Consider the following 72,089-nt stretch of genomic DNA (forward strand, 5'->3'; position numbering starts at 1 on the left):
TCTCAGTCCTTTGGCAGGTTCACTTGTTGCTGTTCCCTCATCTTCATCTGTGGTTCGCTTACAGTTATGGGTTTTTCCTCCAATAAACCTCTCACCGCAGGTCTAACTTTAACATGAAAGATAATGAAGCACGTTAACAATACAAAGGAGAACAAAACAATTCTGTTCAATGTTCCTAAAAATAAAACTCACCGAAATTTAAGCATTGAAGACAAATGTAATGCTGTCAGTGAACAAATCTGTAAATATCGCTGACACGTCATAAAACCTGATAAGGGATAGGAAGGAGTCATCGTTCAGTCATGGTAAGACATGAGATGTAGGAGCAGAATTAGGTGATTCGATCCATCGAGTCTGCTCCACCATTCAACCATGGCTGATTTTTATTCCAACACCATATTCTTGCCTTCCTCCTGTAACCCTGAAGCTGCCTAGCAATCACAGATATGTTAACCTCTGCCACAAATATACACAAATGACAGCCTCAACCACACTCTGTGGCAACAAATTCCACAGATCAGCCACCCTTCACTTCAGATATTCTCCTCACATCAACTTTATGGGCAAGCTTCTTTATTCTGAGACTGTGCTGTCAGATCCCAGGCTCTCCGTCTAATGGAAACATCAACTCCATGTCCACTGTATCCAGGCTTTTCAACATTTGGTAGGTTTACTTAAACAAGCACCACCCCCACCCCCACCCCCACCCCCACCGTCTCTCTGAACTCCATTCAGCACAGGCCCAGAACCACTGACTAACAGACAGGTGACAGTGAGGGGGAATTTCCAAACATGGTTTGAACTCTGAACCCCTGGATCCAATTCTACCTTTCCAAACATTTAATCACACCCTCTCCCTGTGAGGGATGGAATGTGACCTTACTCTCTCCTCAGATTAGCAATCATTGCTTCCAAAGGATCTCCAGAAACAAATATCTGATCCCAAACCAGAAATACTCACTCATAAATCCAAGCAGCTTGATCCCCAAATCCATTTTACCTTGGTGAAAATCTGTGATAGGGTCACACAGCTGAACATGCCACTTACCAACCCCAGAATCCTCGCACATCGTCCCCACATTAGGAATTTCCCCACAACCAATGTCCAGCAACCTGAGACTTCCGAATCATTGTGGAAGGAGGAACATTCAGCCCCATCTACAGAAGTACTGACTTGGGTCAAATCCCAAATACTAACAGTTCCATATGCCTGGAGTCTGCATCCCAGGATTACAGCCCAAGCACCAATTTTCCCAGGACTCCCTTGATGCCGGTAACATGCTGCAGTGTGTTGGCCATTCAGAGTTGAAAAACTAACACTCCTGCATCAACCTGTGGTAGAACGGGAACCTGATAATCGTCTGACTGGGCCAGATATTGGGCTGGAAAACCTGGGTGTGGGTCTCCAGCAGCTAAAATGAACACATTTTATCATTATCTTATTATTAAATGAGATTTTGCCCAGCACAATTGGCCATTACATTTTCTGTAGGCTAACAGGATTAACAGGCTTTTCATTTCAAATTGAAATTAAGTGCTGGAAACTCGGTACATCAGATTGGGGGTGTGGAAAGAGTAAATGTGGAAAACTGAGTATCAGAACTGATGTTGCACGATCTGCAGAACACTTCCAGCATTTTCTCTTTTCACTTTAAATGACGCACAACTATTGACTGATCACAAGATGTTTGTGATGGCCTGAATAATGTTGAACAAATATAATGACCACATTCATTAATTTTCTCTTCATTCCAACACAGGGTTAACACAGTCAATGCTCACAACATCCTCCCCACCCCTCTATCAATCTGTTCCATTTGCTCCCAAGGCCACTAACTCTCAATGAGGGGAAGTGACCAGAGTGCTGTAAAAATGTGCACCACTCCCTGCAGATCCTGTGGCTGCTCCTGGCAACCGGGAAATTGCCTCTCCAAAAAAGACCAAAACAGGAAATAACAGACTCAACTTTAAATGTGGAGAGTCTTCTGTTATCAAAGATTAACATAGCGACCATTTGGTAACTTTGAAACTAAAATTGTGGTGACTGTCTTTATCCTTCCCCATTCTGCATTAAATAAATCCCCTGGTCATTACAGGTAACAAACACAAATCACTCAGTGAGGCAAAACACTTCACAGTGAAGGCAACAGTAGAAGAGAGATTGTTGATTTATAATCATTGGTAGGATACAGGCTGGACAGAGGCTGAACAAGATGATTGATATACAGGTATATCATTGAGGAGGTGGGATACAGGCTGGACAGAGTTTGAACAAGATGATTGAAATATATCATTGAGGTGGTGGGATACAGGCTGGACAGAGTTTGAACAAGATGATTGAAATATATCATTGAGGTGGTGGGATACAGGCTGGACAGAGGTTGAACATGGCCAGGGGATGAGCAGATAGAACCAAATGGGAGAAGAGATCAAGGACGATCACTGATAGTCCTCCAGCAATACACAGATACTGAATTAACACTACATACTACCATGAATGAAAATGACAAAAACAGAACAACAGCAACTTTGGCATTTACCCTTCTCCCCTAACCAACTTTTATCAACACAGCATGGAAAGTATTCCAAGGTTCGGTGTGAAGGTCTCACAACCCGGACCCACCCCGGCAGGTTTTGTCCAGGAAGTGGGGTGAGACCGCGAGTTCGGGAAAGATAACGGGACTCACTGCCGAACATCGCTCGGGACCGACTCAATACTCACCGCATGGATCTTGTCGCTCTCGCTCCGCAGAAAATGATCCGTCCATCCGGCTGCCCGCCCGAGGGGGCGAGGACCCTCACCCGATCCGGATTCCACAGACGATCAGCCGCTCCGGACAAAGACGGGAAAAAACATCGCCACCAGTCCCGGGACTGCGAGCATGCGCAATGTGTTTATTGCGTCATCAGAGAGGGGGCGGGGCCTCAGATACAAACCTGCAGATGCTGCCGATCTGCGATAAAACAGGATCACGTGACGGCACAGGGTCTCCCATGTGACCCGGTGACTGCCTGACCCAACGGCCACATTTCCCTCATTATTTCACATTCACAACTCTCCCCTCTCAACCGCATGTTTCTGCCGGATTTCCATCATGGAATTAATTTCCATCTTCTGCAGCCCCGTGTTGCCCCAACCAGTCATCTCCCACCCCTGTCACTGTTTCCACCTTCCCACCTCCCCCTCACCTGGATCCACCTCTCACTCCCCAGCTCTTGCCCCATCCCCACCCCTCACCTCTTTTCTCTGACTATTTCCCGTCCACTCTCAGTCCAGAGGGAGGGTCTCGGCCCGAAATGTTGACGGTCCATTTCCCTCCACAGATGCTGCCCGACCCACTAAGTTCCTCCGGCAGTTTGTTCTTTGGTCTGTATAACCCGTGTTAGTGTGGGGAGCGGGATTTTACACCATATTCCCGGTACAATCTCAACAAAACACAAATAATTGTCACTTTGCCCGGACCATTGGCCCCGCTTGCAGGGCAACAGTCTGCCGGTGTTTGCCCCCAATGTGGTGAATCGCCACCACCGTGGGCTCAGACATTTCCACAGATGAGCCCCTCCTGTCCCCACCGGGACAAACATCCTGTCCGCCCCCCTTCTCACCGTCTTCATCCTTTCAATAAAATCCCCCTCTCCCTCCCCGGGGAACCGGCATCAAACCGATGGGCCGAGCGGTCTCCTCCTACCTCTCAGCGATACATCAGACTCCGGCCGCAGGAGACACTTCACTAACCTTCTCCAAAAATGTACTTTATTCAGAAATACTACAAAATAAAGTTATTTACAAAAAAAATGTTTTGACTGAGTCCTTAGTCAATAGTTATTTACAATAAATCATGCATTGACTCTCAGTCCTTGTTCAAAATAAAGACGTTTACAATAAATCATTTGTTGACTCTCAAACCTTAGTCAAGAATAAAACTTATTTACAATAAAAAGCCAGGCGTTGACTCTCATTCCTTTATCGAAGTTCCATTACAGTCTATACCTTTCTCCATTTCTAGCCACTCCTGTGACACGATGTTGATTCAACTATCCATACTGCTGATGAGGTGTACACTGCCCACCCGACCCTCCCACTCCCACGGGTGACGAACCTTAAACTGTGGCCCTTCCCCACCGGGCCCTTGCGGTAGCTGCACCGAGTTTCAGTGTGTCCCTCAGCACGTACTCCTGCAGCCGAGAATGTGTCAGTCGGCAGCATTCTCCCACGGACATCTCCATGTGCTGGTAGATCATCAAGTTTCGGGCTGACCAAAGAGCGTCTTTCACCGAGTTGATGATCTTCCAGCAGCACCGGATGTTGGTCTCTCTCTGCGTCCCCAAGAGCAGCCCATAAATCAGGGATCCTTGGTTACTCAGCTGTTGGACATGAGTCTCGATACCGTCCTGTCCATCCTGCTCCACACCCTCTCTGCGAACTCAGTGTACAAGATGTGGTTCACAGACTCCTCCTCATTGCAGTCCTCCCGTGAGCAGCAGGGTGCGGAGACGACGCTCCGGGCGTACAGGAGGGATCTGACTGGGAGGGCCCCTCTCACCGCCAGCCAGGCGAGGTCCTGGTGCCTGTTGGCGATGAGGCATTTTGCCAGATGAACTGGACGGTCTGCTCAGGGAACCACCCCACTGTGTCCATCACGTCCTTCTCCCGCGGGGCCTGCAGGACACTACATGCCAACCACTGCCTGGTGGCCCTGTGGTCAAAGGCGTTCGCCTGGAAGAACTTTTCTACGTAGGACAGGTATGCCGGCAATGACCAGCTGGCAGAAGGCAGATTATTATCGAAATGGAGTCAAGTTAGGAAAAGGGGAAACACAATGAGATCTAGGTGTTCTTGTACATCAGTCACTGAAAGCAAGCATGCACGTACAGCAGGCAGTGAAAAAAAGCTAATAGCATGCTGGCCTTCATAACAAGGAGAATTGAGTATAAGAGCAAAGAGGTTCTTCTGCAGCTCTACAGGGCCCTGGTGAGACCACACCTGGAGTACTGTGTGCAGTTTTGGTCTCCAAGTTTGAGGAAGGACATTCTTGCTATATTGAGGGAGTGCAGCGTAGGCTCACAAGGTTAATTCCTGGGATGGCGGGACTGTCATATGTTGAAAGATTGGAGCAACTGGGCTTGTATACTCTGGAATTTAGAAGGCTGAGAGTGGATCTTATTGAAACATATAAGATTATTAAGGGATTGGACACACTGGAGACAGGAAGCATGTTCCCACTGATGGGTGAGTCCAGAACCAGAGGCCACAGTTTAAGAATTAGGGGTAGGCCATTTAGAACGGAGTTGAGGAAAAACTTTTTCCACCCAGAGAGTGGTGGATATATGGAATGCTCTGCCCCAGAAGGCTGTGGAGGCCAAGTCTCTGGATGCTTTCAAAAAAGAGATGGATAGAGCTCTTAAAGATGGTGGAATCAAAGGTTATGGGGATAAGGCAGGAACTGGGTAATGATAGTGGATGATCAGCCATGATCACAGTGAATGGCGGTGCTGGCTCGAAGGGCCGAATGGCCTACTCCTGCACCTGTTGTCTAAATGTCTGAAATGCTGTGAATAAGGCATAACAATACCCAATTTTTGTTCTATTACACAATAAAAGTGAAGAGATTTGCATCCTTATACCTTGGTCACCAAGTAACAGAGTCTCTGGCTTGATGTCCCTGTGTGTAATTCCATTGTTGTGAAGATATTCCTGAAAGTAGGCAAAGACAAATATAAATCAGGTATTCTGAATTTACATCTTTTTCTAATTCTCCAAGCCCACAAAATATCAATCGTAGAAATGGAACAGATTTCTGGCAGAATTAGTGACACTAATAAGTCAGATACAATTGCCCACAAAATATCAATTGTACAAATGGAACAGGTTTCTGGCAGAATTAGTCAGATACAATTGCTGGACAATCGGTTCAGAGAATATTTTGTGACTTAATCTGGGTGCACACTAGACTTCCAGTGCCGATATGAAAGTTGAGTATGAAGGCTGGCCTGGAAGAATGATGAAACTTCTGAAGATGCTTTGGGAGGTCACCCATCCATGAACAGCATTTTACTGTCAAAGGGAACTATGGTGAGCTCCAAAATTGATCTCATTTGAAAATTGGGACAAAGCACTGTTAACCTCCTTACTGCTGGTTATAGTGCTAGTTCAATTCTGGCAGACAAAGCTCTTCGAGAGCAAACATGGGCAGGTCAATCCATCTATGATCATGCTCAGTAATGTACGTCGAAATAGAGAAAACTGCTGCTGCACGTCATAAACACTCACTTAAAACAAAGGGATAAATGATGAGGAGCACTTACCACTCCTGCTATCAGCTGCTGGAAAAACCCATCAGCATCTGCCTCGGGCATCCCCACGTCAGGCTCTGTGGGAAGGCAGATCACATTAATCAAAGGCTGAACTTGGGATCAGTTCGCAAATCATTAATATTGTCTGAAATTATGTCATTTTACATCACGCTTAAATTTAATCCCAAATCCCAGGCCTCATTTCACTCAGGTGCCCAAGTAGATGGATTCTCCAACATGCCCTATTTAGACCACAGACAAAAAAAACCTAGGACAGCTGAAGCAGCTTACATACTGAACTTTAAAGCCTGTCCTGCTTTGTCCCCGTAACATCTGGAAATGTATTATGTACAACTTCAGATGTTCCATTTCTCCCATAATTTAGTTTTCTGGGTGTTCTGTAGGGAGAATGTCTGGGAGTGGATGCCAGCTTTTTCCAGCTCAGGACACAAAGGTGCAGTTACTAAAGAACCCACACAAGTATATCTGTAAAAGTGACCAAATAATTAAAATTAGCCAATCCGTATACAAAACATCTTTAACCCTTTCCCCCCTCAGCCCAAACTTCTCTATTTTAAACCCTAAGTTTAAGCACAAATCCTACCTACTCTATCAAAGAGTTCTCCTCCATTGCAATACTCCAAAAACAAGTATTGGATATGGGCCTCGACGATGCCCATAAAAGCCGACAGTCTTTTCATGGTTCAACATCTTATTGATACAGATTTCTCTCTTGATGTTATCAGGGTAGTCACGAGCATGTGTGGTGACCACTTTCTTCACTGTCACTGCTTCCTCTGTTCATCGACTAATTGCCAGTTGTACCCTATGATCAAATACAAAACCGTTGTCTACATTGCAAAACTTCTCAATGCTCCATTGAGTTAAATGCATCAGAAACAGAGCATGAGCCAAATGGCTCTTCATCCCCGCTACCCCATGCAATAAGATCATTATTGATCTGGTTTTGGCCTCAACACCACTTTCCAACTCTCCCTCTGCACCTGTAGATTTCCATGTAGTTCATATGCCTGCAATATATTGTATATTCTGTGGCTCTACCACAACTCTTAAATTGGAGAATTCCAAAGGATCACAACCTGCAGAAGAAATTCTTCTTCATCTCCTGATCAATGGGAAACCAGTTACTCAAACTATATCCCATTTTCTCGATATCCTCACTTGGAGAAACATCGTCTCAGCATCTTGTCTGACAACACCCTCAGAATCTTGCTTCAGTAAGATCACCTCTCTTTCTTCCCTACTCGCCCCCATACGTGAATCCCGATTCAAATATATCCTTCCTTAAAGACGAGATCTAAACTGTACACAGATCACCAGGTGTTGTCTCACGAGCTCCCAATAAATTTGCTACAAAACATCCTTACCTTTGTTTTCCATAATCCTTACAATAACCTACACACCACTCTTGTGTGCTAGAGATTGAGTTTGCACTGCAACATTCTCTAATCACCTCTCTATTTAACCATCAAGTTTTTCATTCTTCCTTCCAGGGCAGGCAGGCAACTTCATATTTTGTTCTACATTATATTTCAAAGGCCACTTTTCTGCTCGTTCACTTAACCTGTGCTCATCACGTCGCAGGCTTGTGTACTCTGCATCACCGGATAAGCCACTTATCTCAAATTTGTTGAAAATATAAAGAACACACATCCGGTCTCCTCAGATTACAAGCAATGCATCCACTATCTCTGATGCCACTTATTTGTAAAGACACAAATTTGTCCTGTACTTTTTCACTGATAAAAATAAAAATTTCTCTCTCCCTACAGACCTTTGCAATCTGTTATTATTTTCATTATTTAGAATCTGTACCTTCTCATTCCCAATTTTACAATGAGCCTCAAAAACCAACATTACTTTTGGCTTTTTGCTTGTATTTCTGTAAAAACCCCATCAATATTTTTAATAATTTTCTTATATGTTCCACATTCTTTACAATTTTTGTGGCATACCTTGTAGTTTTAAACTTTCCCAGTCCTCTTGCCTACCGTCAATTAATTAATCCTCATTATAACACATGTTATTATCACCCTTACTTCCTTGGGAATTCTCGACAGATGGTGCACCCTTCTCGTGGGGCGTTTCTTTCTCCAGACTTTTGCTGCAAGTTAAGAAATACCTCCTTAAATGAGTGCTATTGCTAATCTACCAAACCAGTTTTTAAGAATTATTTTTTGAACTGCATGACTTACTCACCATATGCTCCTTCACCCAAAGTCTGCAGCAGATCCCAATCTTGCACAAACGGAACTGCCATCGTCCTGCACAATCACGAATGATGCTGAAAAGGGGAACGCATGATCACAAGCTGAAGTCATCTTCAGGTACACTTGAAGGACAGCCAGAGACCTTTCCTCCCAGTGCAGAAGTGGCTGATACCAGAGGGCATCATTTTAAGGTGACCGGAGAAAAGTACAGGGGGATATCAGGTGTAAGATTTTTTTTATATATAAAGCACAGAGAGTGGTGTGTGGAACACACTGACTACCAGAGTGTTGGTAGAGGCTGATATATTCTGGACATGAAAGGGATTTTAGAAAAGTAGAGGGTGATTTAGGAGGGAGTGGTTAGCCCGAACGATCTGCACTGTGCTGTAGTGTTCTATAAGGCTATTTTTAGTTATTGGCTGTTCAGAATCCACACTTCATTGCCAATGTGAGATTTCACTGCACATCCATCATTGCCCAAAGGAAGTGACAGTGAATGCATCTGGAACAACCGCACTTCTTCTGGTTAAGGATCTCTGTACTCCTGAGGGGGAAAGCATTGGCGTTCCAGGATTTCGATCCAGCCACCACAATGACGGAACGGCAATATCTTTTCAATGAAAATAAGTGCTGGGGATACTTGTCACTTCATTCAGCATTCTGCAGAGAAACAGAGCAAATGTGTCAGGTTAATGGCTCTTCCTTAGAACTGATGAAAGATCTCTGCCATGATTAAGAATCACATCACATCTGAATCATTCTCTACAGAATGCTGCATTACCACCGAATCCTTTTCGGTATTTTATGCCTCTTTTCCTCAGATTTCCACCTTTTTCTCTCCTTGGAGATGTAGTAAGCCATAGGTTGGAGAACGTTGTTAAATGCTGGATGGAGCTGCACTAATTTAGGCAAATGCGGAATATTCATAAATATCTCCAGTATTTGGCTTGTGGCATATGGCAGAAAGACCTTGGGATATCAGGAAAGCAGTGTACCCACATTCTCCCGATTATCACCAATTTCTTAACGGAACCAGCTCTGGTCAAAAAGCTGAAGTCCAGCTGGACGGTTAGATTTTTTTTCCCTGTGGAAATAATCCATTGACTGCTATGCCGTTATTTGCCACATGCCAGCTCACATTTAAATATTGTCAAAGTTGCAACACTACCCCCTCCCTTTCGTCCGACTCTACCCCGTCCCTCTCCCCCCAACTACCCATCGTCCGTCATCAAACGGCCTCACTTCCCCCATTTACAACCCCAGCCATCGCTTCCATCCGATGTTCCTATCCACACTCCTCCCGTTTCCGGAGGTCCCCCCTCCCCAGTCACCTGCCCCACCGGGCCCGCCGAACGACCCGGCCCAAACTTTGCTTCTCTCGCTGCAACGCCTTCCGTAAACGTCATCACGCTTGCACTGACATCAGACGCTAGAGAGGGCGGGTGGAACAGTTCGACAGGACTATCAGCTGAGAGGAAGAGTATTCATACAAACCAGGGCCGCCTCTCTCATTTGGTTGGTGCAATATCAGCTATTTTACACGATCAGCTGTATTCCGAGAGAGATTTCGCGACAAGAGAGAAAAATACAACTTATGTCAAAGATTGAGAGAAATTACACCAAATCTACTTCAAACGTTGGAGAGAAGTAGGATAAATCGGTGCCCTGTAGACAGTCGGTCCAACTTAATAGAGGGAAGACTAGCAGGATCCGAAAAGGTCCGGACAGTTGTGGGTATCGCTTCTCGGCCTCTTGGCTAAGATCAAGTTTAGTATCTGTTCTTATCAGACCAGAAGGCGGAGGAGAGTTCGCGCTGACACAGGGGTGGATCCTAATGCTGATTGGCCTCCAATCTAACACCCCATACCAGCGACGACAGCAGTGAAGAAGAAGATGGCAGCAGCGAGCAGTACATCAGCTCGAGGCCAGGGTATCAAGAACACTGTCAAGCTGACAGTGCGAGACCGGAACGGGGGCACCGGCTTCACCCGAGAGACCTTCATCCGGAAGGTCTTGCTGGATTGCTGCGGATTTATGCCCGATGACATCTACTGCGTCCAGGACTTCGCAGGCTTCTTCGATGTCACTTTCCGGCAGGCTGCAGGGTGGCAGAAGCTGTACCAGCAGCTTCAGCTGAAGGGGACAGAGGCGCCGCTGTCGCTGCTGAAAGCACAGCCCCTCTTTGCAACGGCTACGCAACAGGAAAGGACAATCACGGTGCACATGTTCAACCCGCACGTGCCAGTGGTAGATGTCCTTACGTTCCTCGCTCGGTATGTGGAGAGCATAGGAGCACCAGCCGACGTGAAGGACGGACTGGGAATCTGGACCAGCAAACGGCAGGTGAAGGTGAAGCTGAGGTTGGATTCCAACGGCGGCATCATCCACCCCCCCCTCCGTCTTCGCCATCGGAGGGAACCGAGGGTACATGGTGTACGCGGGACAACCCAGGGTGTGCCGAAACTGCAGCAAGGAAGGGCACATCGCAGCCCAGTGCAGGGTGGTGATGTGCAAGAACTGTAAAATGGAAGGCCACCTGACCAAAGACTGCACGCAGGCCAAGGCCTGCAACCTCTGCGGACAGGCTGGCCACCTGTACAGAGCCTGCCCGAAGCGTGGGGGCACCTACGCACAGGCGACCAGGGGAGGTGCTGGCCCTGAAAGGGCCCAGGCTGATGCGGACGTACCCGCCAGCGCTGCAGATGAGGCACCCGACAGGACGGATGACGAGACCAGGGAGGAAGGTGCAAGCACCCCAAGACCTGCCACCCCACTGCAGACCCTCCAGGACCAGGCAAACGACGAGCAGGAGTCCATGGAGGAGGGGAGAGCTGAGGCGGAAACCGAATGGAAGGTCGTGAAACGAAAAAAGACCCAAAAGGCGGCGGCCAAGCGACAGAAGGCAGAGCAACACCAGAAAAGGGCAGGGAACCACACAGCCCCTGGTACCCTGTCCTCTTCAGAGGAGGAAGGAGTTGGGGGAGGCCAGCAGCCCCGGCGGAAGAAGCGGCTGGCAGAACAGATGGAGAGGAGGAGAGAGAGGGGAGAAAGTCTGCTGGCCACCCCCCAAGTACAGGAGGCGGAGAGCAGCAGACGCACAGAGCTCCGGGAACCCGGGAGCAGAGCCACGGCTGGCACCCAGCAGCCGGAAGGGGAAGCAGCCCAGGAAGTCAGCAACCCCCCGGGCCCAGACCCAGAACCAGAACGGCCACACACGGAGGAGTACTACCAGCAGTACCTGAGCCCACAGGAGGTGGAAAACTTCACAAAGGCGGTGGGGATGAAGGCTCAGGATGGTGTGGTCGGGGGGCAACGATTGTCGCGCTTCCGGCCTGGGGATTCTGCTGCGGGGAGGCAACTTCTCAATCACCCAAGTTAAAGAGGTGGTTGCGGGGCGCCTCCTGGTAGCAGACGTCAAATACCGGGGCACTCTGCTCAGGCTGATCAACATGTACGCCTCCCCCGTGCGGAGCAAGCGGCTGGCCGTCTTCGAGCAGCTCCCACAGCTGCTGGTGACGACCCAGCCAGTCGCTCTGGCCGGAGACTTCAATTGCACCATTGATGCGGCTGGAGGACCCGGCAGTGCCGACGGCAGGCTAGACAGTACCTCTAGACTCCTGAGGGAAATGGTGAAGACAGCCAAGCTGCGCGACGCCTTTGGCACCCCCACAGGTGGAGCACAGCCGCAAGCCACCTGGACACGATCGGACGGCTCAGCCCGCTCCCGGATCGACTTCCTCTTCCTGTCTGAGTCCCTCACGGTCAGGTCCACCGACGTCACGCCGGTGTTCTTCTCTGACCACTGCCTTCTGAGAGCCACCTGTCACTTACGGGAGGACCAGAAGGCAGGCAGGGGGACGTGGAAGCTGAACGTAAAGCTGCTGACCCCAGAGAACATCGAGGAACTAGAGAGGGAGTACACAGGTTGGAGAACCTTGAAAGCCTTCTTTGATTCCCCGGTTCACTGGTGGGAAGCCACCAAGGAGAACATTAAGAGGTTCTTCATCCGCAAGGGTATTCAGAAGGCAAGGCAGGAGCAGAGGGAACTGCGTAAACTCCAGACAGAGTTGCAGCAACTTCTCCTTCTGCAGTCGAAGGGGGTGGATGTCAGGGAGGAACTGCGAGAGGTGAAGGGCCAGCAAGCCCAGCACCTCGCCGCTGAATCCTCCAAGATCATCTTCCGATCAAGGGTCCAAACCGTGGAGCAGGACGAGACGTGCTCACGCTTCTTCTTCCAAAAGGTGCACAGGGGGAGCTCTGTGATCCACAACCTTAAGGAAGAGGACGGCTCAGTCGCGTCCTCGCAGACCGACATACTGAGGATCTGCAAGTCCTTCTATGCCGGTCTGTACGAGGAAAAGGCCACAGAATCCACAGCCTCCCGCAACTTCCTGTCGTCTATCACGCAGGTCTTAGACGACGGCAAGCGGGAGAGTCTGGATCAGCCACTGACCCTGGACGAGCTGACAGGCTCCATCCGTTCCTTTGGGTCGGGTAAGACTCCCGGAAGCGACGGCTTACCAGCTGAGTTGTACTCGGCGCTGTGGAACTAGATGGGCCCAGACCTGCTGGAAGTGTACAATGCTATGCTTCTGGCCGGCAGTATGTCCATGAGGAAGGGCATCATCACCCTCATCTACAAGCAGAAGGGGGAAAGGGAGGACATTAGGAATTGGAGACCCATCTCTCTCCTGAATGTGGACTACAAGATCCTGTCCAAGGCTATCGCCAACAGGGTCAAGTCTGCTCTGGGACAGGTGATCCACCCGGACCAAACCTGTGCTGTACCGGGCAGGAAGATCTCAGACAGCCTCGCGCTGCTGAGGGACACCATCGCCTACGTGCAGGACAGGGGGGTGGACGCCTGCCTGGTCAGCTTGGACCAGGAGAAAGCCTTCGACAGGATATCGCACACGTACATGGCGGACGTGCTCTCCAAAATGGGATTTGGGGAGGGAATCCGGAATTGGATCAGACTGCTCTACACAGACATCCGTAGTGCAGTCCAGGTCAACAGGTGGGAAACGGACAGCTTCCCCATCAGGTCTGGAGTCAGGCAAGGCTGCCCCCTCTCCCCTGTCTTGTTTGTCTGCTGCATAGAACCCTTTGTGGAAGCCATCAGGAGGGATCGGGGCATAAGAGGGGTGACGCTGCCAGGCAGTGGAGGGACCCAAGTGAAAACCTCCCTGTACATGGACGACGTCACCGTCTTCTGCTCTGATCCGAGGTCAGTTCGCAGGTTGATTGGCACCTGCGAACAGTTCGAGCTAGCGTCGGGAGCCAGGGTCAACCGCACAAAGAGCGAAGCCATGCTCTTTGGCAACTGGCCCGACCGATCCAGCGTCCCCTTCACCATCAGGTCTGACCACGTGAAGGTGTTGGGGATCTGGTTCGGAGGGGCTGAGGCGTGCAACAAGAACTGGCAGGAGCGGACTGCCAAGGTGAAACAGAAACTGGGACTGTGGGGAGGGCGCTCCCTGTCGATAACGGGCAAGAACCTGGTCATCAGGTGTGAGGTGCTCTCAGGGCTGCTGTACTTGGCGCAGGTCTGGCCCGTCCCCCGCTCCTACAGCTCGGAAATCACCCGAGCTGTCTTCAGATTCGTCTGGGGATCCAAGATGGAGCGGGTGAGACGGACCGCTATGCACAAGTCCCTGGACAACGGGGGCAAGAACGTCCCCAATGTCGCCCTCACCCTGATGGCCAGCTTCGTATGTGGCTGCATCAGGTTGTGTGTAGAGCCCAGGTATGTGGGCACCAAGTACCACTATGTGCCCAGGTTCCACTTGTCGCCCTGGCTACGAAGGATGGGTCTGGCCCCACTCCCGCGCAACGCCCCAGTCAGCTGGTCGTTGCCGGCATACCTGTCCCACGTAGCAAAGTTCTTCCAGGAGAACGCCTTTGACCACAAGGCCATCAGGCAGTGGTCGGCACGAAGTGTCCTGCAGGCACTGCAGGAGAAGGACGTGATGGTCACAGTGGGGTGGTTCCCTGAGCAGACTGTCCAGTTCATCTGGCAAAATGCCTCATCGCCAGATCTCACCAACAGGCACCAAGACCTCGCCTGGCTGGCGGTGAGAGGGGCCCTCCCAGTCAGAGCCCTCCTGTACGCCCGGAACATCATCTCCGCACCCCACTGCCCACGGGAGGACTGCAGTGAGGAGGAGTCTGTGACCCACCTCTTTGCACACCGCCAGTTCGCAAAGAGGGTGTGGAGGAGGATGGACGGGCTAGTGTCACGTTTCATCCCCAGCAGCTGCGTGACAGAGGACTCTCTGATCTACGGGCTGTTCCCGGGGACGCACACGGAGACCAACATCCGATGCTGCTGGCAGATCATCAACTCGGTGAAAGACGCTCTTTGGTCGGCCCGAAACTTGATGATCTACCAGCACATGGAGATGTCCGTGGGAGAATGCTGCCGACTGGCACACTCTCGGCTGCAGGAGTACGTGCTGAGGGACGCACTGAAACTTGGTGCAGCCACCGCAAGGGCCCGGTGGGGAAGGACCACAGTATAGGTTTCTCCACCCGTGGGAGTGGGAGGGGTCGGTGGGTGGGGAGTATACCCCTCAACAATGAGATGCTAAGCTGAACTACTGTAGTGCCACGCGGGTGGCTATAAACACAGGTATTTTACTGAGTATAATGGAAACGTATGTAAAGGATGAAAAGTTATTGAATGGTTTATTGTACATATTTATTTTTGAATAAAGTATATTGTGAAATAAAAAAAAATCTGTTCTTATCAGTTTAATATCTGATACGTCCCTTATCTGGGGACCATATATTAAATTGATTTTTGGAACAGGGAGATGGAATAGGGGCTTGCTCCGTCCACTCCGAGCATCGACCCGGTATTGCAGTGCCTCTGGGAACGGTGCACCTCCCTTTGGGGAGACTAACAACAAATAAAGAATAGAATTCCGTTACTCGCAGGCAGGCTGTGGGGTATATTTCTTCTTTCTGCCTCGTACTTCTTGCAGGCTATGTTTGTTTTTAAATGAGGACACACGTAGGCTTGAGTGGGTAAAGCAGTTTATTTACAGAATATTTAGGAGCCTCTTGGACCACCACATGGAAGAAAGAAATACAAGCGAGGAAACGGATTCTTCAGGTCTCAAAGGCAACAGGAGCAACACGCACACAATTTACAGCAGTCGTGGATAAAGTCGGATCGGCAGAGACACACGCAGAGAATTAAAAAAACGAACCTGGGAATAAAGTACATACATATGCAAGGGAAAAGTCAATACGATGCCCCTTCACTGTACAGGCACGGCTCAATGCTATCAGGGACAATCACCGACCCTATTCAATGCACAGCCTACCAACAATTTTCTCCAGCGCTGTTCCAAGGTTCTCAGCCTAAAATGAAGCAGAGTGGTCCCTCAGAAATGGCAAAGAGAGCGTCCAGCACACGGGGCGCCCTTTTAATGCAGGAAGGCTGAAGTGCCCGGCCCAGGTAATTCACAGGAACGCTAACGGCTCGGTGCCGGCAGAGTTAGGCTACGTCCACACTACGCCGGATAATTTTGAAAACGCCGGTTTCGAGTAAAAACGACAGGCGTCCACACTAAGCGTTTTTGAAAATATCTCCTTCCACATTAGACGGATATTTGGGCGAATCTCCTCCTACTGGGCATGCACAGGACACACAGAAAACAAGCGAAGAGGAAACGGTGTACTTAGTGCGTGTTTGTCCAGTTACAGACTAGAGAAACTTGAAAGGAATTGCTCTTGGCTCTCGCGCAGGACTTAAAACTTATTAAAAAAAACAAATACTGGAGCGAATGGAGGCAATCAGCAGGGAGTTCACGGACAGTATGACCCAGCTGACGACGAACATTGAAAAACTGACTAACGCTGTTGCATTAATAAAGCACCTTGTTAAATGTATAAAACGTCTGCATCAGCGTTATTTCCATACAATGTTACATTAGACTGTTACACATTTATTGTCAGAGAAGTACTTGCATAAATAGGTAAACTACCTTCATACAAGCAAGGACAGAAAACAGGGCGAAGTGAGAATACGTATTTATTCAGTAAGTTATGGGTCAAAGTATTTGGTGAGTACATTTCTAACCCTTATGGCTTCAGTCTCGTCCGTCTGTTCTGAAGTTGTCAGGTGGTGGCGTTCAAGAAAACAACGAACATCTGTTCCAGCACGTCATGACAGCGTTTTTAAATAGTCAAAAAACCTCACTTTACAATTTAGCTCTCACGCCGTTCACACCGACTGCGCGTTATAACAGCTTGCGCAGTACCAAGCAGAAGCAGAAAAAAGCATTGTTATTGTGGTGTTGTCACGACAACGTTTTTAAATCTCTCCGTTTACCCCGTACACACTACGCCAGATATTAAGCGTTTTCAGATTTATTCACTCTGGAGAGTGTTTTCGAAAATTTCCGTTTTCGGGGGCTGAAAACGCCGGCTCAGTGTGGACGGGAGGGCAAAACGAAGAGAAAAAGCTTCGTTTTCAAAATTATCTGGCGTAGTGTGGACGTACCCTAAAGCTGATTACAAAAGCCAATTACCCGAGGCCATATCCAAGGCTAACTAAAGAGGCCAGTGGTTAGGTGCGCAGTGATGGGCGAGGAGGGGTCAATCCTTGATTGGCAGGGGGCGTGTCTTCTGACCAGGAGTGGGCAGTGCTGTCACGTGACAGTCACGACCCCTCCAGTACAGTCCACCCCTCGGTAGCCACGCCACTCACCAAGCGTTACCACAGTGAAAAGGAAAGGAATATATCTTAATGGAAGTCTTACACTAACTATTTCTAAGGTTAACGCTTTTTGTGACTAAAGATAGGCAGACGTGCTCTTAATAATTGGGCAGACACAACATAATATACACACAGCGATGATAACGAGAATGGGTGCAATCGACCAGTTGCCCACCACCCTACCGCCACAAAGCTCCTTCCACAGGGTGTAGAGGTCAGGGTTGGGGATCCATGTCCATGTACAGCTGCCTGCGCGTAAAACGGGGAGGGGTTGTATCTCCAGCCCTTGCCTCTGCCCTACGGACCAGGGTGGGTGCCCCCCGCTGCATCTATTCAAGCCCTTCCAGGACGGTGATGGCATCCCGCACGGTCCTCCCGTTAGCTGGTGCCATGAGGGGCAGTATCACTGATTTAAATCGGGGTGCGCGGTGGTGACCAGTATCCTGTTAGGGCACCGGTCACCCGGGTGTTTGCTAAAAAATTACAGTCGCAGGCTCCCTGGTAGATGCCGTTGACCAGCGCACACTCTTTAACAGCCCGGGTACCCTCACTGACCGTACCCCATTGCGGGCGCCGGTGTAGATCCCACTCCAGGAGGGTGGGGTACCGGACCCTCACAGCGGTCACCAACCGATCCCACAGGGTACAGCCTTCCCTGATCTCCGGCTTCGGCACCCATAGGGCGTTGTTGATGCGTTCTTGGTCAGAGAGGCTCCCCAGGGCGCTCGCGTCTCGAAGAGAGAGGTTCATGTTGCCTCCCCCCCCACCCCCTCATCCCACAGCCGGAGCAGCCCAGCGGGCAGGTGCTCGCGACGTGGGTCCCACTGCTCGGACCAGTCAACCGGTTTACAGTGGTCCGCCAGCGCTCAAATCCCTCTCTCGTCGGTCCACCCGGGAATCCTATGCTCGGTGCCTGTACTGGCTTTTTTGCCCGTTCCAGAACACTTTCCCCACGCAGCGTCAATTGTTGTAAGTCAGGAAACAGATTCTGCAGGTCTCAAAGTCAAGGGTTCTGGGCTCACAGTCTGGGTAGTGAAGGATTTTATTTACAGAAGGCAAACGGGGGAAAATGGCAACAGAAGCAACACGCGCACAATTTACAGTAGTCGGATCAGCAATAAATCACATTAAATCGCGTGGGGACAAAGTACACACACACACAACCACCCTTGACTCTGTGCAGGCACATCTCTTCTGCTTAGGGACAATATCCACACTCCCAACCCTATTCAAAGCACAACTCACAAACAGCAGGGTGGTCCCTCGGAGGCAGCAAAAAAGAGAGAGGGTCACGCACACGTGGGCTCCTTTATAGGACTGGAAGGTCCAGCCCAGGTGATTCACAGGGAAGCCAATGGCTCGGTGCCAGCAGAGTTAAGCTGATTACAAAGGCCAATTGCCCGAGGCCAAGTACAAGGCTAATTAAAGGGGCCAATGGTGAGGTGCGCATTGATGGGCGGGGTGGGGTCAAACCTTGATTGGCAGGTGACGCGCCTTCCGACCAGGTAAATGGGCAGAACCGTCACGTGATAGTCCTGACCCCAGTACAGACGCCAGCTGCGTTTCATTGGCTTTGTATCTGTAGTCGCCACAATGACAATGAAGTTGCGTCTAGTCTGATCAAATCACTCAATTCAGACCCAAACAGGAAATGTGCAGGTTTCATTCAAATCAGTCTGTGTTTATAAACACTCATTTCTATTTACATTCCTCCGGCCTCACTGGACTGGAACACTGAAACACCAAGTGAGAAACAGCTCATTCAGCCCCTCTAACTATCAACAAGATGGCGACTGCTCTCCCCTCTCAGCCACATGTTTCTGCCCGATCTTCATTTCCTCAATCCCTCCGGTCTCCACACATCTGCCAGCCTCTGTTTTATGTGAGGACGATCACTGAGTCTTCACCGCCCTCTGTGGTGGGGATTTACAGACATTCACCACCCTCGGAGTGGAGACATTTCCCCTCATCTCAGTCCCAGACAGTCCACCCCCTTTCTCAGAGACTGGGATCCCTGGTTCAACCGATAATGGCAGACATCCCACCCTGCAAAACTCATTTCAGGGAGGTAGCATCCCCGCCCCCTGCAACCCCATATCTACTCCGTCCCCCCCCCCCGCCCCCCGTCGATCTCCAAGGGTTTATGTACTACTGTGTTTAATCATCTCGTCTAATCTGTAAACCAAGTTGGGTATATGCAGAAAATGTGACATTAAAATATGTACTTATATTATATTATTATGTTTATTCTATTACAACTTTAAGCAAGTCTACAAGGAGTTCGGCCTCATCACGTAGGACATCAATAGCGTAGCTCCTCAGCAGCCAGCCTGTGTGTGTTGCTTGAAATTCCAGCATCTGCAGATTTCCTCATGTTTGTGTAGTTTAAATAACGTTGGCTATGCTAATGAACAAATGACACCTGTTAAACTCACCTCAACATGTCTTTCACATTTTGGCCCACCATGGGCAATAGAAAAGTCACTGTTGCAAACAGTGCAGTGAGCAACATTGTCATTATTTTTGAGGTCGACTGTAAAGCCCATCCACAGAGAAAACTGATAGGTCTACTTAACAGGGGTCCCCAACCTTTTCTGTACCGCAGACTGGTTTAATATTGACAATATTCTTGTGGACCGGCCGACTGGGGAGGGGATGTGGTGTTAATCACGACCGGAATATTGGTGATAAGTCAACCATAAGTCACTTATAAGTGGCTAATACACTCAATTTCGTTTCTAAAAGGGGTTATCTAACGAATTTAATATTAAATACACAGCGCATATTTTCCTCACATTAATAGAGTGATAAATCAATTATAAGTCAATAGCATCATAACATTTTAAGTAACGTTTGGATATTAAACAGCGCATATTTTCCTCGTGTGAACATATAAAATCATTGCAACACACCAATATCACTGAATCAGTGGGAGCCCTGGGCTTGTTTCCCTGCAACAAGACGGTCCCATCGAGGGGTGATGGAAGAGCGTGATACTCGAAGGGAGTTCCTTATGTCCAGTCTATTCTGCAATTTTGTTTTCATTGCAGAAAACCCTGCTTCACAGAGATATGTTGGAAATGGAAGCAATGTTTTCAGTGCTTTCGTGGCTATCTCAGGATATTCAGCCTTGACTTTGATCCAGAATGCCAGCAAAGATGTTACGTCAAACATACTTTTCAGCCCGCCGTCATTTGCAAGCTCGAGGAGTTGATCTTCCCGCGCTGACATGGATGACGCGCGGGTAATGACCTCGCATGCGTTCGAGTTCAACAGTGGGCGTGACAGGGAATGAGGAAAGGTGCAGCGGGCTCATATCGCCATATCATATTGTTTCCACCACTCTTAGCATGAAGAGAGACCAATCAGGATGCTCGCTCTCCCTCTCAATAAAATTAATTTCCAGGATATTGTATATAATTTCTGGGCATCAGAGAGCCACTATCAATATGCGGGAGACTCCCGGAACTTCCAGCAGAGGTGGGACGTCTGTGATGATGCTGTGCATTTCAATGTGTTCACCTCTCAGTCCTCCATTCTCTAAATCAGCAGTCCCCAACCACCGGGCCGGGGACCAGTACTGGGCTGCAAAGCATGTGCTACCGGGCCGCGAGGAAACAACATGATTTGGCAATATGAGTCAGCTGCATTCCCTGTCACGCCCGCTGTTGAACTTGAACGCACGCGAGGTTATTACCCTCACGTCAACCATGTCAGCGCGGGAAGGAGATCAACTCTTCGAGCTTGCAAAGGACGGCGAGCTGAAAAGTATGTTTGACATAACACCTCTGCCAGCATTCTGGATCAAAGTCAAGGCTGAATATCCTGATAGCCAAGAAAGCACTGAAAACATTGATTCCATTTGCAACATATCTCTGCAATGAATGTAATGAAAACTAAATTGCAGAATAGACTGGACATAAGGAACTCCCTTCGAGTATCACTGTCTCCCATCACCCCTCAATGGCACCGTCTTGTTGCAGGGAAACAAGCCCAGGGCTCCCACTGATTCAGTGATATTGGTGTGTTGCAATGATTTTATATGTTCATAAGAGGAACAACATGAGAGAGGTCTGGAGGGGGATGAGGACCATCACTGGGTTCCGGCAAACTAGCAACAGAGGAGTGGAAGGCAGTGTGGACAGGGCCAATGAACTTAAACTCTTCTTTAACAGATTTGACATTGTGATCCCTGCCCATCCCCAACATGAGCCATCTGTTGTCGGCCCCCAACCAACACATATTCCACTTTCCCCTCCTACCCCTCCTCACAGTCCCCCACCCTGCTCTCATGACTATACCCCTTCCCCACACAAAACCACCATGGTGGGCTTCACAGCTGAACAGGTGAGAAGACAGCTGAAACATCTCAACCCAAGCAAGGCTGCAGAACCGGATGGTGTCAGTACCAGGGTGCTCAAAGCCTGTGCCCCTCAGCTATGTGGAGTACTTCGCCATGTATTCAACATGAGCCTGAGGCTCCGGGGGGTTCCTGTACTGTGGAGGACGTCCTGCCTCGTCCCTGTGCCAAAGACGCCACGCCCCAGCGGCCTCAATGACTACAGACCGGTGGCATTGACCTCCCACATCATGAAGACCCTGGAGAGACTTGTTCTGGAGCTGCTCCGGCCTATGGTCAGGCCACACTTAGACCCCCTCCAGTTCGCCTACCAGCCCCGATCAGGAGTTGAGGATACCATCGTCTTCCTGCTGAACCATGTCTGCGCCCACCTGGACAAGCCAGCGAGCACTGTGAGGGTCATGTTTTTTGACTTCTCCAGTGCATACAACAGCATCTGCCCTGCTCTGCTGGGGGAGAAGCTGACAGCGATGCAGGTGGATGCTTCCCTGGTGTCATGGATTCTTGATTACCTGACTGGCAGAACACAGTACGTGTGCTTGCAACACTGTGTGTCCGACAGAGTGATCAGCAGCACTGGGGCTCCACGGGGGACTGTCTTGTCTCCTTTTCTCTTCAAAACTTACATCTCAGACTTCAACTACTGCACAGAGTCTTGTCATCTTCAGAAGTTTTCGGATGACTCTGCCATAGTTGGATGCATCAGCAAGGGAGAAGAGGCTGAGTACAGGGCTACGGTAGGAAACTTTGTCACATGGTGTGAGCAGAATTATCTGCAGCTTAATGTGAAAAAGATTAAGGAGCTGGTGGTAAACCTGAGGAGAGCTAAGGTACCAGTGACCCCTGTTTCCATCCAGGGGGTCAGTGTGGACATGGTGGAGGATTACAAATACCTGGGGATACGAACTAACAATAAACTGGACTGGTCAAAGAACACGGAGGCTGTCTACAAGAAGGGTCAGAGCCGTCTCTATTTCCTGAGGAGACTGAGGTCCTTTAACATCTGCTGGACGATACTGAGTATGTTCTACAAGTCTGTGGTGGCCAGTGCTATCATGTTTGCTGTTGTGTGCTGGGGCAGCAGGCTGAGGGTAGCAGACACCAACAGAATCAACAAACTCATTCGTAAGGCCAGTGGTGTTGTAGGAATGGAACTGGACTCTCTGATGGTGGTGTCTGAAAAGAGGATGCTGTCTAAGTTGCATGCCATCTTGGTCCATGTCTCCCATCCACTACATAATGTACTGGGTGGGCACAGGAGTACATTCAGCCAGAGACTCATTCCACCGAGATGCAGCACAGAGCGTCATAGGAAGTCATTCCTGCCTGTGGCCATCAAACTTTACAACTCCTCCCTTGGAGGGTCAGACACCCTGAGCCGATAGGCTGGTCCTGGACTTATTTCATAATTTACTGGCATAATTTACATATTACTGTTTAACTATTTATGGTTCTATTACTATTTATTATTTATGGAGCAACTGTAACGAAAACCAATTTCCCCCGGGATTAAAGTATGACTATGACTAATATGCGCTGTGTGCTTAATATCGAAATGTTACTTAAAATGTTATGATGCTATTGAGTTCTAAGTGATTTATATAACCATATAACCATATAACAATTACAGCACAGAAAGAGGCCATCTCTGCCCTTCTAGTCCATGCCGAATGCTACTCTCACCTAGTCCCACTGACCTGCACTCAGCCCATAACCCTCCATTCCTTTCCTGTCCATATACCTATCCAATTTTTCTTTAAATGATAATTATCAAACCTGCCTCTACCACTTCTACTGGAAGTTTGTTCAACACTTACTTCAAGCTCCCCTGTCCTCCCCTGATAATTGACTTATCACTATATTCATGCGAGGAAAATATGCACTGTGTGTTTAATATTAAATTCGTTAGATAAACCCTTTTAGAAATGAAATTGAGTGTATTAGCCACTTATCACCTATATTCCAGTCGTGATTAACACCCCTCCCCCGAGCAGAATTGCCAAAAACGATTTGTAGAAAAAAATGTGCAGGTCACGCATGCACACTGGTGCCCGCTCAAGGCTTCATGGTCATTGTAGTCCTTCACAGGGTAAACACCATGTATTTGACTGCTAATCTTGTCCGTTGGCAACCCTACACCCCCCCACCCCGGGTTGGCCGGTCCACAAGAATATTGCCAATAATAAACCGGTCTGCCGGTCTGCGTTGCTAAAAAGGTTGGGGACCCCTGCTCTAAATGAAAGGGTTATCATATTTGATCGTTCTTCATATGATGACCCCACCATTCCAGGGATCAGTCTGGTGAATCTTCATTGCACTCTCTACAGCAAATACTCTCTAACCTCTTTGTTAATCCTCTATGGAATTAATTTCCATCTTCTGCAGCCCTGTGTTGCCCCAAACACTCACCTCCCACCCCTGTCACTGTTTCCACCTTCCCACCTCCCCCGCACCTGGATCCACCTCTCACTCCCCAGCTCTTGCCCCATCCCCACCCCTCACCTCTTTTCTCTGACTATATCCCATCTCCTCTCATTCCAAAGAGAGGATCTCGGCACTAAATGTTGACGTATAATAAAACCTAAAATTCGGTGAAGCTAAACCTCCATTCTTTTTAGCTTTTTGAAGGTGAACTTTATTTAGTTGAGAATGTTTGTTTTTCCATATATAAGGAGACAGAGTAGAATCAAGAGAGTCAAAAAAGGTCTCAGGAATAAAAATGGGTAAGGCCTGAAAAAGATAAATGAATATAGGCAAGATATTCATTTTAATAGAATTAATTTGGCCAATCAATGATAACAAGAGGGGCGACCAATTTGATAGTGCCCTTTTTACATAATTCAGCAGGGTAAGAAAATTTCCTTTGAATATGTGTTTATAATTCTTAGTAATTGTTACACCCAGATAGGCAAATTGATTTCTTACAATTTTAAAAGGAAGGTTAGTGTTAATAGATACCAAATTATTCAAAGGGAAAAGTTCACTCTTATGTAAATGCAATTTATATCCTGAAAACTGGCTGAAACAGGAGAGTAAAGAAAGCACAGAAGGTAACAAAGTCTCAACATTAGAAATAAAAATCAATAGGTCATCCACATGGGGAAAAACTTTATGGGTAGTACTTCTTAAAATACCAGTGATATCACCAGATTCTCAAAAAGCAATAGCTAAGGGTTCTAAAGCCGGTCTGGTTCCACATTGGAGTTTAAATGGTTTAGAATTCTGAAAATTAGTAAGAACCCGAGCAGAGGGAGATAAGTAAAGTAATTTAATCCATTGAGTGAAATCGGGCCCCAAGTTAAAATTTTCTAAGGTTTCAAATAAATAATTCCATTGAACCCGATCAAAAACCTTCTCAGTGTCTAAAGATATCACGCATTCCAATATCTCCTTATAAGGAGAATAGATAACATTAGGTAAATGACGAATATTAAAATGGGAGTACCGATTTTTAATCAATCCAGTCTGATCATCAGATATAACCATATAACCATTACAGCACGGAATCAGGCCATCTTGGCCCTTTTAGTCCATGCCGAACTCTTACTCTCACCTAGTCCCACCAACCTGCACTCAGCCCATAACCTTCCATTCCTTTCCAGTCCCTATAGCTGTCCAATTTAACTTTAAACGACATCAAACCTGCCTCAACCACTTCTGCTGGCAGCTTGTTCCAGGCAGCTACAACTCTCTGAGTAAAGAAGTTCCCCCTCTTGTTACCCCTAAACTTTTGCACTTTAAATCTCAACTCATGTCCTCTTGTTTGAATCTCCCCCACTCTCAATGGAAAAAGCCTATCAACGTCAACTCTATCTATCCTTCTCATAATTTTAAATACCGTACCTCTATCAAGTCCCCCCTCAACCTTTTACGTTCCAGAGAATAAAGACCCAACTTGTTCAACCTTTCTCTGTAACTCAGGTGATATAATAGCTGGTAAAATATTTTCAATCCTACGAGCCAGAATTTTGGATAGAATTTTAGTATCAACATTAAGTAGAGAGTTTGGTCTATATGAAGAGCATTCAGTTGGGTTCTTATTCTTTTTAAGAATAAGCAAAAGAGAGGCTTCATAAAAAGATTGTGGCAGTCTACCCAGCTTAAAAGAATCCCAAAAGACTGAACATAAATGAGGTATAAGCAGTGAGGAAAAAGCCTTATAAAATTCTCCAGAAAATCCATCAGGACTTGGATCCTCCCCTGAGTGCAATGAACATACAGCCTCAGTAAAATCCTCATAAGAAATAAGTTGATCCAACTGTTTTCGGTTATCAGCAGAAAGTTCAGGGATGTTTAATGGTCTAAAAAAAAAATCATTACAGTATTATCTTTAAGAGGGTCAGAACTGTAAAGTTAGAATAAAATTCTCTAAAGGTATCTTTTATTTCTAAATGATCAGTTGTCTTATCACCATCAGCATTACAAATTCCTTTAATTTGCCGTTTAGATATAAAGGTATTTAATTGGTTAGCCAATAGTTTACCTGTTTTGTCTCCATGAATATAGAATTGACTTTTATCTTTTAGGAGTTGAATTTCAATTGGCTATGTTAAAAGAATATCATAATTAGTTGTAATTTCAACACGCCTTTTGTATAAAACAGGACCTGGAGCCGAGGCATATTCTTGGTCTGATTATTTCAACTGATTAGCTAATTCAATTCTCTCTTTATTAGCTTTTTTCTTAACACTTGCTGTATAAGAAATAATTTGTCCTCTAATGTAGGCCTTAAAAGCATTTGTAAATGAACAGAGAGTCAACACAAAATTTTTATTGTTAATAACTGTATTGAATAAGGACTCACAGTCAACGAATGGTTTTCTTTTCCTGTATGTAATTATTTTTATTTTGTAATATTTCTGAATAAAGTATTTTTGGAAAAAAAATAAAGCATCCCGTGTAATAAGGCTGGAAGTCTCGTTCAGCGTATTTTCTTCAAAAAAGAATAGTTTGTTTCTCCAAAAACTTTTAAAAATCCTTATCAGAAAGCAAAGTTAGATTGAAATGCCAAACGCAAACACGAGGAATTCTGCAGATGCTGGAAATTCAAGCAACACACATCAAAGTTGCTGGTGAATGCAGCAGGCCAAAATCTGTTTATCTGCGGGAGACCAAGGAGGTTTAAAGGTAAAAACACAGCAATCTCTGAAACAGCAATCTCTTTAGATTCACAGGATCGAACTAATGGAATCATTTGGCTATCAATAAAAAAAATCAATCCTGAAATATGTATGATGGTTATTTAACCTCATTCCCCTTCCTGACTCTCACCCAGTTTCCTGTGTCCTGCACTTTTGGTGTAACTCACCTCTCTTCATGCCATATCTATCATCCGCTCTGACTCCCGAGTGATCCAGAATTCATCCATTTCTAGCTCCAACTCCCTAACATGCAGGATTGCAGGGACTCAGATATGTCAGGGTATCAGGGACACTTGGAGGTCTCCCCACCTTCTCACCAATGTCCCCTCTAATTTGTAATGATCAGTGTGTGCAAAAATCTTGCGTTGTGCAATTTTCACCCAGTGACAACAACATGCGTAAACTGGATTTTATATAGCGAGGTATTCATTTCAAAAGCGAGCAAATCATTGTTACTAAGAGCTTTGATCTCCTCTGGGTTTGATCAAGTTCATCTGCACTCTCACACAACCTATGTAGCCGGTAATGAAGGATTTTTTTTCCACCAGAGCTTTTGCACACTGCCTATATTTGATTTTCTTGCTAAATGATGCTTTAAAATCTCAGATTTCCAAATATCACTCCACTTCTTCCCACTTGCAAATTCTCCAGCAACTTTTGCATCACCACAATACACACAGCTAACACCAGTTTCTGCATTGTACATAAATATTTCCCCAGAACCCTCCCCCAGGTGACTGACTGTGGTGAACTCACTGATGGCAATGCCAATCAATATGAAGGGCAGGGCAGTAGTCTGTCTCATTGGAGTCTGGCACATTTGTGATGTGAAAGCTTTGCTCAGCGCAAAGGTGTTTGATATCATTCTGTACCCAGAGAGAATGGGTCAAAACATGTTCTCTCGGATAGAAAGGTTCAGAACAGGAGGAGGTAGAACAAGCAACACAGACAAAATGCTGGAGGAACTCAGCAGACCACGCAGCATAGATGGAAAAGTGTATTAATGCTGAATTCCTCCATCATTTTGTGTGTGTTGCTTGGATTTCCAGCATCTGTAGATTTGCTCTTGTTTGTGACTGAAGGTAGAACAAAGGTGATTTTCTCAACAGCTGATGTAAAAGATTTTGATCCCTTTCTCCGAGTTCCGAATCCTTGCATTTGGATAGCTGGAGCTCAGCTCTGTCTGAGGGATACATTAGCTCACATTCCCTTTTCAGCCGGAAGCTTCCCGGGGCCCGTGTACGGATCGTGGGGCTGAGAGAAAGGGAAGAGAACAGGACTGTCCCGGTATTGCGGGCCACGGTGTCCGCAGATCACAGCAATTAACCCTCAGTCGGTGTTTAAAACTTACGTCCGGAGATATTCTTACCCACAGCCGATTCAGCAAGGGCCTTTCTGTACTGCGCGCATGCGCAATATTCGGGAACGGCTCAACCCTGACGCCTGCGCATTTGATCGATGCTTCAGCGACAGCGAAAATTGTTCACGCAGAGATTTCTGAGTAATCACGGTGCCATTGAAAGTTTCTGCAAGTACCGGATCTATGTCCATACCTCAGTTTTTTTTTGTGTGTAGAAAACTCAGCAGCTCTTTTAACGCAGGAAGCAGCTCCCATGAAACAATACAATTAATATCAGCAAACTTTCCGTGTGTCTAATGCCAAAGTAGAACTTTCTTACAAATGCAGATATGAAACACAAGAGATTCTGCTGTTGTTGGAGATATAGGCACATATACACAAAGTGCTGGAGGAACTCTGCAGTTCAGGCAGCAACTAAGCAGAGGAGTACACAGTCTAGGCATGCTGAAAGGGCTCGTCCTAAACGTTGTCTACTTATTCCTCTCCACACATTCTGCCTGATCTGTTGATTTCCACCAGTATTTTGCAGAAATTAGCCACTTTTTTTTTCAATCAAACAGTTTCAAAATGTTTATGATCTTTCATTTGTATCCACATCCTGCTAGTCTGACTCCTCTTCTTTCTTCTCCTTGTAAACTCTAGGTCCCATCTCTTTCTGGAGCCCCAAGGCCCTGACTCAGGCTGACCACTCTTTGGTTTCTGACTCTGCACCATCGAAGATTCACTCACTAGTCTGCTGTTAGACTTTAGAGGCGAATTACAACAACCCAGCTGTCTGAGACACAGTCATTTGAAATGAGTGAAAATGGCCCAAAACGTTGAAAAAAAGCAGGGAAGAAGGAGTTTAACCACCTTAGTCCGGAGCCCTGGGGAACGGCAAAACCACAGTGAGCTCATTGTCTTATTCAGCCTGGAGAAAATCATGAAAGGAATTCATGCAGTTGTACAAGATGATGAGAGTCATTGATCATGTGGATAGCCAGAGGCTTTTTCCCCAGGACGGAAATGGCTAACACGAGGGGGGCGTGGTTTTAAAGTGCTTGGAAGTAGGTACAGAGGAGATGTCAGAGCTAAGTTTTTTAAACAAAGCGTGGTGTGTGGAATGCACTGCCGGTGACGGTGGCGGAGGCGAACACAACAGGGTATTTTAAGAGTTTCTTAGATTGCTAAATGCAGCCGGTAAAAATAGAGGTCTCTGAGGTAGGGTAATTCTAGACAGAGTCCAGAGTAGGTTACATAGTTGGCACAACATTGTGGGCCGAAGGGCCTGTAATGTGTTGTAGATTATATGATTCTATGAAGTTCAAAGGAAATCTCTTCTCCGACGGAATGGTGACTAGTTGCAACCTGTCATCACAGGGAGATTGAGAGCGGAGGGGCAGGGATTGGTTTTAAAATACTGATATGGAACAGAAACATGGGCAGGGACCAGATGGGCCGAGTGACCTCTGTAGTGTACATTGTGAATGTGGTAGAGACAGGAAGTACCTGAGACACAGGATTTGATACAGAACTGATTTATCTTTCACAGATCCAGAATATTAAACACCAGTCTAGTTTAAGGCTAACATCAGCAGAACGGACTCCTCCAATGCTCAGTGACCAGGGTTCAGTCCTGGGTGCGATGAGCAGCCACAAGAACTGCAGATTCTGACAGTAACAGTCCCTCATGAACCTGCAGCTGCCTTCAGTCACCGTGATGATTAAACATTTAACACAGAGCTGATCTGAACTTCCTCCCTGATGTGAAGTTGTTGGTGTTGCAGCAGCTGGGATAGTTTAGTAAAACTCTTTGCTCACTCCGGACAGAAATGTAGCCTCTATTTATTGTGAACTCACCGGAGCATCACAAGGTGGGTTAACTGAATGAGTCTCTTCGCACACACGGAGCAGGTGAACGGCCGCTTCCCAGTGTGAAGCTGTTGGTGTATCTGCGATGGCCGACTGAATCCCTCCCAAAATGAGAGCCAGTGAATGACATCACACTGCTATCAACGTCATGGCAACGTATCCAATCAGATCACGGACATGGACACGTGATCGGGCTCTCCTTGTAGCGAGTGGGGCGCTGTCTTCTCCAGCATCTCCGCTCCACATTCAAGGATCGGCGGCATTCAAGCGCTGGTGAACTGACAGACACAGCGGAACTAACGTGATGTTGTGTTTGAGATTCCTATACACAAATCCTTTGAATTTTCTGCACTGTTAAAAGTTTACAAACCACGTCAGTGGGTGAAGGACAACATTTTAACTCAGATAATTTTAGTCCCCATGGTGCCTTCCGATAAAAACACTGTCACAACTCAAAACAATTGGAGGAGCAAGAGTTCATCTTCTGACTGGCTACAGTGTCGGCATCAGGCACAATATCAAACTCTCTGTTTCTCTCACTGTATGAAAATGGATCATTCCTCCCCTTCATCAGTCTGTGACTTGGCTCAGTTTGTCTGTCTCCTTCGCATTCTGAACATGCGCCACACACCCACTACGATCACAGTTTATTTACACGGCTGCGACTAGAGACCTATGGCTGTGGCTCAAAAGAGGGGAGCCATGGAGTCATAAGTAGCTAGCCATCTGGACACAAGCTGGGGTCTGATCAGCCCCGGCTGGATCACCTGGAGGAGGATGTATGATGTTGAAAGACCCGAAACACCCGATGATTCCAGGAACATCACTGAAGATGTGTCCTGAAGCATCAGCAGATGTATGTACACAGCAGATTATTATGTCCCTCCTGGCATTGATGGTATATTCAGAGTCAGTAATGTTATTGAATCTCAGGAGCAGGTGATTAGGCTTTCCCGTTGGAGATCGATAAACTGCCGGTAGTGCGTGGCTGGATGAGTGGGTCGTTTTCAGACTGGAAGGGGGTAGCGTTTGGAGTACCCCAGAGATCAGTCCCTGACCACAGTTGTTCACAGTTTAAAGGCCTGGTGGAGGCAGCGAGATGTGAGATGTCCCAGCCTGCTGGTGACACAGAAAGAGTGGAGGTGGGGGAGGGGATGCTATTCACATGCAATTTCGTAGCTTTGCAATCAGTACATAGTGCACTGTGGGGCTGCAGTGGCGGGATCCATTGCTGGGATCAGTTTACAGTCACTGTGGTCTGTGAGGATTTTGTGAATAAAGCGCCATTCTCCAATTTAGAATCTCAAGCCGGGGAGCAAGGGCTGTCGTTTGTATATGACGCCCCCACTGTTGATGTAGACAGGAACATTACATCATAGACAACCCCGCGTTGATGTAGACAGGAGCATTATATCACAGACCCCGCGCCCCCACCCTCGACTGGTGTTGTAGACAGGAGCATTGTATATGTAAGTTGTATTTATGGCATTGTGATATCCAGACACTATAGCCCTCCACGACCTCTCTATCCAGGCCTTTCAATATTCGACTTCATTCGTAAATTTGGCCACAGGGCCATCAATACCGTCACCCGATGCATTGAAATAGAACGTAAACAGAAACGTTGCCAACACAGACCCCTGTGGATTTCTGCGGTAGTAATCTCAGGATTACTACCTGCGCCACGTGCTAGCGATGTAAGAATAGCGTGATCAGGCGTATTAATGTGTGGCTGAGAGACTTGTGTAGGGGGCAGGGCTTCATATTCCTGGATCATTGGGGCCTCTTCCGGGGCAGGTACGACCGCTACAAAAAGGACGGGTTACACCTGAACCCAAAGGGATCCAATATCCTAGCGGGCACATTTAATAAACCTGTTAGTGAGGGTTTAAACGAATTTGGCACGGTGAGTGGGTTTGCAGCAAGAATGTCCAGGTTCTGAGGTTCTTTGAGTACATGGCCTGCTTTTCCGACGCAGGAAAAGTGTAGGAAATGTCCATGGAGGGGAGGCTTGTTTCTCTGATGTTCTCCGCTCTCCAAAGTTCTCTGCAGTTCCTTGCAGTCATGGGCAGAGCGGTAGCCATACGAAGGCGTGAAGTATCGACAAGAAGCTCAGAGACCTCGGCCTTCACCCTGCCTTGTGTAGCTGGATCCTGGACTTCCTGTCAGATCGCCGGCAGGTGGTAAGAGTGGGCTCCCTCACCTCTGTCTCTCTGACCCTCAGCAGTCATACGTGCAGGGTTGTCTCCTTGGCCCCTTCCTTTACTCACTGTGCACCCATGACTGTGTCGCCACCCACAGCTCCAAACTGCTAATCAAATTCGATGACGACACTACATTGATTGGCCCAATCTCAAATAGTAACGAGGCAGCCTACAGAGAAGAAGTCATCACCCCGACACAGTGGTGTGAAGAAAACAACCTCTCCCTCATGGTGACAAATACAAAGGAGCTGGTTGTGGACTGCAGGAGGAATGGAGACACTGACCAAATTCAACATTTCCAAGTCTGTTATTGACACAAAATTCACATTTTAATATTGATCCTGACACAATGTATTTTATATATTGTTAATGACATAAAACGTATTTATAGATTGTGACTGACAAAGAATCGTATAATCTGTGTTCCGTGTGTTATCTGAATGTACTTGCCTGTGATGCTGCCACAAATCAGTGTTTCTCTGTACCTGTACCTTCCCGTACTTGTGCACTTGGCAATAAATTCAACAGGACCTGAGAAAACTCAGTGAGATTTGATTAGTGATGATCATCTTGGCAGCTCGGTAGGTCGAATGTATGAGACAGTACACTGTTAAATGCAAAACCCTGAACAGTGTTGATGATCAGAGGAATTTAGACTCCAAGTTCATCGGTCCCTGAAAGAGACTGCACAGATTGATCGGGTGGTTAAGAAGGCAAATGGCGTGGTTGTCTTTATTAGTTGAAGCACTGAGTTGAAAAGTCGGGAGGTTGTGTTGCGGCTGTTGCGAGCCTGCGGTCGGACTGTGACTGTGTCTTTAAGAGCGCCGCAGTGAGGAGGCGGGACTATGACGTCAGTCACAGGCTGACGGCGCTAACTGTGGATTTAACCATAAGAGAGAGAGAGCGGTCTGCAGACAAGCAGTCGGCCGGTCTAAACAGAGAGAGAGACTGGAAAAGCTGATAGCTTCAGTTTGTCGCAGCTGAGACTTGGAACTCTCCTATGCCCACAAGAGTGAGTTGATCATCGGTACACGGAACCACAACGAATGTGTGTGGCTATCACTTCCTATAATCCACAGGAGATCAATCCAGTGTTAACTCTGTTACTGCTGGTTCGTTTCTAAAACGTTACAGTTCGTAACACAGCTTTATAAAACTAGTTAGACCACATCTGGAATGTTTCATACATTTCTGGTCGTCCCCATTCTCGGAAGGATGTCGGAGTTTGGGGAAGGTGCAGAAGAGGTTTACCAGCATACTGCCTGGATTGGAGGGCATGAGCTATAACGAGAGGTTAGACAAACTTGGATTGTTTACTCCAGAGCGGAGCAGTCTGGGGTGGGACTAGATAGACGTTTATAAGATGATGAGAGGAATAGTCATATTCATAGTCATACGTTATTGATTCCGAGGGAAGTTGGGTTTCGTTACAGTTGCACCAACCAAGAATAGAATATAAATATAGCAATATAAAACCATTAATAATTAAATAATAATATGTAGTTTATGCCAGATGGAAATTAGTCCAGGACCAGCCTATTGGCTCAGGGTGTCTGACCCTCCAAGGGAGAAGTTGTAAAGTTTGATGGCCACAGGCAGGAATGACTTCCGATGACGCTCTGTGTTGCACATCGGTGGAATGAGTCTCTGGCTGAATGTACTCCTGTGTCCACCCAGTACATTATGTAGTGGATGGGAGACATTGTCCAAGATGGCATGCAACTTGGACAGCGTCCTCTTTTCAGGCACCACCGTCAGAGAGTCCAGATCCATCCCCACAACATCAGTGGCCTTACGAATTAGTTTGTTGATTCTGCTGGTGTCTGCTACCCTCAGCCTGCTGCCCCAGCACACAACAGCAAACATGATAGCACTGGCCACCACAGACTCGTAGAATATTCACAGCATCTTCCGACAGATGTTAAAGGACCTCAGTCTCCTCAGGAAATAGAGTGGACAAACGATATATTTTTCCTGGGGGTTGAAATGTGCAATACGTTTAATGTGAGAGGAGATGTGAGCGGCAAGTTTGTTTCTTTCTATAGAGTAGTGGGAAGCTGGAGTCTCTGCCTCGGGTGGGAGACCCCACCGGTCACATAATCCCTTTTGCCCCTCCCGCTTAACCGCAGATGGGCAGCATCTGCGCGTCTGTTTCCGAGGCCCCGCCCTCCCGATGATGCAACAATCACTTCGCGCATGCCCTCTGTCTCCGAGTGATTGGTGTTTTCCTTTCCGCTCAGTGCTGAAGGGCATCTTCTACGTGATCGGCAAGGGGTCCTCGCCTCCTGGGTCGTGAAGCCGGGGGTCGGGATCACTGTCTGCGGGCCGAAGATATCACTTTCCCAACGGTGAGTATTGAGACCGATCCCGAGTGGGAAGATCTGATGTTGGCCATGAGCCCCGAACTGAGGGCCGATTACTCGTTTAATTTCCAGTTATCTGGGCTCGTCGGAAATGCGTAGACTTCACTTAATCTGCATTGAACGATCCAAACCAGGGGCCCAAGCTGTCTACTTCCGCAGAATTGAAATGGAAGACCTGCCAACAGGTCACGTGAGGCTGTGTCCCGCAGGTCTGCCCCGCCCTCCTCTTTATGATGCAAGATGATGTGGTGTCTGCTATAATACCCGAATGGGTGGTGATGCTTCCTCCACATTGTGTTGGGAAATCTGATGTTGGGCACTGAGTCCCGTTAACTTTCCCCAACTCGCCTCACTTCCTGAGGCTCCTCGCATTTGTCCTGAAGCTTTATGGCTCTTGTGCCTTCACCACGACTGGGGTGAGTGAGAAAGGAGAATGTCTCAGGTTTTGGGGATCTTTGATTTCACGGCCTGGTTTACCAAGGGACTGGGAAGTCCAGGGGGGAGAATGGTTTCTGTGATGTCCACGTGGCCAAGTAGTTAAGCAGTTGAATTAGCAATCTGAAGGTTATGAGTTCATCCCTCAGTCCAGGCAGCGTGTTGTGTCCGTGAGCAAGGCACTTAACCACACATTGCTTCTGCATGTTAAGAGCCCAGCGACGGCAGTTGGTGCATTATGCAGGTAAAATGGACCCGGGATTCGAGCTGCTTGGGCTTATGAGGTGCTGAGTGAGTATTTCTGGTCTGGGATCTGATGTTTGTTTCTGGAGTTCCTTTGGATGCAATGACTACTAATCTGAGGAGAGGATGAGTTCCCATTCCATCCTCACAAGGAGAGGCTATGAGTAAATGGGCTGTTCCATGTTTACAACGGTAGAAATAGACCCGTGAGTTTGGTGTTCAAACTGTGTTTGCAAACACCCCCCCCCCAACTCACTGTCACCTGTCTGTCACATGGTGGAAATCAAGCAGAATCTCAAGTTGCTGGAGATCTGCAGGTAGAACAGAAAATGTTTGAAGTCATTCTGACAAAACGTTATTAACCTGAATTGTAAAGTTTGTTCCTCTCCCCACACCTATTCCTCACCAGCTGTGTGTTTCTGGAAATTCCAGTGTCTTTTTATTACATTCACCCTGGAATGGTTTATATTTCCTGAAATGGACCTGTTTTAACCTGGGAATGGAAATGGCTCGTTCTGTGATTGTAGAACAGTAAAGAAAGCTCAAATGTTCCCTGTAAATTATCCTGGTACCAATCTATCTGTTACTCCTGGAAACTTGTTCAGTTGTTGCTGACGAGGATTACAAGAATAATCTCAGGAATGATCAGCTTTATGTATGAGGAGAATTTGATGGTTCTGGACCTGTGATCAATGGAGTTCAGAGGGACGGTGGGGGTGGAGGGATGTATGGTTAAGTAAACCTACCGAATGCTGAAAAGCCTGGATACAGTGGACATTGGAGAGGATGTTTCCGTAAGATGGAGGGTCAGTGATCTGACAGCACAGTTTCAGAATAAAGATGCCTCCCTTTCTTTCTTTTTTTTGTTTTTCTTTCTTTTGTTACATTTAAAATGGGAATTTTGTTATGTTAGTCTGGGGAATGCGGCTTTGTTGTGCTTTAACACTGAAGAGAGTTTGCGCTAACAGTTTGTTTACTTTAAAATGAGATAACGGGGTTCTATTAGCCAATGGGTGGTTATGTATTGTTTTGTTTTCGGATGCCATTCTGTATGATATGACTGTGGACTGAGTTTTGGCGGGGAGTCGGAGGAGAGACGAGGAGGACCGCGGACGTGCGGAGATGCTCCGGTCAATCACTCAGGGTGGTCCCGAGTCGTGAGTCGACAGGATCCGGGTGGTCGTCTGACGTCGAATTGAGCTCCAACGGTAGCGCGCGAAGAACTTGGACTTTGATAAATGTTGGCGCCTTTTTTTTCCATTACTTTCCTCTCTGTATCAAATGTATATTAATGCCCTAGAATTAGTAATATCTATAAAGTGTATGTGTTAAAATTTACTGGGTGTGCTGGCTGATGATTGATGTTTGTGATTGATTCGAGCGGTGACTGTTCCTGAGGGGAGTGTTGAAGCAGATGCTGGGCGGGATTTCCCCTAGACATACACGAGCCAATATAACGGAACGTTACACTGAGATGAGAAAAAAATTTTGGCCAAAATATCTCTGATCTGTGGAAGTTGTTGCCACAGAGGTTGGTTCAGGCTGCTATTTGGGTATATTTATGACAGAGATTAATATATTCATGATTACTAAGTACCTTCAGGTTTACAGGAGGAAGGCAGGAGTATGGTGTTGGAATAAAACTCAGCCATGGTTGAATGGTGGAGCAGACCAGAGGGGTCAAATCACCTAATTCTGTTCCTGTGTCTTATGTCTCACCATGACTGAATGATGGCTCCTTCTTATTCCATATTGTTTTGTGACATGTGAGGAACAATAAAAGATTGTTCACTGAGATCATTATATCTGCTTTCAATGTTTAAATTTCAGTCAGTTTTGTTCTTAGTAATATCAAGCAGAAATGTTTGGTTCTCCTTTGTACTGTTAAAGTGCTTCATTGTCTTTAATGTTAAAGTTAGACCTGTGGTAAGAGATTTATTGGAAGAATACAAGGGAACAGCAACAAGTGAACCAGCCCGAAGATTGGGAGCATCAACTGGAGAGGACCCATCTGACTTGGAGAATCCAGTGATTCGGTCAGGGGAAAGTTTGGTGAGTGTCATTTACTCAAACACTGTTCATTTTGACATTACATTACATACATGTACAAAGGAAGTGGGAAATAGTTGGAGTGAGACTGAATGTGCCCAGAAGAACCAGTTATGCCTCTGTCAGACCCAGTTGCAATCACTCCAGGTCTGGTAATGTGCTTCCAGCAGCCCTGCTATTTAAAACCATTCCTATTCTGTGGAAGTCGAATCTGAACAAAGTCACTCAGAGACAGTAAAAGTACAAACTCTTTATTCCAATTACCCGGGGCTTACTCAGTTAGTCGCTCAAACAGAAACAGTCAATGACTATTCCGGGTCAATCCACTAACTGACTAACAATTCCCCTTACACCACAGGTATATCCGTCCAGATACCCCCCACACAAGACAGGCTGGAGCCAAAGTTATTTACAACATGACAACCCCTAAAGACAAATTACAAAGTAGTCATCATGGCTTACACACACAGAACAGACTGAAGCTGTCCTATCTCTATGCATGAGTGCACAGGGAGATAAGCATCCTGAAACCCTAGCTAGCTACCCTCAAGAAGAAATATGGCTCAGCATGGCTTAGCACATCTGTTGATCATCAGCAGTTTCTTTCAGAAAAGCAGGCTGCTATTGTTTAATGAAGTGTTAACCCTTTTACATACTTTATCATTCCCTCCTTTTGATCATTATATGATCAACAAAGCTGTAATAATTTACAGAGAAAGCAATTGAGTACAGCATTGACTTATCAGTGAGTAAAAACAGTGTACATCAGTAATTATAACAATGATATGTGCAAGTATTAGGTCATAATGCAATAACACGCCCCAGATATTACCGAACAGGCCTTCGAAGACCACCATTTCGACCCTTCGGTGAACCCGTGTAAACCCTGCCCTACTTTCTTGATGCTGTCAGTCTCCTTGGCAGTGTGCTCGGAGAGGGATGTAATGTTAGTAGAGTCATCAGGGATATAGGTGCAGCATTCTGTGTCAATAATAGCACAGGTTCCCCCTTTCTCAGCCAGGATAAAATCTGAAGCCATACGATTCTGTACGACTGTTTGCCGGATTGCAGTCATTTCAGTGGATATTTCTGTTACTTGGGCCTGTGTTTCTGTCAGGGCCCCTGCAGTATTGTGGCCAGCTCCTCAAGTACTGTAGCCAAATTGATTCTCTCTCGTGAATTCCTGGCTACTCCATAGGAGAGAAAAGCGATCATCCAAAATCGCTCAGTCTCAGTTATTCCTCTCCGCTGTTGGGCACCTGCAAGTATGGCCAGGATGCATGTTTCCCAGTATAGGAAGTTCTGTTTGGTGGAGGCCTGAGATACCATCCCTCAAGACACTGACAGCCATAGTCATCTCTGACTGGACCACAGTTCCTCACCTCACTTCCCCGGGTGATATTTGAGAAAGCCCAGGCTGGGAGTTCCTCAGTCTGGTTGAGCGTGATTACTGACATTGGAATCATAGTTTTACCATGCTGGGGAATTTCGGTACAAACCCAGCAGGCCCCTACTTCTACCTGTTTGGCATAGGTGTGACAGAAAGGTGTTAACATGGGGGCCCCAGATGCTTGGGTGAGCCTTCTCAAAGTCACAAACACAAACACCACTATCAGCCAATATATTTTCCTTTAGTCTGAGAGAGTCCTTCTACTCAGTTCCTGCAGTAACACGTTTGTTGTCTGTTCGATGTATCCACCGAGATTGCCTCTTCAGTTTCACAGCCATGGGAGTGGTCAGCAACACCTGATGCGATCCTCTCCACCGAGGTCTGAGTTTCCCTCGATCCCAGTTCTTGATCAGGACAAAATCCCCAGGTTCTGTGGTGGGATAGTCACTCCTCTCTGCGGGGTAGTTCTCTTCCTTGTAAGCATGTCATACCTGTGAATGTAATGCTTGGAGAATTTTAGTTAGTTGGCCCGTTGTCATGTACAATTCCAAATGTATAACAGGAGTCGGTGTAAATGTTCGCACTTTTGTCTGCTGCACAGTCCAGTAATGCACTGCCCTCTCTTCCTTTAACCTCTCCAAACACCATGAGTGGGAAATTCTGTCCCTCGAAGGGTGCATAATATTGGCTTTCCTCAGTTGAGCACCCCATAGGCTCATAGCACAGAGTCACATGGGGATGAACCACTGGCAGAGGGGCTTCAAACGAAGTGGGGTCCAAATTAAGTGCCCACCACAGCGGGGGTGGGGGGGGGGTGGAGGACGGTAACTGGGGAGGATGTCAGTTATTAACTCGTCCCAGGTTGATATCCTTGTCTGTGCATAGAATCTTGACTTCCAATGGACACAGCAAGTCTCTCCCTGTAAGATTACACCCCGAATGGTGGAGAGTGTGAATGAAACCTCACACTGGTTCCCCTGGAAATCCACCTGCAGTGGCTGGGTACGTGAATACATACATTCTGTGCCTTCGAACCCAGACAGACTGATTGTAGTGTCTGATAGCTGAAATTCCTTTTCCGATACTATTTCCTGATCGAGAGTGGTTGTGGTTGCCCCCATATCAATCATAAACAGAAGTGGAATTCCAGCAACTTGCATTACCACATTGGGCTCTTCCTGAGGGGTGGTAATCACGGTAGGAAGCATCCTTGCTTGTCAATTTCTGAACACGTTGTTGTCCCCACCTGTCCCTTGGTAGGTTTTTGTTCCCATTTCTGTTCCCCAGATATAGTCCGCTCACGTCCTGCTTCCCGCTAAACATATTCACCTTTAATATTAGTTCCCTTCGGGGTTGATCGGGATTCGAAAGCTGGGTCCCAATAATATGTCAAAGCTTGTTGCATTTGATTTCGATCATGTAGGCCAATCGATATTATTTGTTTTAATCATATTGGCTAACTTAATTGGTAAGCATTGGAGCAGTAAGACATCAAACTGTAGGGATGGATTACCACCATTAAAGGCTTGGTGTCCTGTGAAGGTGCCTTAGCAGGCCACAAATTGGTCCCAATAATCTGGTCCCAATTTCCCCTGGTGGAGGTTTGACTTCTTGTACTTTAGTGATGTTTACGAGTTGCTGGAGAGCCCTTTCCAAGGCTTGAATTATCTGGTCTGTCTGTTCATTCTCATTATGGTTTACTGCCTGAAACTCCTGATAGGTTTGGTATCTCAATTCTGCCTTCCATTTCCACCCCTCATCGGCTGACAGAATCATGCAGCAGAGACTGAATAAATCTTGCGGTGTCACTTTAAACATTTGTGTAGTACTGCGGACATACTGAGCAAACTGTGCTGGTTTTTCTTTTCTGATTCATGATCATTATCATTTCCTGAGGCTTCCAGGGTGCATACACAGGAATCACTGAAGGCAGTCCTGCTCGTGGATTGGGCAGCATTTGGGTGGGCAATTGTCTTTGTGGAGCCATTAACTCTGGGGTTTTATTGGATTCTTCCCTCCCTGTCTCGGAGTAATCCTCGTTATTCCCTGTGTGGATCTTAGGGTATCGGGAGTCTCCCCTTCCCTGATGCCGCTGTTTTACCTGAGCCGCCACCGTATCTGAGCACTGGGAGGATTGGGATTCAGAAGCACTGGGTGCACTTGGCCCCTGGTAAGGTGGGGGAGGAGTTACGGTGGGTGCCCACTCCTCATCACGGTCACTGTCCTCAAACAGGGTCGGTCTGCCAGATATGGGTTCGGGATCCTTGTTTCCCTATCAGTTCGAACTTTAGAACAATGTTCCTGCCCTTCTCTCCTATTTAGGCCGGCCTTGGTTTGCTTACGTTGTTTTTCCTGCTCTTGTTTTCAGCGCCCATCCACCATTTACACTCCGGTTTTAGCGTCTCCCAACCTTTGGCGTTCCTTCTGTAGTGCATACCTCTATCCCTTTTTCACATGCATTATTCCTCCAACTTGCTAATAATATACTGTTCCACTTTACATCTGCCTTTTCCTTCCATTCCCTTTTCAACAATTTCCACTTCTTTCCACAGTTCTTTTTCCATATTAAATTTACTGCTTTTTCTCATGAGGTAATATCCCACCAGAGTCTGCTTGGCACTCCCGATATTGGGATCCTGTTTGTGATGCCAAATGTTAAAGTTGAATCTGAATAAAACTCAGGAGACCAGCTTCTTATCGTCACCACAGTTTATTGTGCATTCTCCTGCAGGAGTTTGACACCCATGTTGTCAAAGGAAAGGCACGTAAGCACTGCCACCAACTGACAAGTAAATACCTTAGTCAGGTTACAGCCTTATATTTATACATAGTAAGCCCCATGCATTACTATTGGTAGATGTTATTAGAACTGATACAGCCACCATGTCTGTTGGTGCAAAACTTAATTAATTAGATAAGAGAGTTCACTAAATCAAGGTTTTAGTTACAGATGGATGTACTATCCAGTCCTTGTCAGTTGTTCCCTTTGCAAGGCCCTGACTTAATTACAGACAGATGTTCATTCCTGTCCTTATCAGTGAGTCCTCCTCCCTTTACTCAAACGACGGTACAATGTATTATGTTATCAACTAATGAGAGTACAATGTATAATGCTTTCAGCTCTCAGTGTGTCTCTCTGCAAGCCGCAGAGAACTGGTAATGAGTCTGTCTTAGCTAACCGCTGAAGACAGAGTTTACTTCAGTTCAAAAATTCCTGTTCAGTCCCAATTATTCTTTTAGCCAGAGGTTACATAGGTTCGAAATGATTTTTTAATATATCCTCAATTCCTCAGGAAGATTCAGGGAAAATATTTATGTCCAATACAGAAACTAGTGTTACCTGTGTGTTTGTGGTGATACAGAAGTCGCTGGAGAATTCACAAGTGGGAAGAAGTGGAATGATATTTGGAAATCTGACTTTTTAAAGCGTAATGTAGCAAGCAAACCACATATGGACAACGTGCAAAAGCTCTGGTGAGAAAATACTTTGTTACCCATTACAGTCCTGCTACATAGTTTATGTGAGAGTGCAGATGAACTCGATCGAACCCAGAGGAGATCAAAGTTCTTAACGACAGTGATTTGCTAGCTGTTAAAATGAATATCTCTATATATAAAATTCACTGTGCACATTTTGTCACTGGGTTAAAAAATGCACAGTACAAGATTTATGTGCACACTGGTCATTACAAATTATAGGGGACATTGGTGGGAAGGTGGGGAGACCTCCAGTGTCCCTGATGCCCTCACTTACAAGTAGTGTATCCAGCTGCAGCTTGTAACCCTGTATGTTAAGGAGTTGGAACTTGAAATGGATGAATTCCAGAACATCCAGGAGTTGGAGGGGGTGATAAATATGACATGAAGAGAGGTGAATTGCACCCAAAGTGCGGGACACAGGAAACTGGGTGAGAATCGCGAAGGGGAATGAGGTTAAACAGCCATCACAGAGTACTCTTGCTGCTATCCCACACACTTTTGAAGCTGTTGGAGATATTACCTAGCAGAAAAATATTCAAAGGGATGACAGCAGATTCGTTAGTTCGGAGAACAGAACGAGAGTGGACTAATACCCTCGTGGTAAGGCTTGCTAGTGCTCGCGTGGGGGGAGGGGGTGATGTGGTTAAAATAAGTTGTAGGGGGGATGGGAGCCCGAATGACAGAACAGATAGTGGAGAGGGTGAATTGAATTGAATTGACTTTATTACATACATCCTTCATATACATGAGGAGTAGAAATCTTTACGTTACATCTCCGTCTAAATGTGCAATGTGTAATTTATAGTAATATATAATAGATAGTTTGTACATAGGACAGTCAATATAACATAGAAATCAATTAATCACTCTGATGGCCTGGTAGAAGATGATGTCCCGGAGACTGTTGGTCCTTCTGCTGTGGTATCATTTCCTGGATGGTAGCAGCAGGAACAGATTGTGGTTGTGGTGATTTGGATCACCAATGATCCTTCGGGCCCTTTCTGCGCACCTGTCTCTGTAAATGTCTTGAATAGTGGGAAGTTCACATCTACAGATGCGCTGGGCTGTCCACACCACTCTTTGCAGGTTCCTACGATTATGGGAAGTACAGTTCCCATACCAGGTGGTGATGCAGCCAGTCAGGATGCTCTCAACTGTGTCCCTGTAGAAAGTTCTTAGGATTTGGGGCCCCATCCCAGACTTTTTCAACCATCTGATGTGAAAGAGCCATGTGAGATCCTCGGTCAAAACACAGCCATGTGAGATCCTCGGTGATGTTTATGCCGAGGAATTTAAAGCTGTTCACCGTCTCAACCCCAGATCCATTGATGTCAATAGGGGTTAGCCTGTCTCCAGTCCTCCTGTCGTCCACAAGCAGCTCCTTTGTTTCTGTGACAATGAGGGAGAGTTTGTTTTCTTGACACCAGTCAGATGTTGTTCAGATCTCAGACAGAGTCAGCAATCAAATGGCTGAGCATGGTGCGATGAATGTGCTGAGCTGTGTATATCACAATGCAAGAAGCATCGTAGGAAAGCCAGATGAGCTCAGGACAGGGAATTATGAAATTTTGGCCATTACTGGGAGTTTGTTGCACCCAACAGTCTGATGGATTTCGAGGAACAAATTTGTAGAGAGATTGCAGACCATGCCAAGAAGCAAAGCTGATTCAGTAACTGATTTTGACTTTCCATATATTGACTGGGACTCCATACTGTAAAAGGACTAGATGGGGTAGAGTTTGTCAAATGTGCCCTTAAACAGTACGTAGAAGTCCTGACGTAAAAGTGTCCAATAATTTGTTAGGAAATGATCCAGGGCTGGTGACAGAAATTAGTGATCATAATGCCATGAGTTTCAAAGTAAATATGGAAGAAGAGAGGTCTGGACCATGGTTTGAGATTCTAAATTGGAGAAAGGTCAATTTTGATGATATCAGAAAGCATTTGACAAATGTAGTTTGGGACAGGTGGTCTTCTGGCAAAGGAGAACCTGGTAAGTGGGAGGCCTTCAGAAGTGAAAATTTGAATATGTAGAGTTTGTATGTGCCTGCCAAAGTAAAAGTTGAAATGCAGCTGGTGCAGGGAACCTTTGTTTTCAAGAGATATTGAGGCCCTGGCTATTTTGTTCCTCTAAATGCCTCAGACCGTTGAGTGCTACCAAGACTCATTAGTGACTACAATATCATAATTCCATGCTCTGCGCTCATCTTACTTTTTTTTCAGTCATCTTCTATTGGTTTCTAAAAGTTTCCCAATAGTTTTTGCTCTTTTGTTTGTCCTCTCTTTGGCTTTTATGTTGGCTTTGGCTTCTCATTTCAGCCACGGTTGTGTCCTCCTGCCTTTCCAATGCTTCCACTTCTTTGGGATGTATCAATCACTCACCTCCCGAATTACTCCCAGAAACTCCAGCCATTGTTGCTTCGTTCTTACTCCTACCCTTTCCCTTCCAAACAAGTTTGGCCAGCTTCTCTGTCATAGAAACATAAAGAAGTTCAGTATGGAAACAGGCCACTTGGCCCAACTAGTCAATGCTGAAAAAACATTTAAGCTGTCTAAATCAACTACCTGCCTCGGGACCATCACCCTCCATACCCCCACCATCCAGGCTCCTGTCCAAACTTCTTTTAAATGTTGAAATCTGGCTCATATTCTCCACTTGTGCTGACATCTCATTCCACACTCTCACGACCATTCCAGTAAAGAGTTTTCCCAAATGTTCCCATTAAATTTTCACCTTCCCCACTTACCCATGACCTCTGGTTGTCGTCCCACCCAACCTCAGTGGAAAAAGCTGCTTTCATTTACCCTATCTATACCCTCATAATTTTGTATACTTCTAACAAATCCTCAAAGTAATGTGTTAATTCCCTTTTTTAGGTGCATATGATGATGAGGGGCATTGATCGTGTGGATAGTCAGAGGTTTTTTCCCAGGGCTGAAATGGCTAACACAAGGGGGCACAGTTTTAAGGTGTTTGGAAACAGATACCGAGGGGGTGTCAGGGGTAAGTTTTTTACCCAGAGAGTGGTGGATACATGGAATACACTGCCAGCTATTTGTGTGAGAGTGTTTCAGTTACTGTGGGGCCAGGCACCCATACAGCTCAGTGGGAACAGGGAATAATAGCAATAGAGAGAGTAAGACTGAGCAAGGTCACAGATTGGAGATGGCAGAAATGCCCCATTCTTATAGAGACAGGAAGAGCATCAGAGAATTTGATGGCCATTTCAGATACCAGCACTGTGCCCAGTTAGAAGATGATTTCTCTCTCCAACTTGGATTGAACCTCACTGTAACAGTGTGATGTCAGATCCTGCCTTGACAACTCAAGTGATCTCATCTGAAATGTTGTCCGACACCCACTGATGGATTTTCTAAATCTTTTTGCAGCTTAAAAGTGACAAAGAATTTGTCTACGAGAATCCTGAACACAACACACTAGTTTTCCTGTCTCTGTCCAGATATTTAAGAAGTGGAGGAAGGGATTCACTTGATCATTCTTCCTGCTCAGACTGTGGGGAGGGATTCACTCGGTCATCTGACTGACTGGCACACCCGTCACTTTACACAGGGGGGAAACCATTCATCTGTTCAGACATTGGGAATAGATTCCGTCAGCAAGTTCACTCTGGGACGAGGCCATTCACCTGTTCTGTGGGTGAGAAGGGATTCAGTTGATCTTCCCATCTGTGGACACACCATTGAGTTCACACTGGGCAGAGGCTGGTCATCTGCTGAATTTGTGGGAAGGATACACTCGGTCATCTGACCTTGAGCACATCAGCGAGTTCACACTGGGGAGAGGCCGTTCACCTGCTCAGACTGTGGGAAGGCATTCACCTGCTCATTTAAACTGAAGGCACATCAGAGATTTCACAGCGGGGAGAGGCCGTTCACCTGCTCGGACTGTGGGAAGGGATTCACTGGCTCATATGAACTGAAGGTACATCAGTGAGTTCACACTGGGGAGAGGCCGTTCACCTGTTCAGACAGTGGGAAGGGATTCACTTTGTCATCTCAGCTGAAGGTACATCAGAGTTCACATTGGGGAGAGGATATGCAGCTGCTCAGACTGTGGGAAGTGATCCACACAGTTAGTTAGCTTACAAGCGCACCAGTCAGTTCTCAGTCAAATGTGCATCACTGAGTTCACACTGGGGAGAGACTGTTCACCTGCTGTGAATGTGGGAAGTGATTCACTCAGTCATCTAACCTTATGTAACTTTCGCTTTGGCTAGCAGCCTAATATAGGGGGTGATAACCGCCCCCCCCCCGCCCCAACCGGGCCAAACTTAAGAAATCCTGTTTGGGTGGATACTGCGCAATGTGTTTCCTGTTACAAATCAGTACCCCGAAATAACAAACAGTACACAATATGTAATTAAACGATTGAGCCTTATAATTCTTACTTCGACAATAGGGTTAAGTAAAGAATACAAAAAAGAGAAAAGGGGCCTACTCTCTCCATTCATGTTTTCTCATCTCTCCCCAGCAAAAGGCTGTGAAAATCTCTCTTGCAGACTCACAAGAAAGAATAACATTTCTCTCAGTGGATATCCCCACATTCCAAAACCCTGTTGTCTCTAGTCGTAGCCTACAGAGAAACCATTACCACAGCAGTGAAACATTAATGAGCACTGAAATTTTACAGCATGTTACATTTTTGACACACTGCCGGGTTCACACTGGGGAGAAAGTTTCAATAAGCTGCTTGCCGGATATTTGTCCATCTCCATTGCTGATGCAATTTTGAGAGTGACTGTCGGTGCTGAACTCTGTAATTATTGCTGCTGCTCACTACACCCAGTTCTGCACCCTGGTCACTGGGCATGGGAGGAGTTTCTTCTGCTGTATATTCACCTTCAATGTGACTGGAGTTTAATATTCTGGATCTGAGATAAATAAATCAGTTCTATTTTAAATTCTGTCTTTGGTACTTACTGAATTTATAACACAACTAGTGTACAGTAGAGAGTCAGCTCAGGCCGGCTGGACCCTGCCAGTGATTCAGTTCCATGACAGTCCTTTTCAATCCTCCCCTGTCGTTCCCCTCTCGCTCTCCCTGTGGTGATGGGTTCCAAACAGTTACCACTCTGTGGGTGAAGAGGTTTCCCTTAAATTTCCTGCAGACTGAAGAAGTCGAGCTGACTGCAGTCAACACACACAAAATGCTGGTGGAATGCAGTAGGCCAGGAAGAAATACACTCGACGTTTTGGGCCGAGACCCGATGTAGATTGGGAAACGGTTTTATCAAGCACATTCGTTCCGTCCGCAATGAAATGTATTCCCCGATGACCAACCATTTATAATCCACTCTTCATCCCAATGTGACATGCCGGTTCATTGTTCTACTAACAAGATGAGGCCACTCTCTGGTTGGAGGATCAACACCTTATATTGCATCTGAGTCACCTCCAACTTGACGTCATGAGCATCGATTTCTTTAACTTCCACTTCAACCTTCTCTTTTCCCTCTCCCATTCTGTCCTCCCTTCTCGCTTCTCCTCCACTGCCTCATATTTCTCTCTGGTGCCTCCTCTCCTGCTCTTTCTCCCATGATCCACTCTCCCATGCTGTCAGATTCCTACTTTTCAGCTTATTGCCTTTTCCAAACAATTGTGTGCTTGTCGGCGTCTAGAACAGAATTTTTTATCAGTTTTAGCTGAGATAAAAAAAAAATAAAAATAAACATGTGATTCTACTGGAGTGAATGTAGAAGAGAGTCAACACGGAATTTGATCGGACGGGCGTTTATTAGAAATTAGGAAGTGAGATGTCATTATTTTCCTTGAAGCAGAGCAGACATTGGAGGTTTCCGTAACAACTTGCGCAATTGGGAATGAGTGCTGTGGTGTTAAACTTTCCTCCAAACATTTTTGTCTAATGCGACAGACGAGTACAAGCTTTACTGTAAGTTTGTGTTAACTTTTTTTTTCCAATTTAATTTTTATGCAAAAGACTAAAGTAGGAAATGAGCGGCATTTTTGCCGATTTGGTCTTGAATGTCCCCAGAACCTGTCTGGCTTTCTCAGACCGAAAAGGGTCTGGCGGTGACGAGTGCGGGAATATGGTGGAAAGCTGAAAATAAAAGGTAGGATGAGCTTAATAATTGGTAGGAGTGGAGCCGCGGGGTGCGGGTGTCGGAGAGTCTGTTCCTGTGCTGTGTTTCTCTCGGGCTCTAAACCAGATTTACTCTCCCCGCTGCCACGTTCTCCGATGATCATTGATTCTGCAGAGTCAAGATCGAAAACATTGCGACCGCCGCCGAGAAGAGCTCAGATATTTTGTTTGTTAATTCGTTGAATAACTGAAGTGAGCGGATATTTCGCTGCGCTGATGAACTGCTCTCTGAACTTGGACTGAGTTACCCCATAAATAAACGCGTGTGTGCAGCAACTTAATATCATCAGCATGTCTCCGGTGTGTTGAAACATGTATTCAGAATCGTTGTAATTATTTTGATCCAGTCCGGCGATGGTGTTATAAAGGAATTCAGCAACACTCACCGACCACAGGATGATGAAGCTTCCGGAGATGGTGAGAAGTAAGATCACAGACCTCCTCCTACTCCCCATCTCCGGGTCACTGCGGTTCTCCGCTTTGCTCTGACCCCTCAGCCCCTTACGGACGCGACTGGTCACTAAAATGTGTTTGACTGTCAGAGCGTTGAACAGGAGTATTAACACGAACGGGAGTAATGGCGTTAGGACGGTAGAAAGCCGATTATATCCCACCCACCCGGGATCCGTATAGTAGCCCGGTATTTCAATACAGTCCCAGGGTGTATTGTCAACCACTCTCACAGGACGATATATAAAGAATTCGGGCACATTATTAAATCAGAGCAGAACGCCGGTTGTTATCACAACCACAGCCGCAGTTTTCCCGGTGCAATATTTTATTTTCCACTTCTGGCAACAAATGGCAACAAACCGATCAAATGTAGAAGTGCCGGTGAACCAGACAAAACTTTCTGTTGCTGACTCTCCCAGGACAGAGATCACACTGCACACGGGGGTGATGTGCAGGAAAGTCTCGGGGAAGTAATAATAACCGACCCGCCACAATATCACCACAAACACGATGGTCAGTCGATCCGCCGCTGCCGTGGCCACCAGGTAGCGAGTGGTGCGGGTGGAGAGGCCGCACTTTCCCCGGGACAGGATCACCATCGCCACTAAATTCACTGGGAAACAACAGAGAGAGCGAGCGAGTTACTGTCTGTCCGCTCCGTGGGTCCCGGGGCAGGGAGATGATGGAAATAGAGAGCAGCTGATTCCCGGCGGTTTAAAACGCGGAAGGCGGGGATCGCCGGCGCCTCAAAGGTGCCGATGCCGGGAGAAACGTTCCGGTCCGGGGCGCTGCACGGAGAGCAGGGTTTGGGAAGGAGGCCGGGAGCGCTTTGGAAAATCAGTGTAAATCTCTGTCCATCAGGTTTCTGACTGATATGCAAAGCCGAGAAAGCCTCGGCAACTTTCTCAGCGGCAGTGATTCCCGCGATCTGGTCACATCTGTTCACACTGTCCGGTACCGCTCAGCCCCGCTGTCTCCGACTTTGTCCACGGACAGTTTCCAAAGCTCGTTGCAGATTTACTTCCCCCGTTCGCAGGCATCGATCTCCTCCTCGGCTTCCGCCCACACTGGCCCGGCTCGGCTTGCTTATTTTAAATTCCGCAACTATTCTTCGCCGCGGCTCCTTCACACTCTATCAGGGGATCGGATCAGAAAGTTCCCATGTTGGTTTTATTTAATATTCTCCCAGACCTGCTCCAAATTACTGCGGCGTTACTCTAAATGCTTCGGTGCTGATGGTCCCAGAGCGGAGTGTCGCCCGTAACCTACCCCGTCTGACCTGTATCGGACCCCGCTTGTGTCGGCTCTGAACTCCGGCTTCACTCCATCGATATCAGGGCGTGGAAACAAACCCCGGGAAACAAAAACCCACAGACACCCTTATTTATTTTTTCCAAACTCCCGAAACTCTCGGGATCTAATATATAGCTGGTGGCATTTTCAGGATATAAATCTACTTTTTTTTTGTCAATAGCAGACTGAGGAATATTGATTTAGTCCCTCAGCCAAACTGTTGACACAGTTTGGGAACAACTGGGCTCCAAGCACCGATCCCTACAACACCGACTGAGACATCCTGCAGGCCCGGGAAGAGTCTTGTTATTCCAGTGGCCACACATTTTAATTCCACGTCCCATTCCCATTCTGATATGTCTATCCCTCCTCTACTGTCAAGATGAAGCCATACTCAGGTTGCAGGAACAACACTTTATATTCCGTCTAGGGAGCCTCCAACACTATGGCATGTATATTGACCACTTTAACTTCCGTTCATGCTCCTCTTCCCCTTCACACCCCACCTCTTATTTATTTTTTAAAATATATTTGTTATTTTCCCCATTTTTTCTCTCTCTTTTTTCTCCCTCTGTCCCTCTCACTGTGACTCCTTGCCCGTTCTCCACCCTCTGGGCTCCCCTCCCGCCTTCTCTCTCCCCAGGCTTCCCCTCCCATGATCCTCTCCCTTTTCCAGCCTCGTATCCCTTTTGCCAATCAACTTTCCAGATCTTTGATCCACCCCTCCCCTCCTGTCTTCTCCTGTCATTTCGGATCTCCCCCTCCCCCTCCCCCTCCCACTTTTAAATATCTTACTATCTCTTCTTTCAGTTAGTCCTGACGAAGGGTCTCGGCCCGAAACGTCGACTGTACCTCTTCCTATAGATGCTGCCTGGCCTGCTGCGTTCCACCAGCATTTTTTGTGTGTGTTTCTGGTTCCTCCAAATTGTTTTGAGCTGTGAAATTGTTTTTATCAGAAGAAACCATGGAGGCTGAAATTTTCTAAGTTGAAATGTTGTACTTCACCCACTGACGTGCTTTGTAAACTTTTAACAGTGTAGAAAAGTCAAAGGATTTGTGTATGGTAGTCACAAATACAACAGCACGTTAGTTCCGCTGTATCTGTCAGTTCACCAGCGCTTGAATGCCGCCGATCCTTGACTGTAGAGGCGGAGATGCTGGAGAAGACAGCACCCCACTCGCTACAAAGAGAGCCCGATCACGTGTCCATGTCCGTGATCTGATTGGATACATTGCCATGACGTTACTGGCAGTGTGACGTCATTCACTGGCTCTCATTTTGGAAGGGCTTCAGTCGGCCATCGCAGATACACCAACAGCTTCGCGCTGGGAAGCGGCCGTTCACCTGCTCCGTGTGTGCGAAGAGACTCATTCAGTTAACCCACCTTGTGATGCTCCAGTGAGTTCACAATAAGTAGACGCGTAGAGGCCACATTTCTGTCCGGAGTGAGCAAAGAGTTTTACTAAACCATCCCAGCTGCTGTAGCACCAGCAACTTCTCACCAGGAAGGAAAATCAGTCCTGGGAAAAGCCTCTGGCTATCCACACAACCAATGCCTCTCATTATCTTATACACCTGTATCAATTTCCTGCATGATTCTCTCCAGACGGAATAAGACAATGTGCTCACTGTGGTTTTCACGTTCTTCAGGGCTCCGGACTAAGGCGGTTAAACTCCTCCTTCCCTGCTCTTTTCAACTTTTGGTGTCATTTTCACTAATTTCAAAGGACTGTGCCTCAGACAGTTGGGTTGTTGCAACGCGCCTCTAAAGTCATACAGCAGACGAACGAGTGAATCTTCGATGGAGGGGAGTCAGAAATCAAAGAGTTACCAGCCTGAGTCAGGACTTTGGGGTTCCAGAAAGAGATGGGAACTAGAATTTACAAGAAGGAGGAAGAAGAGGAATCAGAACAGCAGGATGCGGCTAAAAATGAAAGATCAGAAACATTTGGAAACTGATTGATCGAAAAAAAAGTGTTTAATTTCTGCGAAATACTGGTGGAAATCAACAGATCAGGCAGTCAATGTGGAGAAGAATAAATGGACAGCGTTCAGGCCGAGCCCCTTCAGCATGCATTGGCTGTGTACTCCTCTGCTTAGTTGCTGCCTGAACTGCAGAGTTCCTCCAGCATTTTATGTGTATATGTCTGCATTTCCAGCAACAGCAGAATCTCTTGTGTTTTATATCTGCATTTGTAAGAACGTTCTACTTTGGCATTAAACACGAGGAAAGTTTGCTGATATTAAGTGTATTGTTTTATTAGAGCTGCTTTCTGCGTTAAAAGAGGTGCTCAGTTTTCTACACACAAACACTGAGGTATGTACTTGAACCGGTGCTTGCGGAAACTTTCCATGGCACCGTGATTACCCAGAAAGCTCTGCGTAACAATTCTCGCCGTCTCTGAAGTACTGATCGAATGCGCAGGCGTCAGGGTTTCGGAAAGTCCCGAATATCACGCATGCGTAGTCCATAAAAGGCCTCGGATGTCGCTGCCGGTAAGTGTTTCTCCGTGCGCCCGTTTTCACTACCGACTGAGGGGCAATTGCTGTGACTCCCGGAAACTGTGCCCCGCGATCCCGGGACAGTCCTGTTCTCTTCCCCCTCTCTCAGCCCCACGATCCCTGCACGGATCCCAGGGAGATTCCGGTTGATGAGGGAATGGAAACCGATGGATCTCTCAGAGCTGAGCTCCAGCTGTCTAAATGCAATGATTAGGAACTCGGAGAAAGGGAACAAAATCTTTTGCATCACCAGTTGAGAAAATCACCTTTGTTCTACCTCCAATCACAAACAAGGGACATTCTGCAGATGCTGGAAATCCAAGCAACACACACAAAATGCCGGAATTCAGCATTAGTACACTTTTCCATAGATGCTGCCTGGCCTGCTGAGTTCTTCCAGCATTTTGTGTGTGTTGCTTGTTCTACCTCCTCTTGTTCTGGACCTTTCTACCCGTGAGGACATGTATTGACCCATTCACTCTGTATACATAATGATATCAAACACCTTTGCCCTGGGCAAGAAATAGCTTTCACATCACAAATGTGCCAGACTCCAATGAGACAGAATACTGCGCTTCCCTTTATATTCATTGGCATTACCATCAACGAGTTTACCACCATCAGTCATTTGGGGGAGGGTTCAGGGGAAATATTTATGCACAATACAGAAACTGGTGGTATTGTGGTGATGCAAAAGTTGCTGGAGAATTTGCAGTTTTTGCAGTGATATTTTGAAATCTGACTTTTTAAAGTGTAATTTAGCAAGCAAACCACATATGGACAATGTGCAAAAGCTCTGCTGAGAAAATCCTTCATTACCCGTTACGGCCTGCTACATAGGTTGTGTGAGAGTGCAGATGAACTCGATCATACCCAGAGGAGATTAAAGTTCCTATCTACAGTTATTTGCTAGCTGTTAATATGAATACCTCCCTATATAAAATTCACTATGCACTTTTTGTCACTGGGTAAAAAAATGCACAATACAAGTTTTATGTTCACACTGGTTATTACAAATTGGAGGGGACATTGGTGGGGAGACATCCAGTGTCCCTGATGCCCTCACCTACAAGATATGCATCCAGCTGCAGCTTGTAACCCTGCACTTTAAGGAGTTGGAACTTGAAATGGAGAATTCCGGATCATCCAGGAGTTGGAGGGGGTGATAGATATGACATGAAGAGAGGTGAGTTACACCAAAGGTGCAGGACACAGGAAACTGGGTGAGAGTCAGGAAGGGAAATGAGGTTAAATAGCCATTGCAGAGTACTCTTGTTGCTATCTCACACAACAAGAGGTGGACCACTTTAGAAACTCTTGGTGGGGGGGGGGGGTGATGAAGATTACCTGGCAGAGGAAAGTCAAGGGGGTGATAGGGGATTCATTCGTTAGGGGAACAGAACAAGAGGGGACTAATATCCTAGTGGTAAGGCTTGCTGGAGCTGGTGTGGGTGGGGGGTGGTTGATGTGGTTAAAATAAGTTGTAGGGGGAATGGGAGCCAGAATGACAGAACAGATAGTGGATAGTGAATTGAATTGAATTGACTTTATCACATACATCCTTCATATACATGAGGAGTAGAAATCTTTACGTTACGTCTCTGTCTAAATGTGCAATGTGTAATTTATTATAAATAGTTTGTACATAGAACAGTCAATATAACAGAGATGTGCAATTGTATCAGCATGAATTAATCAGTCTGATGGCCTGGTGGAAGATGATGTCCCGGAGCCTGTTGGTCCTTTTGCTGTGGTACTGTTTCTTGGCTGGTAGCAGCAGGAACAGTTTGTGATTGAGGTGATTCAGGTCCCTAATATCCTTTGGGCCTTTTCTACACTCCTGTCACTGCACATGTCCTGAATAGTGGGAAGTTCACATCTACAGATGCGCTGGGCTGTCTGCACCGCTCTCTGCAGGTTCCTGTGATTGTGGGAAGTACAGTTCCCATACCAGGCAGCGATGCAGCCAGTCAGGATGCTCTCAGTTGTGTCCCTGTAGAAAGTTTTTAGGATTTGGGACACCATCCCAAACTTCTTCAACCATCTGAGGTGAAAGAGGAGCTGTTGTGCTCTTTTCACAACACAGCCGGTGCTTACAGACCATGTGAAATCCTCGGTGATGTTTATACCAAGGAACTTAAAGCTGTTCACCCTCTCAACCCCAGATCCATTGATGTCAATAGGGGTTAGCCTGTCTCCATTCCTCCTGTCGTCCACAATCAGCTCCTTTGTTTTTGTGACAATGAGGGAGAGTTTGTTTTCATGACACCAGTCAGATGTTCAGACCTCAGGTAGGGCCAGCAATCAAAAGGTTGAGCATGGTGCGATGAATGTGCTGAGCTGTGTATATCGCAATGCAAGAAGCATTGTAGGAAAGCTGTACTGTGGTCAGGACAAGGAATTATGATATTGTAGCCATTATTGTAACTTGGTTGCACCCAACTGTCTGAGGGATTTGGAGGAACAAATTTGTAGAGAGATTGCAGACCATGCCAAGAAACAAAGTTTGATTCAGTAAGTGATTTTAACTTTCCATACATTGACTGGGACTCACATACTTTAAAAGGACTAGATGGGGTAGAGTTTATCAAATGTGCCCTTAATCAGAACATAGAATTCCTGATGTAGAAGTGGGCAATAAGCTGTTGGAAAATGATCCAGGGCTGGTGACAGAAATTACACAGATCCCTGAAAGTTGCTTCACAGGTAGATAGGGTAGTTAAGAAAGCTTATGGAGTATTAGCTTTCATAAGTCGATGGATAGAGTTTAAGAGTCATGGTGTAATGATGCGGCTCTATAAAACTCTGGTGAGGCCATACTTGGAGTACTGTGTCCAGTTCTGGTCACCTCACTATAGGAAGGATGTGGAAGCATTGGAAAAGGTACAGAGGAGATTTACCAGGATGCTGCCTGGTTTAGAGAGTATGCATTATGATCAGAGATTAAGGGAGCTGGGGCTTTACTCTCTGGAGAGAAGGAGAATGAGAGGAGACATGATAGAGGTATACAAGACATTAAGAGGAATAGATAGATTGGACAGCCAGTGTCTCTTCCCCAGGGCACCACTGCTCAATATAAGAGGACATGGCTTTAAAGTAAGGGGTGGGAAGTTCAAAGGGGATATTAGAGGAAGGTTTTTTTATTCACAGAGTGGTTGGTGAGTGGAACTCAATACCTGAGTCAGTGGTGGAGGCAGATACACTAGTGAAGTTTAAGAGACTACCAGACAGGTATATGGAGGAATCTAAGGTGGGGGCTTTTATGGGAGGCAGGGTTTGAGGGTCGGCACAACACTGTGGGCCAAAGGGCCTGTACTGTGCTGTACTATTCTATGTTCTATTATGCCATGAGATTCAAAGTAAATACGGAAAACGAGAGGTCTGGATCATGGGTTGAGATTCTAAATTGGAGAAAGATTAATATTAATGGTATCAGAAAGGATCTGACACCTTTTTATCTGCCTGCCAAAATAAAAGTTGGAAGGTATCTGGTACAGGGAACCTGGGTTTTCAAGAGACATTGAGGCCCGGGATATTTTGTTCCTCTAAATGCCTCAGTCTGTTGGGTGTGACCAAGATTCATTAATGACTACAATATCATGATTCCATGCTCTGAGATCATCTGACTTTTTTTTTAGTCATCTTCTGTTGGTTTCTAAAAGCTTTCCAGTAGTTTTTGCTCTATTATTTGCCCTCTCTTTGGCTTTGGCTTCTCATTTCAGACACGGTTGTGTCCTCCTGCCTTTCCAATGCTTCCACTTCTTTGGGATGTATCGATCACTCAGCTTCCAAATTGCTCCCAGAAACTGCAGCCATTGTTGCTTCGTTGTCACTCCTACCGTATCCCTTCCAAACAAGTTTGGCCAGCTTCTTTGTCATAGAAACATGGAGAAGTTCAGTACAGAGACAGGCTATTTGGCCCATCTAGTCAATGCCGAAAAAACATTTAGGCTGTCTAATGTAACTACCTGCACTGGGACCATTGCCCTCCATACCCCTACCATCCAGGCTCCCATCCAAACTTTTTTTTAAATGGTGAAACCGAGCTCATGTTCACCACCTCTGCTGGCATCTCATTCCACACTCTCACGACAATTTCAGTAATGAGCTTTTCCAAATATTCCTGTTAAATTTTCACCTTCCCCATTTACCCATGACCTCTGGTTGTAATCCCACCCAACCGCAGTGGAAAAAGCTGCTTGCATCTACCCCATGTGTACCCTCATAATTTTGTATACAGTACTTCTAACAAATCCTCAAAGCAATGTATAATTTCATTGTATATGTTTAGAGCTTTTTGTTAGGTGTATAAGATGATGAGGGGCATTGATCGTGTGGATAGCCAGAGGTTTTTTTTTCCCAGGGCTGAAATGGCGAAGACAAGGTAGTGTAGTTTTAAGGTGCTTGGAAATAGATACCGAGGGGATGTCAGGGGTAAGTTTTTTACACAGAGAGTGGTGGGTGCGTGGAATACACTGCCAGCTATTTGTGTGAGAGTGTTTCAGTTACTGTGGGGCCAGGAACCCATGCAGCTCAGTGGGAACAGGGAATAATACCAATGGAGAGAGTCAAACTGAGCCAGGTCACAGATTGGAGATGGCAGAAATACCCCATTCTCATAGAGACAGGAAGGGGGTCAGAGAATTTGATGGTCATTCCAGATACCAGCACTGTGCCCATTTAGAAGATTTCTCTCTCCAACTTGTGTTGAACCTCACTGTAACAGTGTGATGTCAGTTCACACCTTGACAACTCAAGTGATCTCACCAGAAATGTTGTTCTACACCCACTGATAGATCTTGTAAATGTTTTTACAGGTTAAAAATGACAAGGAATTTGTCTACGGGAATCTCGAGAACAACACGCCAGTTTTGCGGTCCCTGTCCAGATATTTAAGAAGTGGAGCAAGGGATTCACTCGATCATCCTTCCTGCTCAGACTGTGGGAGGGATTGACTCGATCATCTGACCGACTGGCAAGTCTGTCATTTTACACAGGGGAGAGGCTGTTCAGCTGCTCAGACTGTAGGGGTGGATTCACTCGGTCATTTCAACTTAAGGTACATCAGGTAGTTCACATTGGACAAGGCCAATCTGTTCTGTGTGTGAGAAGTGATTCAGTCGATCATCCCACCTGTGGACACACCAGTCAGTTCACACAAGGCAGAGGCTGGTCATCTGCTGAATTTGTGGGGAAGGATTCACTCGGTCAATTGACCTAATGGCTCCCCAGCGAGTTCATACCAGGGAGCAGCAGTTCACCTGCTCGGACTGTGGGAAGGGATTCATTAAATCATCTCAACTGAAGGTACATCAGCGAGTTCACACCGGAGAGAGGCCGTTCACCTGCTCAGATTGTGGAAAGGGATTCACTCTATCATCCAGCCTACTAATACACCAGCGATTTCACACTGGGGACAGGCCATTCACCTGCTCTGTCTGTGGGAAGGGATTCCATCGACCAGCTGACCTTCATAGACACCACCAATTTCACATAGGGGAGAAGCCGTTCACCTGCCCAGACTGTGGAAAAGGATTCACTTTACTATCTCACCTGCAGAGACACCAGTCAGTTCACACCAGGGAGAGGCCGTTCACCTGCTCAGTCTGTGGAAAGACATTCACCCAGTCATCCCACCTACAGCGACACTGGTCAGTTCACACAGGGGAGAGGCCGTTCACCTGCTCTGACTGTGGGAAGGGATTCACTCAGACAACTAGCCTACTGAGACACCAGCGAGTTCACACTGGGGAGAAGCTGTTCACCCGCTCAGAACGTAGGAAGGGATTCACTCGGTCATCTGATCTGCTGGCACACCAGCGAGTTCACAATGGGGAGAGGCCATTCACCTGCTCAGAATGTGGGAAGGGATTCACTTGCTCATCTCAACTGAAGGTACATCAGCGAGTTCACACTGGAGAGAGGCCGTTCACTTGCGCAGACTGTGGGAAGACCTTCACTCAATCATCCAACCTTCAGATGCACCAGCGAATTCACACTGGGGAGAAGCCGTTCACCTGCCCAATCTGTGGGAAGGGATTCATTCAGGCAGCTAGCCTACTGAAACACCAGCGAGTTCACATTGGGGAGAGGCCATTCACCTGCTCAGAATGTGGGAAAGGATTCACTCGGTCATCTGATCTGCTGGCACACCAGCGAGTTCACACTGGGGAGAGGCTGTTCACCCGCTCAGAACGTGGGAAGAGATTCTCTCAGTCATCTGATCCGCTGGCACACCAGCGGGTTCACAGTGGGAAGAGGCCATTCACCTGCTCAGACTGTGGGAAGGGATTCAGTTGCTCATCTCAACTGAAGGTACATCAGCGAGTTCACACTGGAGAGAGGCCGTTCACTTGCTCAGACTGTGGGAAGACCTTCACTCAATCATCCAACCTTCAGATGCACCAGCGAATTCACACTGGGGAGAAGCCATTCACCTGCCCAGACTGTGGGAAGGGATTCACTCAGGCAGCTAGCCTACTAAAACACCAGCGAATTCACACTGGGTAGTGGCGGTTCACGTGCTCAGACATTAGGAAGAGGTTCTCTCAGACAAATCAACCAAATGTGCATCATTGAGTTCACACTGGGGAGAGGCCATTCACCTGCTGTGAATGTGGGAAGGGATTCACTCAGTAATCTAACCTTGTGACACACTACCGGGTTCACACTGGGCAGAAAGTTTCAATAAGCTGCATGCTGGATATTTATCCATCACCGTTGCTGAATGCAATTTTGAGAGTGACTGTCGGTGCTGAACTCTGCAATTATTGCTGCTGCTCACCACACCCAGTTCTGCACCCTGGTCACTGGGCATGGGAGGAGTTTCTTCTGCTGCATATTCACCTTTAATGGGGCTGGAGTTTAATATTCTGGATCTGAGACAAATAAATCAGTTCTATTTTAAACTCTTATCTCCGGTACTTGGTGAATTTATAACATACCTAGTGTACAGTAGAGAGTCGACTCAGGCCGGCTGGACCCTGCCAGTGATTCTGTTCCACGACAGTCTTTTAAAATCCACCCCTGTTGTTCATCTCTCGCTCTCCCTGTGGTGATGGGTTCCAAACAGTCACCACTCTGTGGGTGAAGAGGATTCCCTTGAATTTTCTGCAGACTGACAAAATCAAGCTGCGGTTCTGTCTGAGATGTTCTTTGGCCCTCTAATCTCTCGGCTGAGGAAGAATGACATTGGTAGTTAACCTTATTGACAGCTCATTTCCACATTATGTGTCATTTTCCCTGCTTCTAAAGGCTTGTTAGAAAACACCACTGTCCTCTAAAGACTGAAAGCAGAATGGGAAACCATTAGTTAGATGTTCAATGGTGCAGGGTCAGAAACCAGAGGCGGGTCTGCACAGGGCAGAGTTTGGAGATCTGGACGATGGTCAGGGTAAGAACGTATGATGAGGAGAAGGGAATGTATGATGAGGGGCGTGACATCGAATGACAGAGTAACAACTTTTGGAAGCTGACTGACAGAGAAAATAATTTGGTTGTCTGACTGATGACACAAACAATGCCTGTGGTGAGGTGCTCCACTGGTCGAGGAACATGTGTGTGTTGGGAATGGTTTTATCTATTGAGAGAGTTGTTCCTGCTTGTTTATCCTGTAATGTTATATCCGGATGGTTATTATGGTTTGTCCTATCTGAAATAATGTATTGATTATCATATAATTTGTAAGATTTTGACTCCAAAACTGGATCTGACTTGAATTTATTGGTTCTTTATGAAGTGATAGAGGGCTTTCAGAAGTTTGTATTTTAAAGCAAGATTTTGGTGAATGGTATTTGTCACTTGATTGTACCTGAGTAATTAATCAGATTGAGTTAAACTGCTGCAGGATCCCAGAATATATTGCATTGTGTCTGGTTTCTCTTGGCATTTTCTGCATTTGTTGCCTGGTTTATTTGTCTTTTATGCATTTTTGAGTTTTTAAAATGTTAACCACCTTGTCCTGTAGTTCCCCAAGGAACCCCTGTTTCTGGGAAGAGGTCTCCAACTCTGAGTCAGACGTACAATGCTTCCTTGTCACCGTCTAGTCTGCTCAGATCATTGGGATGTCTCCCATGGAGTGTCATCCTCATTCCACTCGTTAGCTTTTTGCCATAGTGATGAATAATTTTTCTGAGTTGGCCTCTCATTTAAGTTTTCTGGTCTGTATTTCTTATCCGAATTGCATATACCTGCATGGTGTGCTGAATCCTGTTTATATTGTATGAAAATATATACTTTAGAAAGCATATCAGATCATTGGGTGGTAGCTCTTCCTCCTTCTGTCCTCGGTAGTGTTAATCTAAGTGTGTTTGAGTGTAAATAGTCTTTTCTAAATTTGTCATTTCAGTTTTTTTGTAAAGTTTCCAGATTGGAATGGGACCAAGATATTTACCTAAAGAATACAATAATATGGGTACAGCGAAAGTGTTTATTGCCTTTGTTGTAAGCATTGATCCTGTGGATAAGACATTAATCACATGGACACCAGAGGATTTTTCCCAGAGTTGAAATGGCTAACACGTGAGGGCATAATTTTATGGTGCTTGGAAATGGGTACAAAGGGGATGTCAGAGGTAATTTTTTCACAAAGAGCATGGTAGGTGCATGGAATGCACTGCAGGATAAGGAGGTAGTAGTGTATACTATACAATCTTTTAAGAGACTCTTAGACATGTACATGAAGCTTAGAAAAATAAAGGACATTACGGTAGGAAAATTCTAGGCAGCTTCTAGAGTAGGTTACATGGCAGGCAGAGTATAGTGGGACAAAGAGCCTGTAATGTGCTGTAGATTTCTATTTTCTCTGTTCTATTTGTTATACCATGGATGTCTGCTTGGTAAATGTTCTTAAGCCTTGAAGCAAACGTTGTTAGAAGTTTTCCTTTTTGCAGTATTTTTCTATTGTCATTGTTTTTTGGTATTCCAGATAGCTGGGTGTCAAGAGTCCTGATGAAGGGTCTTGGCCCAAAACGTTGATTCTCATCCATAGATGCTGCCTGACTTGCTGAGCTCCTCCAGCACTTTGTGTGTATCGCTCCAGACATCCAGCATCTGCAATATCTCGTGTCCCAGATACTGGTATGTTTATCGAAAGGACACGCAGGCAGGGAAAGAGGGTGCTGTGGCTCTGTTGGGAAAAAATCAAATCAAATCATTAGAAAGAGGTGACATACGGTTGGATGATGTTGAGTCATTGTGGGTAGAACTAAGGAACAGCAATGGTGAAATGACCCTGATGGGAGTTTTCTGAAGATCCCCATACAGTAGGAGGTATATTATCCACAAATTACAACAGGAGAAAGAAAATGCATGCCAAAACAGCAACGTTACAATAGTCATGAGAGATAGTCATGCAGATATATTGGGAAAATCAGGTAGGTGCAGGATCCCAAGAGGGGGATTTCCTACGATGCCCTCAAGATGGCTTTTTAGAGCAGCTCCTGGTTGAGCCCAGCTGGGGATCAGCTATTCTCAATTGGGTGTTGTGCAATGAACAGGAATTAATTAGAGCACTTAAGGAGAAAGAACCCACAGGGGCAAGTGATCGTAAAATATTAGAGTTCATCCTGAAATGTGAGAAGGAGAAGCTGCTGTACTCTCTGTACACCCATGATTGTGTAGCCAAGTTTCCATCGAACTCAATATATCAGTTTGCTGAAGACACAACAATTGTAGGCCGTATCTCGGGTAATGATGAGTTTGAGTACAGAGAGGAAATTAAGAACCTGGTGGCATGTTGTGAAGACAATAACCTATCGCTCAACGTCAGCAAGACGAAGGAATTGGTTTTTAAATCAGAAGGAGTAGTGGACAGCACGACTCCATTTACATCGGTGGTGTGCAAGTGGAACAGGTCAAAAGCTTTAAGTTCCTCAGGGTCAATATCACAAATGTCCTGACTTGGTCCAACCAAGCACAGTTCACTGCCAAGAAGGCCCACCAGCACCTTTACTTCCTGAGGAAACTAAAGAAATTTGGCCTGTCCCCTAGAACCCACAGTCATTTTTATAGATGACCGTAGAAAGCATTCTTCTAGGGTGCATTACAACCTGGTATGGAAGTTGTCCTGTCCAAGACGGGAAGAAGCTGCAGAAGATCGTGAACATGGCCCAGCACATTACACAAACCAATCTTCCGTCCGTGGACTCACTTTACACCGCGTGTTGTTAGAGCAGTGCTGCCAGGATAATCAAGGACACGACCCACCCAGCCAACACACTTTTCGTCCCTCTTCCCTCCAGGAGAAGGCTCAGAAGCTTGAAGACTTGAACGGCCAAATTTGGGAACAGCTTCTTTCCAAATGTGATAAGACTGCTGAATGGATCCTGACCCAGATCTGGGCCATGCCCTCCAAATATCCGGACCAGCCTCTCGGGTTTTTTTGCACTACCTTACTTTCCATTTTTCTATTTTCTATTTATGATTTATAATTTAAATTTTTAATATTTACTAATTTTTACTATTTGTAATATTTAATATTTGTAATCCAGGGAGTGGGAAGCACAGAATCAAGTATCAGTGTGATGATTGTACGTTCTAGTATCAATTGTTTGGCGACTATAAAGTATAAAGTATATGTTTTCCAGGTCAACCACTCACCTCCCACCCCTGTCACTGTTTCCACCTTCCCACCTCCCCCTCACCTGGACCCACCTCTCACTCCCCAGCTCTTGCCCCATCCCCACCCCTCACCTCTTTTCTCGGACTATTTCCCGTCCACTCTCAGTCCAGAGAGAGGGTCTCGGCCCGAAATGTTGACGGTCCATTTCCCTCCACAGATGCTGCCCGACCCACTGAGTTCCTCCGGCAGTTTGTTCTTTGGTCTGTATAACCCGTGTTAGTGTGGGGAGCGGGATTTTACACCATATTCCCGGTACAATCTCAACAAAACACAAATAATGGTCACTTTGCCCGGACCATTGGCCCCGCTTGCAGGGCAACAGTCTGCCGGTGTTTGCCCCCAATGTGGTGAATCGCCACCACCGTGGGCTCAGACATTTCCACAGATGAGCCCCTCCTGTCCCCACCGGGACAAACATCCTGTCCGCCCCCTCTCTCACCGTCTTCATCCTCTCCCTCCCCGGGGAACCGGCATCAAACCGACGGGCCGAGCGGTCTCCTCCTACCTCTCAGCGATACATCAGACTCCGGCCGCAGGAGACGCTTCACAAACGCCCCAACTTCCCTCGGAGGGAAATGGAAATAAATCAGAAAGCGGACATTTACTTTGGGATTTTGTTCCGATTTGACGGGCAGGTCGCAATGCGGCAGGAGACCGGGTAACGCCCTCTCGGCTGGTCCGCCTCCACTATTGGGTGTAACAGTGATTGACATCGCTTCGCACCAATGGGAATAGCGCAGCTCTGCAATCAATTCAATTCCTCTGTTGACTGTTCGGGTGGTGGGCGTGCCTCGCGCTCAGTAGCTCAGCCGTTAAACCGAAAAAGCTCGAGCACAGCAGCGCGTGTGTGACGTAAGGCACCGTGCTCGTGACAGCAGATGCAGATACGGGGAGACCATGGGTGACGTCAGGCGCGTGGGAGGGGCTGCTGTGTGACGTCACGTGAGGGGGAGCGCTTCAATTTTAAAACACCTTTTGTTGGGTCCGATCTGGAACAACAAAATTAAATTCGGGTTTCATCGGGAGCGGATCCGGTGTTGTGAGATGTGTCCGGCTGTGCCGTGTTGTTGGTGGAGTGGGCAGCGGGGTGTTTGTCTCCGGGCTCTCCTCAGCCCCGGTTTTCACTTTGCGACCGAGCCCGGGCCGTGGATCAATTCCTTGTGGTTCTGCAGGGGGTTTGGGGCGAAGGGACAGTCTGTCTGTCTGTCTGTCTGTGTGGGTCGGGGTTATGAGTGGGTGTGGGTGTGGGTCCCGGGACACATTAACTTGTAAACACCGGACCATCTGGTGAATTGGATCAGACAGCTTCGCTCGCCTGTCCTTTCAGGAAACAACAATTCTCTCTTCATATTAATGACTGTCTAAACTTGCTGTGAACAAGATTATGTGTTACAAGATTGTGAGTTACAGAGTCTAGGACAGCTGTCACCGTCATGGGCTGCGAGTGCAGACAGGGATTGGGGTCACTGAGCTGTATATCAGAGAAGGACACGGGTTTGTACAGCCTCCTGTGGGGTAGAAATGTCCACACGGTGAATTCGGATCTGCTGGCACATCGGGAGTCTGAAAGGGAAAGGGAATGGGGAAGGTGCTGAGCAGAGAGTTTTAACAGGGGTGGAGGGGTACAGGAGCTGTCTGATAGATCGTTTTTAATTGTTTTTTATAATCTCACAGATGGTGACTGAGGAAGGAGCTCGTTGACGGAGGATATCCGGAGGCGAGCAGCTCAGATACGGAATCAGGAATTGAATTGCATTGACTTAATTTCTTACATCCATCAGGAGTAAAAATCTTTACATTACGTCTCCATCTAAATGTGCAACGTGTAATCATTGTAATTTATAATAAATAAAATAGACAATGTAATATAGTGTACACTCAGATCAGCGTCAGTTCATCAGTCTGACGGCCTGGTGGAAGAAGCTGTCCCGGAGCCTGTTGGTCCTGGCTTTTATGTTGCGGTACCGCTTCCCGGATGGTATCAGGAGAGTGACAGTGTTGTGATTTTCTGTGTCACGGGTACAGACAGTCGTCTCAAGTGAGGAGTTTGTGTGGAGATGCAGCTTCTCTGGAGGTGGAGGAAAGAGGACACACCAACAGGAGGAACCAGCTGTGGGAAGACATGGTTTGTCAGGTCTGACGATGAGCTGAATGTACCATAACCTTCAGATTGAATCAGAAAACCATTCTGAGGTTATTTGACATGTCAGAAGCAGGGGAGATGTGATCACATGTGCAGAGGGCAGGGGTTGTGTCTCCATGAGACCCTCAGTGAGACGGTTCAAATTACAATGTGCAGGGATGAACTTTAATCACTGATTCTGACACAGTGAGAGGGTTAGTTCTGCCGTAAGGAGGAAACATGAATGGAGAAAGAGACAGGAACTTCATCAATTCTACACGGGTCCTATTTATCAGCACTTGGCTCTTAGCCGACTGTATCTCAGCAGTTTCTTTCTTTTTTCTTTTCAAATCTTTTTATTATTATTATATTATTCAAAAATAACACGAGTACATCAAATTAAGCAACACAATGTCTAGAGGAAAAAAAACATTATTTTAAAGATTGAAAAATGTTGCTGATAATTTAAAAAAAAACACTACTAAGCAGAAAATCTGGGATAAAACCCCATTAGGTGTACAACCCGGAGCCATGCGTCATACAAAAAGCCTCTAAAAATAAACATCAAACCGCCAGCAAGAAAAAAAATATATACCAAAAATTTACAATTAGATCATGGAGGAAATCTATCAATTAACTCAAATGATAATAACGAGCAAATGAACCCCATCTTTTCTCAAAATCAAATAAAGGTTCAAAGGTTCGACTTCTAATTTTCTCCAAACTAAGACATAGCATCACTTGAGAGAACCATTGTGACAAAGTGGGAGCTGATGTATCCTTCCACTTCAACAAAATTACCCTCCTAGCTATCAATGTAACAAATGCAATAACATGATGGTCAGACATAGAGATATCACGGATATTTTGAGGAATTATTCCAAAAAGCACAGTTAATTTGCTAAATTGTAAATTAATTTTAAGTGCTTTAGAAATTGTCGAAAAAACTGACATCCAGTACTGTTCCTGTATAGAACAAGACCAAAATATGTTGTCATCGTCCGGTCCATAAAGACGGTATTCCGGTTCACGGTCCGGTCCATCGACCCCTGATCCAGGTTTTCCTGTCTACACTGGACATCTGGTAGATCATCAAGTTTCGGGTCGACCAAAGAGCGTCTTTCACCGAGCTGATCTGCCAGCAGCACCGGACGTTTTTTTGTGTGTTTTTTTTTTTGGAGTTCCAAACAATCACACTTTATCTAAACAGTACAATTCCAAATTCAAATACTTTAGGTCAACTGCCCACACTCAGTGATTTTAACCGTGGGTTTTGGTGTTCCATTCATGGTGCCACATCTCTCCATCTTCTTTACCACATCCATTCCTTCTACCACAGATCCAAACACAACATGTTTCCCATCCAACCAGCTGCTCCCTGTGATGCATATGAAGAACTGGGAACCATTTGCATTTGGTCCAGCATTGGCCATGGACAGGATGCCTGGCCCCGTGTGCTTCAGCTGAAAATTCTCATCTTTAAACTTCTCCCCATAGATGGACTTGCCTCCAGTGCCGTCATGTTTTGTGAAGTCGCCACCCTGGCACATGAAGCCAGGAATGATTCTGTGGAACGTTGAGCCTTTGTAACCGAAACCCTTCTCGCCTGTGCATAATGCACGGAAGTTTTCTGCAGTCTTTGGGACAATATCTGGTCTTAGCTCCATCACTAGGCGACCCTGGGGTTTATCCTGAATAGAGATGTCCATAAAAACCTCGGGGTTTTTGCCGGCCATGGTTCTGCAGTTTCCGAGGTCGGAGAAAAACGCAAGCGGCAAGCTGTACACTGCCTTTGTCACTTTGCGACGATGCAGCCAAAAAGCGGAGAAGCGATACCCACAACTGTCCGGACCCTTTCGGATCCTGCTAGTCTTCCCTCTATTAAGTTAGACCGACTGTCTGCAGGACACGGATTTATCCTACTTCTCTCCAACGTTTGAAGTAGGTTTGGTGTAATTTCTCTCAATCTTTGACAGAAGTTGTCTTTTTCTCCCTCGTCGCGAAAGCTCTTTTGGAATATAGCTGATCGTGTAAAATAGCTGATATTTCACCAACCAAATGAGAGAGGCGGACCTGGTGTGTATGAATACTCCTCCTCTCAGCTGATAGTCCTGTCGAACTGTTCCGCCCGCCCTCTCTAGCGTCTGATGTCAGTGCAAGCACTCATTTAAGGAGGTATTTCTTAACTTACAGCAAAAGTCTGGAGGAAGAAACGCCCCACGAGAAGGGTGCACCATCTGTGGAGAATTCCCAAGGAAGTTAGGATGCTATATCTTTGAAATAATATACGTTGTAATGAGGATTAATTAATTGATGGTAGTCAAGAGGACTGGGAAAGTTTAAAACTACAAGGTATGCCACAAAAATTGTAAAGAATGTGGGACACATAAGAAAATTATTAAAAATATTGATGGGGTTTTTACCGAAATACAAGTAAAAAGCCAAAAGTAATGTTGGTTTTTGAGGCTTATTGTAAAATTGGGAATGAGAAGTTACAGATTCTAAATAATGAAAGTAATAACAGATTGCAAAGGTCTGTAGGGAGAGGGATTTTTTTTAATTTTTATCAGTGAAAAAGAACAGGACAAATTTGTATCTTTACAAATGAGTGGCATCAGAGATAGTGGATGCATTGGTTGTAATCTGAGGAGACCGGATGTATGTTCTCAAATTTGTTGAAAATATAAAGATAAGTGGCTTATCAGGTGATGCAGAGTACACAAGAGCCTGCAACGTGATGAGCACAGGTTAAGTGGATGAGCAGGAAAGTGGCCTTTGAAATATAATATAGAACAAAATATGAAGTTGCCTGCCTGCTCTGGAAAGAAGAAAGACAAACCTGATTGTTAAATAGAGAGGTGTTTAGAGAATGTTGCAGTGCAAACTCAAACTCTAGCACACAAAAAGGGTGTGTAGGTTAAACAAATATGCAGAAAGGCCAATGGAATGTTGGCCTTTATTGTAAGGGTTATGGAATACAAGGGTAAGGATATTTTGTAGCAACTTTATTGGGAGCTCGTGAGACAACACCTGGCGTTCTGTGTACAGTTCAGATCTCGTCTTTAATAAAGGACATACTTGAATCAGGGGATTCACATATAGGGGCGAGGGGTGAGCGTGTAGGGAACAATGAGAAGTGATCTTACTGAAGCAAGATTCTGAGGGTGTTGTCAGACAAGATGCTGAGACGATGTTTCTCCAAGTGAGGATATCGAGAAAATGGGATATAGTTTGAGTAATTGGTTTCCCATTGATCAGGAGATGAAGACGAATTTCTTCTGCAGGTTGTGATCCTTTGGAATTCTCCACGTTAAGAGTTATGGTAGAGCCATAGAATATACAATATATTGTAGGCATATGAACTACATGGAAATCTACAGGTGCAGAGAGAGAGTTGGAAAGTGGTGTAGAGGCCAAAACCAGATCAATAATGATCTTATTGCATGGGGAAGCAGGGATGAAGAGCCATTTGGCTCATGCTCTGTTTCTGATGCATTTAACTCAATGGATCATTCAGAAGTTTTGCAATGTACACAACTGTTTTGTATTTGATCATAGGGTACAATTGGCACGTTGGAGAATCCATCTACTTGGGCACCTGAGTGAAATGAGGCCTGGGATTTGAGATTAAATTTAAGCATGATGTAAAATGACATAATTTCAGACAATATTAATGATTTGCAAACTGATCCCAAGTTCAGCCTTTGATTAATGTGATCTGCCTTCCCACAGAGCCTGACGTGGGGATGCCCGAGGCAGATGCTGATGGATTTTTCGAGCAGCTGATAGCAGGAGTGGTATGTGCTCCTCATCATTTATCCCTTTGTTTTAAGTGAGTGTTTATGACGTGCAGCAGCAGTTTTCTCTATTTCGACGTACATTACTGAGCATGATCATAGATGGATTGACCTGCCCATGTTTGCTCTCGAAGAGCTTTGTCTGCCAGAATTGAACTAGCACTATAACCAGCAGTAAGGAGGTTAACAGTGCTTTGTCCCAATTTTCAAATGAGATCAATTTTGGAGCTCACCATAGTTCCCTTTGACAGTAAAATGCTGTTCATGGATGGGTGACCTCCCAAAGCATCTTCAGAAGTTTCATCATTCTTCCAGGCCAGCCTTCATACTCAACTTTCATATCGGCACTGGAAATCTAGTGTGCACCCAGATTAAGTCACAAAATATTCTCTGAACCGATTGTCCAGCAATTGTATCTGACTTATTAGTGTCACTAATTCTGCCAGAAATCTGTTCCATTTCTACGATTGATATTTTGTGGGCTTGGAGAATTAGAAAAAGATGTAAATTCAGAATACCTGATTTATATTTGTCTTTGCCTACTTTCAGGAATATCTTCACAGCAATGGAATTACACACAGGGACATCAAGCCAGAGACTCTGTTACTTGATGACCAAGGTATAAGGATGCAAATCTCTTCACTTTTATTGTGTAATAGAACAAAAATTGGGTATCGTTATGCCTTATTCACAGCATTTGAGACATTTAGACAATAGGTGCAGGAGTAGGCCATTCGGCCCTTCGAGCCAGCACCGCCATTCACTGTGATCATGGCTGATCATCCACGATCAGTACCCAGTTCCTGCCTTATCCCCATACCCTTTGATTCCACCATCTTTAAGAGCTCTATCCATCTCTTTCTTGAAAGCATCCAGAGACTTGGCCTCCACAGCCTTCTGGGGCAGAGCATTCCATACATCCACCACTCTCTGGGTGGAAAAATTTTTCCTCAACTCTGTTCTAATTCTTAAACTGTGGCCTCTGGTTCTGGACTCACCCATCAGCGGGAACATGCTTCCTGCCTGCAGCGTGTCCAATCCCTTAATAATCTTATATGTTTCAATAAGATCCCCTCTCAGCCTTCTAAATTCCAGAGTATGCAAACCCAGCCGCTCCAATCTTTCAACATATGACAGTCCCGCCATCCAGGGAATTAACCTTGTGAACCTACGCTGCACTCCCTCAATAGCAAGAATGTCCTTCCTCAAACTGGAGACCAAAACTGCACACAGTACTCCAGGTGTGGTCTCACCAGGGCCCTGTAGAGCTGCAGAAGGACCTCTTTGCTCTTATACTCAATTCCCCTTGTTATGAAGGCCAGCATGCTATTAGCTTTTGTCAGTGCCTGCTGTACTTGCGTGCTTGCTCTCAGTGACTGATGTACAACAACACCTAGATCTCGTTGTGTTTCCCCTTTTCCTAACTTGACTCCATTTAGATAATAATCTGCCTTCCTTTTCTTACCACTAAAGTGTTTAACCTCACATTTATCCACATTAAGCTGCATCTGCCCTATCACCCAGCCTGTCCAAGTCACCCTGCATTCTCATAACATCCTCCTCACATTTCACACTGCCACCCAGCTTTGTGTCATCGGCAAATTTGCTAATGTTACTTTTAATTCCCTCATCTAAATCATTAATATATATTGTAAACAGCTGCGGTCCCAGCACTGAACCCTGTGGTACCCCACTGGTCACCGCCTGCCATTCCGAAAGGGACCCGTTAATCGCTACTTTGTTTTCTGTCAGCCAGCCAATTTTCAATTCATGTCAGTACTCTGCCCCCAATACCATGTGCCCTAATTTTGCCCACTAATCTCCTGTGTGGGACTTCATCAAAGGCTTTCTGAAAGTCCAGGTACACTACATCCACTGGCTCTCCCTTGTCCATTTTCATAGTTACATCCTCAAAAAATTCCAGAAGATTAGTCAAGCACGATTTCCCCTTTGTAAATCCATGCTGACTCGGACCAACCTGTTACTACTATCCAGATGTGTTGTAATTTCATCTTTTATAGTTGACTCCAGCATCTTTTCCACCACCGAAATCAGACTAACCGGTCTATAGTTTCCTGTTTTCTCTCTTCCTCCCTTCTTGAAGAGCGGGACAACATTAGCCACCCTCCAATCCACAGGAACTGATCCTGAATCTATAGAACATTGGAAAATGATTACCAATGCTTCCACGATTTCTAAAGCCACCTCCTTAAGTACCCTGGGATGCAGACCATCAGGTCCTGGGGACTTATCAGCTTTCAGACCCAACAGCCTGTCCAACATCATTTCTTGCCTAATATAAATTTCCTTCAATTCATCCATTACCCTAGTTCTTTTGGCCACTATTACATCTGGGAGATTGTTTGTGTCTTCCCTAGTGAAGACAGATCCAAAGTACCTGTTCAACTCATCTGCCATTCCCTTGTTCCCCATAATAAATTCACCTGCTTCTGTCTTCAAGGGCCCAATTTTGGTCTTAACTATTTTTTTTTCCTTTTCACATACCTAAAGAAGCTTTTTACTATCCTCCTTTATATTCTTGGCTAGTTTACCTTCATACCTCATTTTTTTCCTCCACATATTGCCTTTTTATTTACCTTCTGTTGCTCTTTAAACGTTTCCCAATCCTCCGGCTTCCCACTCGTCTTTGCTATGTTATACTTCTCTTTTATTTTTAGAACTATACTCAAGCCCTCAGCAACAATATTCGTACCAGTTGACAATGATGAAAAGCTGAATGGGTCTTGAGTCAGTGATCGTTTCTGTATCTTTGTTCTCTTTGCTCAGTGTGCAAAGCATTTCTAGCAACGTAACAGGCTGAGATGTGCACATTCTTCAATAACTGCAGTCATCTCCATGCTATCTGATGGTGAGCATTTGTTGGATACGGTTAAACAGTTTTAAGATCCATTAGCCCATGTGGGAGGAGGCTGCCCATCAAGCTTGAACATTTCCCCGCATGTCACCGAAACTTTGGAACTAGAGCTTTGCTCTTCAGAGCAACATCTGAATCAATGGGAGTGCTGCAGACCATGGGTCTATTTGTTCGA

General features: G+C 46.1%; 2 protein-coding genes, 2 long non-coding RNA genes, 1 other non-coding gene and 1 pseudogene across 6 annotated transcripts; 4 read left to right on the plus strand and 2 right to left on the minus strand.

The window, feature by feature from the left end:
• Positions 1–5,647: 5,647 nt before the first annotated feature.
• Positions 5,648–8,740, minus strand: LOC140207537 (uncharacterized). Its single transcript, XR_011888579.1, has 3 exons — positions 8,515–8,740; positions 6,307–6,371; positions 5,648–5,695 (listed from the first exon to the last, which is right to left on the minus strand). It is a non-coding gene; the product is annotated as an uncharacterized lncRNA (long non-coding RNA).
• Positions 8,741–10,261: 1,521 nt separating this feature from the next.
• Positions 10,262–10,390, plus strand: LOC140208808 (U2 spliceosomal RNA; annotated as a pseudogene).
• A 4,833-nt stretch (positions 10,391–15,223) lies between these two features.
• Positions 15,224–15,416, plus strand: LOC140208883 (U2 spliceosomal RNA). The gene has a single exon (XR_011888970.1). It is a non-coding gene; the product is annotated as a U2 spliceosomal RNA (small nuclear RNA).
• A 19,002-nt stretch (positions 15,417–34,418) lies between these two features.
• LOC140207538 (uncharacterized) lies at positions 34,419–45,608 on the plus strand. Its single transcript, XR_011888580.1, has 3 exons — positions 34,419–34,517; positions 37,126–37,262; positions 45,520–45,608. It is a non-coding gene; the product is annotated as an uncharacterized lncRNA (long non-coding RNA).
• Positions 45,609–48,012: 2,404 nt separating this feature from the next.
• LOC140207540 (uncharacterized) lies at positions 48,013–59,315 on the plus strand. 2 transcript variants are annotated; one of them, XM_072276076.1, is made up of 2 exons: positions 48,013–48,040; positions 57,317–59,315. In XM_072276076.1, exon 2 carries the CDS (start codon positions 57,720–57,722, stop codon positions 59,007–59,009), a length of 1,290 nt encoding a protein of 429 aa, XP_072132177.1. In that variant the 5' UTR covers positions 48,013–48,040; positions 57,317–57,719; the 3' UTR covers positions 59,010–59,315. The 2 variants fall into 2 exon arrangements, with proteins under 2 accessions (XP_072132177.1, XP_072132176.1); XM_072276075.1 differs by lacking the exon at positions 48,013–48,040 and adding an exon at positions 52,439–52,493.
• Positions 59,316–66,474: 7,159 nt separating this feature from the next.
• On the minus strand, positions 66,475–67,062 carry LOC140207897 (peptidyl-prolyl cis-trans isomerase-like). The gene has a single exon (XM_072276440.1). The coding sequence runs from the start codon at positions 66,976–66,978 to the stop codon at positions 66,475–66,477; it is 504 nt and encodes a 167-aa protein (XP_072132541.1). The 5' UTR covers positions 66,979–67,062.
• Between the last annotated feature and the right edge of the window lie 5,027 nt (positions 67,063–72,089).

This window comes from Mobula birostris, chromosome 13 (assembly GCF_030028105.1).
Source record: "Mobula birostris isolate sMobBir1 chromosome 13, sMobBir1.hap1, whole genome shotgun sequence".
In the NCBI taxonomy this organism is placed as follows: domain Eukaryota; kingdom Metazoa; phylum Chordata; class Chondrichthyes; order Myliobatiformes; family Myliobatidae; genus Mobula; species Mobula birostris.

Bases quoted from the DNA above. Each gene is read 5' to 3' on its own strand.
- LOC140207540 (XM_072276076.1), top strand. From the start codon at position 57,720: ATGGCTCCCCAGCGAGTTCATACCAGGGAGCAGCAGTTCACCTGCTCG.
- LOC140207897 (XM_072276440.1), bottom strand. From the start codon at position 66,978: ATGGCCGGCAAAAACCCCGAGGTTTTTATGGACATCTCTATTCAGGAT.